General features: G+C 44.6%; 1 protein-coding gene across 1 annotated transcript; it reads left to right on the top strand.

The window, feature by feature from the left end:
- The first annotated feature begins 52,288 nt into the window (after positions 1–52,288).
- LOC111849226 (somatolactin-like) lies at positions 52,289–58,679 on the top strand. The gene is given in 4 exon segments (XM_023821940.2): positions 52,289–52,528; positions 56,431–56,505; positions 57,473–57,652; positions 58,479–58,679. Coding segments are annotated over 4 exon segments (696 nt in total).
- Positions 58,680–72,089: the final 13,410 nt, after the last annotated feature.

Raw genomic sequence — 72,089 nt, 5'->3', positions numbered from 1 at the left:
GAAGACACTCGAAAGAACAGATTCCATTACCACCTGTAAGTAGAGATGATTATGACATTTGCTTACCCACTGCTTACTTCACTTTTAATATTTCTGTTTTCAGCTGACAGATGAAAGAATAGGGGTGACATGATGGTGCAGTGGTCAGCACTGTTCCCTCACACCTCTGGTACCAGGTTCTGAGTGGCCTCCATGACTCCATGTGTGTGGAGTTTGCATGTTCTCCTCGTGTCGTCGTGAGGTTTTCTCCAGGTTCTCCGGTTTCCCCCCACAGATCAAACAAATGCGTAGCTTAACTGGAGTTACCATATGGCCCGTTGGTGTCTATGTGTGTTAGTGCCCTGCAATGGGTTGGCCCTCCATCCTAGGTTGTTCCCTGCCTTGTGCCCATAGGCTCCAAACCCCCCCCCCCCCCATAACCCTGAATAGGGTAAGTGTTTACAAAAGATGGATGAATGACAGAATAATATGAAACAGGTACCAGGTTTGTTTATACTGGACATTGCAAGCCACCAAAGAACATATATTACTGTCCAGTCTATTTACTTCATTTATTTGTCTCAAAGCTGCATACTATTTATTATGACTGTGTGTATATTACTGCTTGCACATTGTCAAATGCACTGTTTGTTGCTACTGTTGTGAGACGCAAGCATTTCACACATCTGCACACTCCTGGGTGGCAAGTGATGTGACAAATAAAGTGATTTAAATAAAGTAATTTCATATTTGACAATAAACAGAATAAGCCTGTTTTCTGCTGTTTATTTCATCCGCACAAATAGGTAATGCACGATCATTCGATCCCTATGGATGAAGGACATGACAGGAAACTGTGAAGTTAAAAGCAATAAAAGCAATTGGGTGGGGGGGGGGAAGGGAGGGGGACCAATGGCAACAAAAGAATCACTGTTTTTTAAAAAAAAAAAAACTTGTAACTTTCCTAGACAAACAGATGTTTACATAAATTAACAAACAGATAAAAAAGGAACCAATGTATTAACAACTGTGTGAAATTACAAAATATAAAAACTATGATGTTTAAAGATGGTGAGTTATAGGCCATGTTATTAACGATCAGGAAAAGCAGACAAAGGAATTATATCACTTGTTTTAGATCATGTTGCAAAGCTACAAAGCCAGATGTTTGTGGGGGAAAAGCAGCAAATTTAGGTAGTTTGTAGAAAATGAAAAAACACAGATTCTTCATCCAGATAACAAACTGAATGTTTAGTTCCTTTTGAGGTTATTTATCCACAATATATTCCTCATCTAAATTTCTTTCGGTTACAATGAGAAACGTGAAAGGTGTAGCCTTTGATAGAGTAGAGTTGTAAATTAAGAAAAACTATCTGTAGTTTGAGAAACAGGAGAGTAAACTGCATGTATTCTGGCATTTGTGATTTTTGCATTAGTTGTGTACTTTAGAGTGCAGATATGGACAGCAAAAGGGTAAGGATTAGTCACATATAGCGTAGTGCTTTAAAGTGTTTTGAGGAAAGTTCATTCATCAATACAGCAAATTCCAAAATGGTAAATTATTGTAGTTGTGATACAGTGCAAATAGTTGAACTGTGGATTTTGAAATGCAATTCTGATCTGGTGGAGAAGGAGCAAAATATGCCCTCCATATAGATAAAATGTCATCACTGAAGAGAAAATATTAAATTCTTTGTATGCAAATAAAAATGGTTCCAGTAAGAAACTATCTCTTCCCAGATGTCCTATCTTTGAAAGACCATAAACACATTCAGGTGAATACGTTCTGGGAGGTGGGGGTGGGGGTGGGGGGGTATTTTAGACTACTTTCAATGCATATAGTTTAACACCCTTTGAACAATAAGGAGCACAATTTACCTCTAAACCACTACCTTCAACTCTGGAAAGCTGCAGTTTTGTCAGTGAAAGTCATTGGAAAAAGTAAAAAAATAAGCATAAATAATTATAAATGTGGGAAAATAGATCACATGTACAGTGAACACTAATCAAAGAAAATCCCCAATTAAGAAAAAAAAAAAAGATATTATTGTGCAAATAGTGTAGGTCCTTAATCCTCGAAAGGAAATAAGTGAAAAGGAAAGTAGATCATTTTACCATGCAAAGTTTCTCGTAAATTAACTCCCCGTGGTATTCCTGCGCAGCACAGAGAACTGACGATGATTATATTTAACAACGGAAAATGATGCGGCAGGTACCACGCGTCAAAGTCCCTTTTGGTTAATGTTGCGCTACGTTTCTGTGCTGCGCCGGTATCAAATATCATTCTTGTCACTATTGAACATGGAGTTCAGTTGGGTGAACAACTCCCTGTGAAAGACAGAAAAACAGGCAGCTGTGAGTTATACACAGCAGAGGCAGAGGAATGGAGATAATTGATACCAAACCTCGCATCCCACAGACCAGAGTGGCATCACAGAAAAGGAAGGCGTCGTCAACCCAGGGCCAAAACGGCAGATATGGGAGTGTCACATTCTCACAGACCAGCAGGCATGAAAACCCCACTTTGTTTTTCACATGAAAGGCGGGGAAAAAAAGTCGCGCAGGTGTCCAATTAGCTAGGTGCTGTATTCAGCCTTGCTCGCCATCAAAAAGGCATTTGTCACTCGGTTTTTGTGAACCGTTTGCTAAAAAGTCACAGCCAAGCATCTTCTAAAATATCCAACCTTCAAAACCTGCTTTGGGAGCGACAACAGAAGCAACCTGGTGATTTTTATCAGTTTGCTGCAGGAATCAGACGCAGTGGAACAAGCTAACTAAATTCCAATCTGAAAGCCCAGTGCTTTGTTTTGTTTAATAACTTCTTTATTTGGAAAGTCGATATCAGTATTGGGTTTAGGATTTAGCAGATTTAGCCTCAACACTTTGGTGTGTAATCGTGTAAAGGGAACAGGCCATGGGCCATAGATTAAGATGTATGCCAGAAAAGTCTGCCACTAAGTGGTCCGGCGATGCTTCTGTGGCGAGGACACGCAGCAACTGCTCTGTTCCTCCACACTAATAGTTCGACAGCTGATAGCATTGCGGGCATCTGGTCTCCAAGGACGGACGCAACCATCCAGGCCCGCAATCTCGAGGGGGGGGGGGGGGGCAACTGGGGAAATTGTCCCTGGCCCAGGAGAAAGCCCAGGTGGGAAGGATTGCACATCACGGGGGTCCCATGGAAATAATTTTGCCCCTGGCCTGGAAATAATACATGGTGAGCCTGCAGCCTTCTACCATATCATGGGCATTGTTTCCCATAAGAGTAGTGGGGTAGCACGCTGGTGCCACACTAAGTGCAATGAGAAATTGCTGAAATCATAAAAGACAAAACAAAAAGCACGGAGGAAGTGAAACAAACACACATCCTTCACACTCCAGCAGTCACCGCGTAGGAGGAATCGGCGAACACGGCGTACACGGCGAACACGAATCCTGGGACGATGCTTTAATCAGGGACCCCCAAGTCCCTTGGACAAGATTTCCTTTGAGGGGAGGCGACTCCATTAAAATGTGACGAAGACAAATAAACAAATTCCGAGTTATTGCCCCATACGGTTCCTTTGCGTCCCCTGATGCGAGGGCTAGGTGACGTCTCGCAGGCACAGGGAGCCGTGAGTGATCTCCGGCGTCTCGGCTCGCGATTAAAGTCCCGTCTGAAGCAGTCACTCGCAATAATGGAGGGCACAGAGGTTGTCATATGAAATCCTGTGAGGGGCCCGTTCAGAGAGCCGCTGACAGCTGTGACAGGATGGTAGAATTATTGTAATTTTACACGATTGCCAATCGGAAGCTGCTCTTTGTCTTTTTTTTTTTTTTTTTGCGTGGTACAAGGACTGGGAATCATGGGATATTTTTGGGATAATTAAAATGAGCATTATCAGTTACGACGCCAAAAGCAGGGGAAGTGAATGAAGCTGAGGAGTAGGAAATTTCAGATTAATGTACTGCGATATTGAGGTATCTGTCTTGTCTCTTGTAGTGTCTTTCATCATTTCTTTGCTGTGGAAGATAAAGCATTTTGAAATATTAATTACCACTGTCAGTACATTCTCCCCAGTCAAGGAGATGGTACACTATCTCAGTCTATTGTGAGATTGATTCCATCAATTTCAAGACAAAAAGTCTCCCATTAATACTAAATTAAATTGGCAGGAAGAGTTTGGAGGGAGTATTTTTGTATGAGGTAATACTGTGTCAGTATTGGGAGAAAGTCACCTAAATTCATAACTTATGATGCTATAACTAATATACTTCATAATGTAATATGTCATCTTAGTGGTCAGATCTTGTCCTACCACTCTGAAACATATGTAACAGTATAAAGCCCGGTGTTTTATGATGACTAAAAAGACATATTTTAGTGTGTTATCCTTGATAGACGTTTACTAACTTCTAGATTCAAGATTCAAAAGCAGAGTATACCTGTATTTAACTATTAAGTCAACAAAACAAATACGAGTACAATTATGTCAATGAAAATATAAATACAGTACAATGTAAACATATAATGCAATATAAATATATCATATGAATGTTGTGAATATTACAAAGGAGTTGATAAGCAAAAGGTACTGTAGATGGCTAGCCGGTCCCTGCCTTGTCCTGCTCTGTCCTTTCTTTCCTTCAATTCCCTGCTCTCCCCTGTTGACCAGAACATTTTGCTGGTCTCTCCTAGCGTGCTTAGTCCAGTCCATGTCTTGGTATTCTCCCAGTGTCAATGTCAGTTGCAGTTTCCTGTTTGGCCAAGAGTGGCGCTGGTCATCCTGTTCTGCTCCTTGTGTTCCCTTCGGTCTTGCCACAGACATAGTCCTCACAGTTCCCCTTGTTCCCTTGGCTGCCGTGTGGCTGAATGGGCTGCGCATGCTGCTGAGAACCATGCATCTCAAACCATTGTAAGATTTTGGTTATTTGTCAGTCGGCTGTAAATCAAGATCCCTGTGTTTATGTACTCTGGCCTATCCTTGCCTGAAGTGTGATCGTTTATGTTGTTTTTGCTCAGTTTGTATTTATGTCCTGCATCCCTTGCATATTCTGTGTTCCTAGTGTTTGAGTGGTTGGTAAAGACCCACACCTGTTCCTCGTTATACCCTATTATCTGTGTATATATGCGCCTGCCCCTGCTCTTTTCCTGGGTCAGCTACTCAGTGTCTTACCTGAATATGAATTCACCTGTCTGCTGCTGGATGTCCCTCCGCTGTGAACCCTTTTCTGAGTCTGTTTGACTACTACGCATTTTTTTTTTTTAAGTGTTAGTTAGTTCTTGTGTTGCCTACCTGCTTTTGTTTAGAGTCTCTGTGGTCTCCTTTGTTTCTAAGCCTTTTGGGTTTCATTTTAAATAAAGTTCCCTGTGTTTGTGAGCCACATAGTGGACCTTTATACATCCATGCCTGGATGTAAAACAAGGTTAATAGCACAACATACAGAGAAGCGTGTGCAAACGGCCTACTGTAGTTGTTGTGCAAAGTCTACAGAAGTCTATGTGCAACATTGTCAAGCCACCCATTACAACTTCATAGAACGCCAACACTGAAAGACATCGGCAATAATAAAGTGTATAGTGGGAACCTCCAGGGGATAGTAGCACACTATCTCACATCACTATGCTGGTCAGACTGACCGTCACTCCCAGTCCCCTAAATGTCTTGGGCAATGACACCTAGATGACTCTGATTGGGCTGCTGTTGTGGTTTAAATACAGTCATCTAGGTTAATTTGGAAGGAACAGGGAGTATGATGTAAGCTAGAAAAGCACAAAAGGGTCTTTACTCACAGGCTGGCAAAATACCTATTTTGTTGGTTGAACTCTGTATAATCAACCTCTCAGTCACCCTCTGGTATGTGAGGTTTTTCTGACAATACAAACGATCAAAACTGTGGCCAGCTACTCAGCCTGAGCAAGGCTTTTCATTCCATTACTGCCGGTTTTAAAAAAATCCACCTTAAATCAAGGGCTCTCAGTTGGCAGCTAATCTTGCATCCACTCCAGTTAAACATTTAATAGGAAAGTGCCAAAGCTAATTAATGAGAGAATTCTGGCGTGACAGAACGACAAGAGGCAAGGAAGATGCAGCATTTGACTCGATGAAGACTTTAGCCGTTCCGTTATTGATAAACTTTAAGGTTACCTCGGTGATCACAACCCTTTAAAAATATATCTGTTCAGTTCTTGAGTGCTCTAAAGTTTATTTTTCACCTCATTTTTCTATCATGACAGAAAAACCCTGGAGGAGAAATCAGATGACAATTTACCTCTTTTTTCCTCTTTGCATTCAGTAAAAGCAATCAGCTCTTCGGAAGATTAATCCTGTCGCGGGGAGCCTTGTGATCAAGGGTGCCTCTGAGTCCTTCTATTAATTTACATGTCTGATGGAGTAATTAGGTTAAATATCTGTACGTTGCAGAAATATTAATATGCAAATTGACATGAAACAAAGGGAGAACACGACTGTGGTCGGGGACGATTATTTGGAATCTGGACATGTGACATTAACAGCTCTGTCACTCACAATAGAGGGCAAAGAAAATGAAATCTAGGAATGAGGGTTAATGCTGCTGTTAATGGTGTCCTCTCCATTGCTATGTGGGGGGGTGTGTGGGGGGGGGACGTGTAGGACGAAAAAATGAGGAAAAACAGCAGTGGATTACAATGGAGCATGATTAACCTACACTAATTAAGACCTTGGGGTAATGCGGGAAAATGAAACGGTAGCCACTCCTTCATCAGCGATAATTCCCCTGCCTCTCCCTGGGCTGTCCCAGCTTTGTCTTTGTCCCTTGTGTCCTTCTCCGCGGCTCTTCAGTCTCGCCGCTGAAGAAAAGCAAATGAGTGACTATGTGCCCTTAGCACAGAGCTGTTAGAACTTTTCTCTCCGTCAGTTAATCATCCTCAGAGCTGAATGTGCGACAGACCCTGCGAGGAATGGCAGGAGAGCAGCACAAAGTCAAAGGAAATGACTTAGAGACGCAGCAGTGTGAAGAGCTAAAGATTGTGGGTTGGGACGGTGGACTGCAGGATTGGGAGGCTGGCAGGGTGTTGGGACAGTGGACAACAAGACACAAGACTAGATGATTGGGTGTTGGGACAGGATATGATAGGAATGGAGAGCTGGTTAGACGTTGGGACACTGGACAGCAGGATTGGACAGCTGGCTGGGTGTTGGGACACAAGACAACAGCATTGGACTGCAGGCAGGGTGTTGAGACAGTGGACAACCGGATTGGACAGCTATCTCTATGTTGGGACAACAGATGACAGGATTGGACAGCTAGCTGGATGTTGGGACAGCGGACAACAGGATTGGACAGCTGTTTCTGCACTGGGACAGCAAGCTGTGTGTTAGGGCAACAGGCTACAAGAAAGGAGAGCAGATTACAACATAGCACAGATGCCACTCTGTTGGAATAGCGGGTATTGTGCTTATAAAATGTAATATGTCAGTGGCAAAAATTCACAAAGGCTTGGCAATGGAGAGCTCGTATGTCAGAGACGGCCATTACTCCCCTCAGAAGTTCTGCTACTATGGAAAAACAAATAAATAAATAATCCCTTCGTCAATGGCAGCTGTTTGCGTTTAAGCTGTTTACCGCAATCCTGCCGGTTGCCCTGCCCAGGGCATCTCAGGAGATGTGATTGGAGAGATGAGTGGCAGTTGTTATTGCTTAAACCGTGAAGTGAGCTGGGTAAGTTAAACCGTATCGCTGTTTCAGACAGAGTCTCCAGACATCCTCCATTGAGGTAATCTCTCCGCCCTTCTATTTAATTGTCAGGTGTATGAATAGAAGCCGGGTGACAAAAGTTAAGAATTTTTTGTGTGATTAAATTACTACACTGAAAAATAATACCTCAGCCTAGAAGCGGGGAAAGGAATATTTACCTTTAATTATGCCTTGGACTCTCAGCATGTGTAGAGTATATATATTTTTTCAATTCATATGACACATACGTGTTCATTATGTAGCATAGCGTAGCAGGTGGTGGTTTGAGTGACATATAACGGTGGCTTTTCCCCCCCAGCTTTTCAATTTGATGTCACCTTGGGAGCGAAAAGCACGGCATTCCCCCTAAAATAAAACCCGCTTGACACATGAATAACATCGCTCGGCAGGAGACGTGGAAGGAGTCGGGGAAGAAAAAAGAGCACAGAGTTTGTCACGTCGGCGGGGAATATTTCTGAGATTACGACGTTGGGCGCGGGAAGGGGAGGGCGTGTGTCTGTACACAGCAGCGCTTGCTGTTAATAAGCTGTGTACATAACATACAGCTGTTCGTCATCACAGACAGATGAGAGCGGAACCAGTCGAGTACAAACACTCGTTTGAAAACCTGGTGGGACTCTGGATTCCGAAACGCATATATCAAGACAGTAATATGTATAATAAATAACGCAACTGGTTTAATGGATAGCACAAAGACTGTCTTGGGCCTCTTGGTACGCGCTCCTTTTTTATTCCGAGTGATTTTAGCGGGCTAATTTATTCTGTCACTTCTAGAGAGATGCAAGTGAGGTTCTTCCAAACCCGAGCAATTTTTGCCATGACACATCCTTTTTAATCAGGCCCATCTTTTTCATGGAGATTTCATCTGGAGCCAGCGACCCGGTTCCCTGTCTGCCTCGGGGGGAGGGTCCCTCGCTGGCAATCTGACCAGTCATCACCGCTGAAAGCTGATCGTTTGTAAAACTCCACTTCTGTCCAGGGAATTAAAATGAATTTTCCGCCCCTAAACAGGCAAAGGTAAAGCAGCTCTAGGGCTGCAAAAACTGAAACTGCTGACTTTGAGGTAACTTAGCAAATCTCTGGCAGCCGTAACTTTATCCCCCCCACACACATCGAGAAAGTGCAAAAAAAAAGACAGATGTCCTCCATTTTAGTTTGTTTGCAACTATAATTGCACCTGTCTATCACCACAGACAAACCCTCCAACCTCCACCAATCATTTTCACAGATGGTCTATTTAGGCCCAATCAGATTTGATTATTTTGGTTTTGTTAGCAACAGGGGGCGTGGCTTTGTCACGCAGTGAATGCAGTAGCCTCTGTTATACCATCATAATCAGGTGCCATTCTCTTTTCCCCTTTGTTTTTAGAGAACTGGTTGTCTTGGATCACCTGCCTATTGTCAGAGGTCAACCCTGGCCTCACCTCTAACAAGCCACCCCACGTGGTCTAACAAGTGAAACTTGAGAAAAACCTTTGACCGTCCACCCTCTGTGCCATTGCTCACTGCCCTAATGTGCCGATCCGACGGGTTATTAATGCCAGCAGCTCAATTAAGCATGTCTCTGCCCCCACCTACCCCCACCTTAACCTGTCCTTAGTGGCCGCCGTTCTTCTCAGTCCTCTAATGAAATTACTTTACATTTAAGATCCGGTCACCCGAAGCGTCACCCCAGTCTGCAGTGTCACATTCCTTTGTCCGTGTGTCAATCCTTTATGCCTGTTCTTTCACCTTCTTTACCTTCACATTAGCCCGTCCAAGCCAATTAAAAAGGACAGTGCCGTATATGTCAGAAGAAACACATTATTTTGGACCATTAGATTTTTGATATTTGAAGTCAGTGAAGATGTGATCAGAAATCGTATTGGAAATATGAAGTCTGTCCTTGTGCCTTTTAGGCTATTGTGGATTTAATTGTTATGATCACTTAACTGAGACAGATGTTCTAGGTCAGTTTCATGTCTAATCCCAACTCCCAGATTTATTTTTCTACTGAAAACATAATAGGATTGGAAAAAAATGCCAGAAATCATATTAGTAATACTGATTGATTATGAATCATTCTAATTAAGTTTCAGAGCACACAAATTCACCGATTGATATTTTTTTCTTGTCCTTTCGTAAATCCTGTAGCGTTTCGCGCCGTGTCACTGAATCATTCTTAAACAGCATTTGCCTTTTCTAATTAAGGTCCCGACATTGTCATGGATGCAGCTCATGCCATTTTGTGATCCAGAGACGGATCTGTGCGGCTGGGGTGGACTCAGAGAGCAGCTGTTCTCAAAGTCTGCTGCTTATACTCTGCATACAATTCGTCGACTTAGATCCAAGGCAAGAGGGCGCCATATTTTTCAGAGAGGAAATTATGAATAAATGATTCATAAATGGTTTAGAATCATTAATCTACTTAGAAGAAATACATTTACACACCTGGAGGAAAATACATGCCTTTCAAGCACCACAAAGGAAATCCTAATGGCTTTCAGTTGTTTATGAATGTCAATTTATATACTTAAATTTTGCAGCATATTGTCATCGCATCAATCATCAGACGAAAAAGTCTCACAAAAATTATAGGAAAATAAACTAGGCTGTGCAGAGACATATTTATGTATCAGTCTATGTTTTTTTTCATTTTGAAGAACAACCAGGTTAATAAATGCAGTCCAGTAGGCTAGTTATCTGAATACAAACAGATTGAAAATTTCAACAAAACTGATATCTGTCATGGTCAAAGTTATTGATGATCATGTCAGAACAGCCTCTCTTATCACAAAATGGAGCGACAATATAACAATATATTAAGTAAATAAATAAATAAGCAGACAGAAAAAACAAGTAAATAAAAACCTTGCCTTTGACGACTTCTTCTGATAGACAACTTAGTCCAACACACTTATTCACAAGCTGAAGCAGACTGACAAGTCTTGTTACAAAATGAATTATTGTTTTGTAGGCTCAGAAGCACGAGAAAAAAAGCCTGAATTATTCAAATCCCTGAAATGTTTCTGCTCATGTGTAATTGAAATATTTATACAAGAAACTGTTTCTATACCAATAAAATATAAAAAGTTAAAATTCTCTTGGTACTGAATTAAGCTACACCCTTTGAATAAGAATTTCTGTTTTTTTCCACTTGGAATTTGCTATCAAATTATTTTCAGAGAAAACACAAGGCACCAAGATTCTTTGACCACTTAATTACATTGTCTGGGGATAAGACTTACAAGGTTGTTTTTGGTCCGAAATGCCCCAAAACATTATTTGTTCCCTTCTATTGATGCAGGTTACATTTCCAACTTTATTGAAAGCCAGGTAAAATAACACTTAGCACCACAGTAATCGCTTGTTTACTTGTCTGTCGCATACCAGTTGTTCCAGTGGTTAATCACCCACGAAGCACGCTGTGTTCTTGCATTCCCAGAACAATGTTTGTTTAGTTTTAAGTGTCACAATCATCGCATTATTTGTGGGTCACTCACAGCTAGAACTTGGTGACTCTCATTTCCTTTCAATTAACTATCTATTACTGCTGTCAGCATCTAACCCTCACCTTCTAAGACAGTTGCTAAGTCACCTCATCCGGAAATCACTGTCGCTGGTAGGTAACTGCGATTTATAAATGCCTCCAATCATCCATAAGCAAAAAAAAAAAAAACAATGGCTAACAAACTGTTTAAACTTCATAGCCTGCATGAGGTGCCTTAATTGTAGAGGTAAGATTGAGGGTTTGTATACTGTCATGCAAGTCTCAGTTTCGCCATAATCATACAGACAGACCTTTGTGTGCCAAAAAGCAGAGATATTAAATAAAAATAATAATTAAAATATGTGAACAGGTAGAAGAACGTGAGATCCTGAACGGACTGGAGCTTCTAATTGTTTATATTACTCAGGATATTGTAACATCTAAGCAAATATTTTTGTATTTACACTTGAATGACCATAGCAGCTCTTTTACTCCACGTGTGGGGGCTCCAATATAAGAGAAATATTATTTATACTCTCTGTAAATTCCTCCCCCCCAACTCAGGGCCTGAGGTGACATTTTGCCTGGGAGGGCCAGAATTTCTAGGCACTCCCCTGATGACACCGTCAAATTATTTAGTGCAACTCAAGTCAAACATGTCCGTCTTCCATCTCAACACATCCAAAACTAAACAATCACTGGTCCAGTCAGTGACTTAGGGTCCCCTACTAATTCTTTCCTAGTTTCCTAGATTTTTTAAAACAGCATTGTTTGTGGTCAGGATCCAATGAGCACTGTATTGTCACTTGATGACTGGAAGCTGCGATTGCCGTCAGAATTCCCTCTCAAGTCATAAAATTGTCCTGCAGTTAATCTTTTTTAATTAATTATATTTGCGAGCAAATTGCTGCCCCTCTAACCTCCAATTGCATGGCTACTCTGCTCTTTCTAAGGAATTAGAGGGGCTTTGTTAGTTTTCCTGTGACACAAACAGCAAATTATAAAGGCATAAACCATTTCAAGGCTTCGATTGCTCAGAGACGAGTTTCTATGGAGCGCTGAATTGCTGAATAGTGCACAGCAAAAAAAAAAAAAAAACAGAGATGGAAACAGAATAGGACTAGCTCCTAAATAATGTTAAATGTGCCGTGCCGTGACAGCTCTCAGTAATAAACATTTATTGCTCAGCTCAAATGTCACCCGGCATCGCTGTTAATGCCAATAAAGAGCCACAAAACACAAAGAATTTCATTTCTAGCTATAAAACAACTCAAGTTATATAACAAGTTTTTATTTTACTTTTTTTCTCAGGTTTAGCAGATAATTCCCAGTCGTCATATTTGCCTCACCAATATCAAGTTATAGAAACCTGAAGATATTTGAGTTTAGGGCAAGGGGTAGGAAGGGGTGTGGTCATCTCAAGAGAGGGTTAGGGATTAAGTAATTCAATCTGAAAATATAAATATTTACTTTCTGTTATTCCCGTCTCTATTAATTCTGCCAATACCCTGACACCCGGCCTATTTGCCGTGACTGTGATTGCTGTCCCAAAGGCTGTTTTGTATTTCTCATGCAGTCTTTATTAACTCTGCTTCTACTTACTAAACCCAACAACAAATAATATATGAGCCCAATTTCCCATCCCCACGCCACATGATTTAGTTCACTGAATTCTGATACCAGCAAAAAGAGACTCTACTTAGTCTTTTAGTTCCTGAGTTACTTGCACATTTCTTTCTGTCCCTTGTCTTTTGTCCCCTGTGAATGTTTGCCTCTGTGTTAAACTCCTCATTCAGGTGCAATAACTAAGCAACCTGTAAACATCTATCCATCTATTTTCTGAAACCACTTGTCCGATACAGAGTTGCAGCAGGTCCAGAGTCTATCCTTGGGGCTACGGGCACCTTGGGGCTACGCAGCAACATGTAAACAGCATTTTGTAAATAGGTTTTGAAATGTAAGATAATGTACCATTCTAGAGCAATCAATTTTCTTCAGAGTCCAACACGAATAACCTTGAGGACAACGATAGTGTTGGCCACATTTAACCTGAATTAACACAAATGACCAGCACAAATGACTTAACACAGGGCCAGTGTTAAGGCAATCCCAAGTGAGATAGAAATATGAACTGTTACCCTGACAAGAGACAAACGGAAAAGCAGAGAGAGATAAAAAGAGAGAGAAATGAATAACTTGTATTCTTGCAGCGAAAGTAATTAGCGTCTTCCTGTTGACCAATCAACAGTTTCTGCATGGCTTCCCTGAGTGGTTCTGCTGATAACCAGATCCTCCTGATTTCAGCCATTGTCTCACTCAACAGATGAATCCTTGCTAGGGTTTCTTATCTTCTCCGCCTTTGATCTGGTTGAAGTGAGGAGGGGGCGCCAGACCGTGGCTGACCCAACTGCTGCAGGAATTTTATGAACCCCCACCACCCCGCTCCAGCCCATCCCACCACAACCGCACATGTCCTGCAGGAGGTGGGGAAACGGTCAGGGCGAAATCCTGCGGCGAATAGCAAAAGCGTGAAATGGCCCCAGCTGGCAGAGATGCTCATGAAGTGAGAGGACCTCAAGATCTCCTCAAAACTGGCAGGGGGCAAGAAGGAGGGCAGGAATGAAGGAAGAACTTATATGACACAAGAGACCGGAGCTCCATGCAGCTTCCGACAGCAAGTCAAGGGCTAATGCAGCGGTATAAACTAGTTCTGCGAATCCTGAATTAGTTCATTTGATCCGGTGACCTGCTGTATATTACCAGTGGCTAGGAAAATGACACTCTCTCCCCATGGGTGATTACACTCACATGCACATTCGCACACAGACAAATATTTGGGAAATTAAGCCAATAACCAAGCATATGTTTCCAAAGTAAAACTAATTACCCTGGCTAACAGTATCGTTTGAAATATAGACATACGTACTCCCACACATTAAGCATCATTTTTAAAATTGCTTTCATTTAATACACACATCCCTGCTTAATGAAATGCTTAAATTAGTCTTTATCCAGAAACACCCATTTCCACTGAACTGCCATCACAAACAATCGTTTCAATCAATCAAATCCTGGCATGGATATCGGCAAGAGGAATTAGCTTTTTTTCCCCCACGTCTGTGGTCCCAGGCTTTGGTCATTACTGTGAAGCTAACTCCAGACTGACCCCCACTCCCAATATAATTTCAGACCTGATTATATGTCGGTCGTGAGTATAAATATAGAAAATCTTAAAAATATTCATTACACTGTAGTCCTCAACATTTTCCAATGCGTTCGATTGGCTGACTTTTAACCTGGTGACTGTTAAGCCAATGCCTAGGATGTGATGCTAACAAAGATGATGTTTTTAACAGTTTTCGAGAGGTGCGCCCTTTTCTGAAGTACACTCATTATAAAAACACAAGTAAAATAAATGATATGACTTGTTTAAAGCTGCACAGCTTTATATTACAGTTTGGCTCTACATTACATGTGCAACCCAAACACACCAACAAAAGCCTGAACATCATGGTCGCGGCGAGGCACATCTGTCAGCTCCCTGCGGTTTCCTTTGTTGTCAGAGATTTCACTCTCATCGCGTCCCCTAAATGTCAGCTCCTGTCGACTCAAGAATGAAATCACATCAATCAACCTTTTCAGAATCTCATGTTGTCGCCGCACTGCGTTATTGTGTTTGGCTAACTGCAGATGCACGCCTTTGTCAATCAGTCTGTCTATCCTCACTAGGGTGGCCGATGGGAGGCCAACCCCCTGCCCCCTCAAGTGCATAACCATAGAATTTGCAGGGGGAGAGGATATTGGACAGTCATAAAATATGGACAAAAATCACGTCACATATTGGATAAAAGGCGAACACAGTGTTTAATTTTTCAGCTCGGGGCATTCCCATACTATACAGGCGGGTGGAATCTCTAACACTTAATTGCATGACTTCACTGACATGTTTCTTCTGCACAATAAAAGTTAGAACAAAAGCAATCAATGTTCTTAATCACAATATATACATGGGATTAGCTACAATCAACAACAGTTAACAAGAACATTATTTACAAAGCGAGTTTATCTTGCCTGATGGCTGAACTCACGTTCTGAATAATGTGCATCAATCATCTTCGGATCAAGAACACGCAAGAGCATGCATGACTGTAGAAGTCTAAAGAAAACTGAAGAAGCACCGCTTCACTGGGTGGGTTTGAAATGCCATATTCCATAACTAACCAATCAATTACTAAATAGATGATGATAAGAAATACATCAAAGTCTATTAGCTTAGCGAGGCAGATAATGTTTAGCTTCACTGAAGTTTCTTTTATCACTCTAAGGGTGGTGCTGTTTTGCAGACTTTTTTGGGTTGCCATGGAAATGGTCTTTGTGATAATATATTGGCATGAAAAAGATATTTTATGTCATATGAATGTCATGTTTTTTTTTCTTTTTTTTTTTTGTATGGTACTGCTTCACCCAGGGCTGGTCAATCCTATCGGTGTCATAGTTGACCCCCTAGGGTGCCAGAGTGTGAGGGGGAGCTGACTTGCGAGCCAGTTTCACATTGCCAGGGTGGGGGGGCCAATGGCGGAGATGCTCACCAGGGGTCCCATGCCGGTTAGGTCCGGTACTGGCTTCTCCAGTTATCTTAAAATAACCTCCACTGGTTTAGAAGTTTGAGCTGGTTCTATCAGAAGGAAATCTTGTTGCTTACGGGCCTTTGGCTATGGCCAAAGGAGAAATTGGATAATCTCTACGAAGACACGTAAAAAAAAAAAGAAAGAAAATCGCCAAAGACTGACTGTTGCCGACACACTAAAAGCTAATCTGTATAGTGTCATTATTCAGTCCAGCACTGGGTTGAAGCACAGGTCTAATGAACTGTGAAATTGCATTACATAAAGCAGAGAATGGGCTCCTCTCGCCCCTGGACCTTGCAGTAAAACAATGAAATCAAGAAAAGGACAAGGAGGGTAAGAACTACTTATATAACATGGACCTGCACAGCTGAGTAAGAGCCTGTTACACCAGTGACATTTATTAGGTCCTGCGATCGATCCCGGGGCAGCAAGGTCGCTCAGTAGGCGGCGGCTTCCCTTCACGTGTCTGTGGCTGTGGGTTCGAGTTCATCTCCGAGCCTGCCTGGGAGCAATTCCCCTCATCTTCATGTAGCCACAACCCATAGAGAAGTTCTACTACTGTATATTAATGTCTCATAATTGTCTTTGGAACGTGAAAGCATGTGACCCAGTGTCAGAATGTGAAGAGAATTTACTACAGCTACATAAAGCAGGTTCTTCTTATTGTAATGGTAATGGTAATTATAATTGAAAGTAGCAATAATTGTAATTTACAGCTACTACCCATCCCGGGGTGTCTCCTGCGTCATGCTCTGTGTTGCTTGGGATTGGCTTCTCGTTTAGATTAATGATACATCATATAAAAACCTATGGAAGATTAGCGGATGGATGGAATATCCAATCACCCAAAAAAATTTGGAATAGTTTGCATGGTAAGTAATAATATGTATATTAATATTTTACTTATTTAGCAGCCAATCAAAATGGTAAAGACATAATGATTAACCACCAGTTAGCATGGCCATGGCAACAAACATTGCTGCTCCTAACACAATATAACTGAAACTGCATGTTAATTATGGGTACTGAGTTAAAGTTTCCAGTTTGTGGCAGAATAAGAGTAAGGATTCTGCAGCGCTGGCAGTCTGTTGGGGTTTTATTCTCATTAAACACCCATGGGGGCCAAAAGCGGAGAATGAGCACAAGTTGTTACTGTACTCAACAGTCTGGCAGGGGTGCGGGGACTGATGATGTTTTGCGGATAATGAGGTCCTAAGCTTCCTCCCAGCTTGGTAGCTCAGAACAAGGCCCTTGACTGGGAGCCCATAGAGCGTCATCAGGGGAGTGCTGACATGTACGTGTTTAGGGAGGTTGAAACCCAGACAGGCAACTCATTTTTTAATGTCAATGGAGGGGATTAGGTAGCAGGCTACCCAGAAGAGAGCTGAGGTCTTCCAGATGAGGCGACTGGGGGCTCCAAACCAGAAGGTACAGGGGGAGGGGTACAAGACCCTTCATAGGTTGTGAGGAAAATGCCTGCATGTGCAGGAAGCTCTGGTCAATCGATGATACAGAGAAGGATTCTGAGGGTCTCCCACAAGATCACGACACAGCAGCCCAATGGCCTGGTAGAAGGGCAAATAGCACAGGCGAATGTTGCTTTTTGGACTGGTTTAGAGGACATGGAATTGTGTGCGTTTGTATCACTTGTAAAGACTTGCGCAAGAGGTAATGGCAAATCCAGTGGCATTTTCAAAAGCCTGGGAACTGGCACGCTAAGACCCAGGAGTTCATAATCACAGCCTATGCCCAGAACATGGCCTCATTCCTCCACTGAAATCTGTGTAATGCCATCAAATATCTTTTCCCAGGATATTCTGTTTGTGTGCTGTGTACTTTTAAAATATGTGTACCCCATGTTCACTTGAATGCACTATGGGCACTGGTATCTTGTTTTGCACTGTATGTTTGTTTTTGTATGTCTGTGCTTTATGTACCTTGTTGCTGTATGTACCAGAATTTACCCTGGGATCAATACATTTCATTTCATCTTATGTTATTACCATAACAGATTGATTATTATATAGCTGGGAAACTGTGGAACAGCAAACACAGAAATGGAACAATGATGGATGGATGATAAGGAGAAAATGAAGAATGAGATAGAAAAAGAGAAGGGATCATATGAAGAAGTAGCAAATACAGAAACAGACACAAGGCCCTTTGCACAGTCCAGGAAAATCATAGAGAGAGGCTTCCCCTAGCTGTGAAAGTATCCATGTCCCTCTGTATGCCTGACACAAATAAATGCTATCATCTTCAAAAGTACGACTTCTGCCTGACAAGCCAATGAAATTTTCAGACTTAATTCTCAGCCAGAAACAACTTTGCATTAATTTTTCACGTTAACCAGATTTTATCCTTCTAATCTTATTTAGACTTTGATTTAGACTCTATGCGGGGGTTATATAGATTTTAAGAAAAAACATAATGGTTGGAAAAGTCAACTGGCCTGTTTCTTTTTCATTACCCCCCACCCCAGATTTAATAGTTCTTGGGGGGGGGGAAAACTGCCTTTCGGAAAATAAGCATGTCGGAATTAGTGAGAGAGAAAAGCTGGAAGCATCAGGCTAAGGTTTTTTGTTATTTTCTGGACCGACACAGATACAGAAAAACAAAGAATTCAATAGACTTTCACATTCCCAATTCCTTTATGCAAATCCCCCAGGAATCGCTATTGGATTGTTTTCTTAAAAATAGTCCCATATTTCCTGCCCTAGAAGCTGATTACACTACATTTAATACAAGCACCGAATAAGGAAGGTATGTTTCAGGAGAAGATGAAAAACATAGGTTTCCTTACAATTCACAATCGGCTTCAGACAAAACAAAGGACCAAGTATCAAAATTGTTAGCAATTACTAACAATGAAAGATACAGAACGGACTGAAGACACTTCAGATCTTTATCTCAGTGCTATGTGAGATTAGCGATTTGCGATATCTTGCCAGCAAAATACAGTTGTTGTGACAAGGACTCCAAAGCCCCTAGGTAGAGTAGTAGAGGTGATTTGCTTTGGATGACATCGCTGTTAAAAGTGCAGTGTTGCAGCTGGGAGCGACTTGTCAAAGTGCACCATGTCTAGTGGCCAAATGGACCAACACTCTTTCAATGGGGTTTCTCACACTTCCACAGCTGCCTAAAATAAACTGATGGTTAATTTCCCATTTGTACAAGCATGAGAACAGGTACACTTGAATGGGCTTTTGTCACATATCCCATCTTGCTGTCCTTTTTAAGACACATACAAATATGTGAGAGGTGAGAGTGAAGCTTGGAGTTAGAGCACTGGGTCAGTCTTGCATCCATTGCCCCTGAAATATTGTTCAGGGGGTTCACGACCTTGCTCATGGGTAGAGTGGATTCAAACTAGCGACCTTCCAATCATAGGCACAAAGAACTAACATCAGCCCAGTTTGACCCCAGTTTGCATGCTCTTTCCATGCTCTCCAAGGTCTCCTCAAAGCCATCTGATTTTTGTCTGCACTTCGCCTGATTCAGTGACAATAAATTCACCTGTTCTGCCGTGTCTTTACCTCCAGGTCTGAGCGATCGCCCCGTGATATAGTATCATCCCATCCATTTTGTACATTATATGCTAGGATAGTCTTTGGATCACCCTGGAGAGGATAAGAGCTTAATGGAAATGGATGGAAAGACAGGGGGACGGGGAAAGCAGCGCTGCAGTTACGCGAGAAAGCCTACTAACGATGCGGCGATGCAAACTCCAGTGAAATGGCAACATTGTGATGAAGCATGTCATCAGATGCGATAAAGTGGCAATAGTGGGATAGAAGATGGATTGATGGGGGCGGGCGGGGGGTGGGAGCGGAGAGGAGCAGATGCTCCAGAAAAATGTGCTCTTCAAAGCACTGGAGCGGTGGGTCGGCCCAGAAGAGGGAACTGCGGGATCTGTCGACTTTGCAAGCAGGGCAGAAGGGAGAACCTTCTGGACCGGGGGACTTGGGAAGACGAGAAGTGGCAGGGGACCATTCTCTTCATCCACCCCAACCGTTAAATTTTTTTTTTAGTCTAACAACAAAGGAGGGAAAAAGCGCAACGTCTGAGGTAATTAAACGATAGCCCATCGCTTGAAAGGAGATTTTAGTTAAGGTCAAACAAGCCGAGAACGGGAGGCTTTGCGAAGCTTTGAGACGGAAAACCCAGCTGGAGTGTTATCGTGGAATCAAGCATCATTAAACGTCTTTAAAGATAAGAGGACGATCCAGACTTGTGTCGGGGAAGAAACTTTAAAAGCAGAACTTTGAGACTCTGTTACGCATTTGAAACTTAATTATGAGAGAAAAACCCTTTGGCTTTATCAAATATTTCTAACAAAATTTTATTAAATTTAATTTCATATTGAATCTTATTTGTTCTATTGATTACAGGAAGGACAACTCTTTATTGTAATTTAATAAAGTTCACAAATGTTAAGTTTGTAATTTTGATTTCTTATGAACAAAAATATGAAACTACAAAACAATGTGAACTTCAATGTAATTATACAGTATATCTCTTCTGTTTAATTACAAACACCATGATCCCCATCAGAAAGAGAAGACTCTCAGACAAACAAGCAATTATGTATAAATGCAGAAATAGAGAATGACTTCCCTGGGTGTTACATCCAGACCAACATTTATTCCCGAGTCACATAGTCCCATCATTTCCACTAATTTTCACTTTTTACAAACGCCCCATCTTTCATGTTGATTTTTTGATTTACAGACACAGATTTGAAAATCAGTTTCTGACAGTTCAAATCCAAAAATAAATATATCACTTAGGCTTGCCCCGCTGAATTACACGTCTGTCAGGGATACAGATATATTGGATTTTTTTTCTAATATATGTACATATCGAGACCATAATAACTCATTTGGTTCTTAAATATTCCCACATTTCACAAATGATATCATGTCAATAATGTAAAATATAAAACATCACAAAACACAGATAATCTGTCTTTGTAATATTCTGTCACACGTACAAGACATGATTAAACAACAGTCATCCATAAACAAGCCACCAGACAGCTCCCTAGTGAATTTCTTATAATCTACCTTCAGTACCTGATTATATCTCACGATTGCATCCATTATTCTCAAGAGGACACTGATAGTTTTGTCCAGCTATAGAGTTGCATAGTGATTTATGTTAATGGTCTATATAGCTACGACTGTGAGATATTTAAGCCATTCTCATATTGAATGTTACATTGAGAAATCTATGAGGTGTAGATATATGTAGTAGGTATTTACACGACAGTAATTATAGATTTATCATGTGAGGGTTGTCTTACACTGGGAGGGGGATCTAGGTTTTATCTCCACTGTGCCACATTAGGCATGTGCGGTGCTGGGCCCAGCAAATGCAAATGGATGGCTGTTCCGTTGGGGGGTTTAGAATGGAGTCGTTCTCCATTGCTTAGCTCTGCAGTGACACCTGCAGGGTGGGGAGGACATTACAAAGTCACAGGTCAAAGTGTGTGAACAGCCCCTGCCCTCCATGTTCCAGGACAGGGGTGGCCAATCTTATCCGCAGAGGGCCGGTGTGGATGCAGGTATTTGGGGTAACCTTTAGGTCAGCTGTTCAAACCCAGGTGTGAGGACTCCTCAGCCAATCAGTCCTCTAATTAGGGAGTTGCAGCAAAAGCCCTCATACACAGCGGCACTTTCTGGATTAGATTCAGCAGCCCTGCTCTAGGATGTTCTATAGAGATTGCATGAAGTGGACATCACAGGCACATGTATGAACATGGAGGAACACATGGAGTTAATCTTAGCCACCCCAAATGTAATTGAGAAACCAGTGAGTTAAAAAGTGGGAAAAAATGAGACAGTGTGGTTTACATAATTTAAAAAAATGCATTATATATTGATGATGAATTTATTGAAATCACACTATTATGCATGCTCATAAAGGTACGATAGTTGTAATCAACGCTTTTCTAACTTCCTTCTTAGCAATTCCCAAGACTATTACGAGCAATTTCCCAATTTCACAGCCTAATGTTTACAGTATAATTCTGGCTGTCATGCTAAAAAATGTCTTCTGAAGATGAAACGAGGATCTTGATGATAGTGAAACTAGTGAAGCAGCGATGAATGTTACCACACATATACAAACATGAATGCCTACATTTACAGCATGTCATCCTATGTGTCTTTCTGTTTTTAACCGAGTTGGACAAGCAGTAGCGTTATGAAGGATTAAAATTCATCATCTTGCTTTTTGACGCTGAATAGATGAAGCCTAACACTAGTTCTTTGGGCTACAGGTTTTTCCCCCCATTAGAGACGTAAGGAGAATGCGTTGCCACACGACGAAGCACTTCAGGGATGAGAACATGAGTGCAGCCATGGACTGGGTGATACTTCAGCACCACACCCGTTTGAACAGAATGGAACAGTGGAGCGCCAATCCTGCCACCAACCCCCAACCCCCAAACATTCCCTGTAAGTTGGAGGACCTCCTTGTAGGTCCGGATGTAGGTTAACATCACGCCCAAGATAAAGTAATTGCAGGTTAAGGGCCTCACTCAAGGGCCCAATGGAACAGAAACACACCCAACATTCAGCGGGTTCCAATTAGCAACTTTCCGTTTGCCTGTACACATCCCTAGTCTCAGAGCCACCACTCCAGGCATGATAGGGGCAACCATAAAGTGTAGTTTAGGCAGTTCCAGAACTCAGCGAGAAGTAAACTTAACTCTTACATGCTCCTACAATAACTATGCTACTATGAAAAGTCACCTGACATGTGCAGGTGTCCCAGATAACGCACATGGGTTGAAATGACACTGATTCCATATCAGACAAAAACGTTGAAACAACGTTACTCTTCAATCTTTCACTTAATATCAACATTGAATCAAGGTTTTGCCAGCGTCAATTTATCAATATTGAAAATCACCAAAAATCAATTCAATTTGAACGTTGATCATTTAACACTGACCATAATGCAACGCATTTAACTATAATGCAACGTTGAAACAATGACATGATGTTATTTAGGGTGAGAGTTAAAGGGTTCCCTGGCTATTATGCATCATGGCCACCAGCCTTCTGCGTACCGGTGATGCCTCAGTAAGGATATACACAGCTGACAATAAACACCATTCTGTAGCCACCGAAGCCAAGTCCCAATCCTGACACGTTATGGTCGCTTGACAGTAGCAGCCCCTGAATAAAAAAGATTTAATAAGAAAGTGTTCCTAAAAGTGTTCTCATTGTATTACCATTCTGTCACATTTCTTAACTTGCGTGTCTTAACTTTCTGTTCTTCAACTTCCTTCCCAAACTTTGGTGCTCATTGCAGCCACAGGAGAATTTCCATCTATCGGTTAAATACGTATTATTGGCCACGCAGATGTGTGTGTGTGTGAAGCGTATGTGGGACGTTATTCTGAAAGGTCTATTACAACCACAATAACCTTACAGAGGAGACTTTTTGTAGAGACAGACTTCAGACTTTTAGTGAGGAGGTTGCCCTACAATGTTTTTTTTTGCTCTGCCTGACAACCTGCTGAAGGATGATGGCAGGCAGTGTTGCACAAAAAATCGAAGTAAAATAAAGTAAAACAACAGCTGGCTCGTCGTTGTCCTCTTAGCTGCAGGAAGGCAGATATTCCCCACGGATCTGACTGAGACACCTGTAGGGTTTGCTTGGGGACCGGCGCCACGCGAGTCACATTTCAGGAGAGGGGCGAGGCGTGTCACTTTTTTTTCGCTGCCGTCGGGGCTGTTGTTTATTTAAAACCCAAAGGTTTCACGTTAAAAAGGTCGACTTTAGCGTTGGTGACAGAACAGATGAAAAAAGGCAAAAAACAAAAGAGAAGGACCAAAGGCTAATGCGACAGTTGTTACGGCTTTCCGTGTCAACCTGGTGAGACACGTCGGAAGTTTTTCAGCCCTAATAGCGTTCAGCGAATAGCTGTGAGCGATAGAACAGGTATTAGGCAGTCTTGGGGAGGGAGGGGGCATTGAAAAGCATACGTGGCTCCTTGGGGACGCTACTGCCTCCCTTTAGTCTTAGCCTTGCCTTGGTTGCCCGCTTGCCAGGGTTGCCCGCTGAGGTAGCCCTATAATCGTCACACGCCCCGTTTGTTTTACAGGCAGCGTACGGTAGCAGAGATGCAGAACGATTGACACTTGCGATTCCGCGGAGTGAGCCTTAAGGAGCTGTTTTTATTATTAGCCTTAAGATATAGTTCAGCTAGCTACAGAGCGGCGAGTGTTTTATTGTCCAATAAAATAAATAGTAGGTATATTGCATCCCTGTTTCTCCATAGTATCTCTCTCTATATACAGTACACTGCAAATCCATCCGTCCTCTAAACGGATCGATCCAGTAGGGCGTTATGGTGAGGGGCTCATCGTGGAAGACTCAGAGCGAGGAGCCGGGGATACCCTGGACCATCTCAAGGCACCCTGTGGGTGATTTAGGAACACAGAGCCAGCTAATCCACATGTTCTTAGACGGCGGGAGGGAGGCAGACATGCTGAGGGGGTGGGCATGAGTGAGGAAGTGGGTGCGGGAATTACACCGCCAGTCCTGGCTATATTACTGCGCTGTCATTTAAAATATAATATTCAAATGAATTTATATGCTATATGAGGTTTTGTAATATTTTCATATCTCCTGTTTTTGATCTTTTTTATTCATCAATTGATTGTTCCTGGACTAGAATTTAGTATTCAGGTAGAATTATTGGTATTTCAAATTGTATTGAGAAAAATTGCAGAATAAAATTTTGGCAACTCTTGCCTGACTGAGCACATCATATTAATATTAAAATACATTTAATATATAAAAATACGTTTGCGATATTATTGCATTTGATTGAACTTTTCCTGGTCTATTATGACGCTGCTGATTATCCAGAAACTTTTGATATGTTAATTTGTACAAGATTTGATAATATCCGCTTATGTCTCCTAATGATATTTTTGATCATTTTTCGTGTGGATCTCCTCCACCAGGACACTGGGGAAGGTTATTATTTCCATCTGTAACCTTGGGTTAGAATTGAAAATGGGACCCGTTTACATTTGGCCCATAATGTGTGATTCCTTTAAGGACGATTTCCAGCAGATTTCCCCCGGTCTTTTGAAGAAGATAAGCTGGCTAACAGAAAATGAACATGGCACTGTTAAATTAGAGAGGATCTGTACCCCCACCCCCAGCCTTCAAAGAACGATCCGGAATATTCCCCCAAAATCATTAGGAAGGTGCTACTTCTCGCCTGTACTGCATACTCAGTGAGTCATCATTCTTTCTTTCGACTCCTGCCAGTCGTCCTTCCCCCCCGGTGCCAAAATGTGCATGGGAAGACTTTAAAAGCCTGCAACAAGCGTTGCAACGATGCTACAGGGAAACGGCTGCATTATATGGCGATAACCGATTCAGCAGTTCAGCTTTTTATGTAATAAAGACTGCAGGCTTTCTTGTTCCAGATTACTTGCAAGTCATGCATCGCCACATTTCATGGAAAATCTAAAAATTGTGGGTTTTCTGTCTCTTTTAATAAAAGGCATTATAATAATAATAATAATAATAATAATAATAATAATAATAATAAGTGAAAGTTTCTGGGGTGACATCAGACCACAGAGAGCAGATGAGATTCCTGCTGAATGCCAAATCCGGCCGGCCGTTAATCCCAAAGTAATTTCCCATTGGTGTGGCTCATATTGGCTGAACCAGCTTCTCGTGGAGTGACATGGACTGTGACCTTAGGAAAATGAAATGAACATCAGAATTCTCCGTGCTCGTACATTTTCCGGTGGACCACATTTCAGTTTATCTTCAAACAAGCAAAAAAGAAATACTACAGTATGTTCTGTTTTCATTTCAAATGTCCATTGAAGCTGGAGCGCTACAGTAAGTCCAATGTTCATGCAAGCAGTTCAGCCCTGACACTGTCCATCAAGACATCACAGGCAAGACACACCCACTGTCAGCATCGCCTGTCTCTGAAACACACAAGCACTGAGTTTGTCAGCAGCCTTTCAGCCATGCTAATAAATGACAAATGTTTCTTTTGAAAAAAAAGACAAGAAATTGATTCAGTATGCAGTAAAAAGGGACATTTTTGCTTCGTGCACACATGCTGACACGTGGATCTCCATACCATGCACGTGTATCTCCACAGTGCACACGTGGCTCTCCGTGTCTCACACGTGACTCTCAATGGCTCACACGTGGCTCGCACGTGGCTCTCTGTTTCTCGCACGTGGCTCTCCGTGTCTCGCACGTGGCTCTCCGTGGCTCGCACGTGGCTCTCCGTGTCTCACAAATGGCTCTCAATGGCTCACACGTGGCTCTCCGTGGCTCTCCGTGTCTCACAAGTGGCTCTCAATGGCTCACACGTGGCTCTCCGTTTCTCACACGTGGCTCTCTGTTTCTTGCACGTGGCTCTCCGTGTCTCGCACGTGGCTCCCCGTTTCTCACACGTGGCTTTCCATGGTTCACACGTGGCACTCAATGGCTCACATGTGGCTCTCCGTGTCTCACACGTGGCTCTCAATGACTCGCACGTGGCTCTCCGTGTCTCACACGTGGCTCTCAATGACTCACACGTGGCTCTCCGTGTCTCACACGTGGCTCTCGACTGCTCATACGTGGATCTCTGTGATGCACACATAGACCAACATGCCATAGCAGTCCTACACTTCCACCTGCCAATCCGTTCCACACGCATCGCTACACATTCATTTAAGCCTACAAAACGTATTAAATACACCACGCCTGAATTCTCATTTCCGATGCTATGTGTGCGCCTCGCACTGTGTGACCGAAATTATTTCAGCGGTGATACCTCTTTCACTGATATTAAAATTTCAGCGTTCCAAAATATACATCTGCAAATGATTTCGCTATCTTGCAACTGTAGATATTAGAGAGGAAGTTTTCATCAAAGTCTCTAATTCTCTTATACAACAAAATACAATACAGTGGGGCCCAGCTATGCAGTGGTAAATTATTACATTTATGGAATAAAGAAATATAGCATATATATGTAAGATACAGGAAGAAATCACCCAAACCAATATTTTTTTAATTTGTTTGTTTTCTGCATCAAGTGGAGATTATGTAACAGCTGAAATAAAGTAAAGCAAAATACATATTTAAACCCCCCCATCTATCCCAAAAAGCATCACTTTGCTTACAAACAGCAAACACAGTTACGTAAAATCTTTTAAATATCGATCTAACTGATTATTATTCTGTACTGCCAATTATGCGACACAATTCTCCTCACTATCAGATAACTTGGCACTTCTGTTTTAGCTGGCTTTAATATTGAAGTTTCTGCCATATAACAACACCCCCCGCCCCCCCCCCCCCCCCGGATCCCAGCTTACTACCATCAACCCCGTCAAAAAGATATTAAAGACAGAACAAAGACAGTAAATCGCCCAGAGCAGCATTAGAGGAGAGCGATAAACAGTCAGCAATGTCAGAGACGTCATGAATCACCGCTTCAGAATTTAGCGCTGCCTAATATTCTCCTTCCTTTTCACGTGCGTATCACTTTTTTTTTCCCTTCAGCCCTTCAGCTTCCCTGTGACACAGGGTAAGAAGGTTTTCAGCACACTGTTTCATCTGGGGGTTTTATTTTATTCGGCTTTATTCTGCCGTTTATTATTTTCCGCAGCTGTGACCCCCCTCCCCCATTCCCTCCACCCCTTTGTGTGAAGTTAGCGGGGGCCCCCGCTACCTGCAATGCTGAGGTGTTGAATGGGGATGACAGGCTGTAATGAGAGCGTCTGCGGAGGCCGGAGCCTCGGCAAAGCCGCCCCCGCTCCGCACTCGCGCTAACGGAGCCCCGAGTCCTGGAGGTAGCATTATGCCGAGCGCTGCTACGCTACGCTAACAAAACTGCAGCATTGTGCTAAATTGAGGTTGTTATTTCCAGATTTTACATGCTTTTCTCTGTATCGGTCCCCTTCTCCATGAAAACCACATGGTTCCCTACCAGGGGGTCTCGCGGCCCCCGGCCCCCAGGTTTGAGGCCCCTTGTGCTTATGTCCTGTACACATGGGAGGCCCAGGGTGATGGGAATGCTCCCGACGATGATTACCTCTCTGCGGTTCCCTTCCTCCCCCTCCCCTTCCCCCCGCATGCCCACTCATTTAAGGAACAGCACGATGGATTTCAAACAGGCAGGCCAGAAAGTTCCATCTGCAATGCCGCTCCTCTTGAGACAAGCCACCTCAGCCCGCCTCACCCGTCTGGGAAAGAATCAAAAATAACCCTCGTGCTCCGCTTCACAGGACACCCACAAATGGATGGTACAACATGGTACTTCCTACGTTTTCCAGAACTTATGATGCACACAAATAGCAAGCTCTCATGTTCGTATTTACACAGCGCAAATGGTGAAAATAATTCCCCATTATCTGCATTTAATTCTGTATTCTGATGTCTTTATTTAATTTGTTCCACATGGGGGTGGGGGGGGAGTCTGTTTCGCACCCTGTAAACGCTCATTGGAGTTATCGCTCTGTGGTGCGTGGAATTAACGCGCAGGTAAGCGGATAATGACACTCCTGTTGGCTCTGTAAGCTGACATTGACGTTACAGCTCAGCACAGGCGGAAAATCCCTGCCATTCACGCAGAGAGCAAGACGAACTGAGTATGGCACACGGCACACCCCCAAATGATGAGGGAACCGGCCCCCAGTCAGAGCGGGCTAAAGGCCTCCCTCTCGGAGAACACGGGACCTGGGACCCCCCCAAGCCAGTGAAGCCACAAGCCCCAATGGTATCTAACCCTCACTCCACAGCACCATCGCGGCGAGGGAGACAGAGGCATGCTGGGATTGGAGAAGCCGAGAGTAATGAGGAAGTGGCGGCACTTCCATTTACCAGCTGGAGTGGAGAAAGAAATCGCAGCAGAGGCCCGGCATGCAGCTCGAGTGACAGAAATCAGTGGTTAGCCTCAAGTGAGTGTCAATTCATCACAGCGGCGTGGCGGTACGGGAGCAGATCAGCAGAAACAGCACCCTGCGCTCTGGGAAACGGGGGGGAAGAAGAATCTACCCTCCAGCGTCGTGCCCCCCGCGTATGGGACTTCAGGAAGGACGGCTGTTTTGGCACAAAGAAGTCCCGTCCGCCACTCACCTTTCCCGTCATCTCAAACTGCGGAAGTCTCCGGGCTCCTTGCGTCAACCTGACAGTGGGAGCGGAGGAGCTGTCTTTCACTGCAACACACCAGAGGCACCATACCAATCCCACCCCCTCGATGAAGTCAGCAAGATAGCAATGGGGTGGTGGTGTAGGGGGGGGGGTTTCCGTACACAGCTGGAACAGGGAATGGATGGATGGATGGATGGATGGATGGATGGATGGACGCTTTATTAATCCCGAAGGAAATTCTCGAGGCAGTAAGATATAGGGGTTACACACAGGCAGATCTATCTGATTTGTGTGGGGCATCCCACAAATCCTCCGTCACAATCTCCAGCAGGAACGCAAATCGAATGTGTTATCTTTTCAATACCACAGAGGAGAGAATAAAAAAAAAATGCACAATCGAACTGAACTGTCATCGCTTAGACGTTTACTTCTTAATCGAATTTCGGCACGACAGTGAAAGGCAGCGACCTCGCAGAAACTCAGAAAAACGGGCCGCATAATTTATCGCCCTCGGCTCGGCGCCCCCCAAATAATGATGTTTCTCCCCCCTTTATTGAATGGTTCAGATTTATCGTTACAGTATAAAGAAAACAAATAGAAGAAAGAGCTGAAAACTTTCGCCAGCGGTACTTTCAGACGCTTTCGTTTGTCATCTGTTGTCAGTCAGATGTTGCGTTTAAGACTAAGCGCCTTTGGGAAATTCCCCTGTGCCCAGAGGCAGGGATGAAGGCATCAGATGGCAGTATTCATGTTAAACTGGCAGGAACTGTGGTAATTTGTTGTGTTGACGCATCGGAACTTGGTGAAGCTGTATGAGTTAGTTTGATGTATTGGCTTTCACGTAGAGTTTTACAAAGAAGGCCGTCAGATCTGAAGCACGCCGGATGAGAAGTTTGTCATCCCATCCCAGGGCCAAACCACAGCTTTGAGAAGGAAATACAAGCTTGGTCATTTAGCTAGAGCTAAACATTCAAAGTATACATGTTCTTTTTAGAACACTAAACTCAAAAGATTATAATCCTTCAAATATGTAAATCATAGTTTCACACTTGCCTTAAAAAAACACATATAAAACGCTTGCTTATGGCTATATAACAAACCAATCAGGCCAATGACCTAAATATGTCTTTTGCTGGCAATCAGATATTCCACACAACAGTAAATTTACCTTAAATCCCCACAAGCGTAGAATACATTAATGGAGTCTGGAGGCTTCTAGCACCTTATTCCCAGATAAGCAAACATGTCACAACAACAGGATAGAGATAAGAGAAACATCAGTTTATTAACAAATCCCAAGCACAGTAGACAGTCTCAGGCAGTAGGCCACACCCACGTGATGCCACAGTCTCAGGCATTAGGCCACACCCACGTGATGCCACAGTCTCAGGCAGTAGGCCACACCCACGTGATGCCACAGTCTCAGGCAGTAGGCCACACCCACGTGATGCCACAGTCCCAGGCATTAGGCCACACCCACGTGATGCCACAGTCTCAGGCAGTATGCCACACCCACGTGATGCCACAGTCTCAGGCAGTAGGCCACACCCACGTGATGCCACAGTCTCAGGCAGTAGGCCACACCCACGTGATGCCACAGTCTCAGGCAGTAGGCCACACCCACATGACGCCAGGTTTCTGCCCATCAGACCTTCCTTCAGCTGCTATGTTGTCAACGATGGCAGGATTTTGGCTTCTCACTACGAGGTAAGCAGCTGAGTAGCACTCCAGCGTCGAGCATAAGCAGATGAGGCATAATGACAAGGCTGTACAATTAGTCAGGGTCAGATGATCGACTCAAAGGTTCCAAGACGCCGGGGCAGAGAAACCAGATAATGACCCAGTCAGAACCCCAATCAGTCAGGCATGATTCTTAATTTACATATACAGTTTTAATAGTCAAGCAGCTCCTAGAGAATATGAGGGTTTAGGGCCTTGCTCGGTGGACCAATGTTTAAATTACTCTGCCAACACTGGGACTTGAACCGGCAACCTTCCGGTTACAGGTATAACATCCTAAGCCACTGACATCCATGTTCCTGAAAAGCGCACAGCTTACTATGCTGTACTACATGATGTATTTATCTTGCATGTAAAAATAAATAAGGGATTTATGTTATAAGGGAATTGAGCCTGAATGCCTCTATAGTATTTCTGTTAAACAATCAGAATGCGATTCCACGTTTACTCGACACCCTACTGTGAATTTTTCCTAGTGCATCTGTTCCTGGTCAACACAAAAATAACCTGACGTGTCTGACAGCAAACACAGATGAGCAGACACGTGCAGCAAAGCAAACGGATACCATCGTACGGCAAATGAGTGTGAAAATATACAGCGTCTGCACACAAGAGAGAATAATTCCAGGTAGGAGTCTCACACGCTGTTCTTTGTCCTTCGATTAAATAATAACACTAAAATTATTATTATTATTTCATGTCTCTATTGGCTGACCATTTTGACTGTTTTATATACTTAATGCATCTTCAACACCTATCATAAAGAATTCTCACATTATTATATGTTTTTAGTGTTGTATTGATTGTATACATTATAGTGTTCTCTCCATATTACATTATGCGTAAAGTAAGACTGTAGTTTAAAAAACCTGTGAAATGTTAAGTAAATTTTCCCAGCATGCCTGTGTGCATTTTTATGCCACCGATCTGCATGGCAGTGGAAGCCAAGGGCCGGGAATGACAGGCACATGGGTTGCGAGGCAGCGCCAAGGGCGGGTTTAATCTCTTTGTGAAGCGCTGATGTGCCCTGAGAGGCGGCATTGTGATGCCATCCTCCCCTGTCATCGCGCCCTTAATTGTGATGGCCAGGTGCAAACAGCATGTAATCTTGTTTGTCAGCTGCAGCTTTTTACTTTCAAATTCGTCCTTTGACAAGCAATTTTGGAACGGGGACCGGATTTGGGAGACCGCTGGGGGGGGGGGCGGTGCAGAGCCGCAGGGATGGGTGTTACAAAGAGAGCGGGCGCGTGTACGTGAGCGATTGTGTCGCCCTCTTTACCTGCCCGCCCGCTCCTGCCAGGCGACTCCCCATAGCGGGTGGACACCCATGCGGGGGCCAACGCAGACTGCTGAGCTCGGACGGTTCGGATGAGACACCAGATTATGGGGGCCCTCCTTTTTCATGTCTGAAAGATGAAGCCAACAACGCAGCAGCAAGACAAACAAATCGGGGGTCTTTGCCGTGAGCATCTTCAATGCACCTTCCTGGGTTCCTTTATTCCTGAATGGTTTGAGGGCAGCCTGCGGTGCTCACCAGCGCTTCGTAAAGACCGCTATAATCTTTGTGTCTTTGTGTCTCGGCCCCTGAGAGGGAAACAATGCTGGGGAGGCAGCAATGAGGCTGTACCATGAGTGCCGGGGGTGTACACAGAGCCCCGGAGCCCATGCTCAGTCCGCCTTACATTGTTCCGTGACTGGCTCCATCTCTCCAACCCCCCCCCCCCACCCCCAAAGCCCATTCACAGAGCCGTGCCTGCCGGCCTGTCACAGAATTGTTAAAGCAAAGCAGAAAGCACCCCCCCACCCCCTATTCTGGGGAGTCTCACACATCATCAACAGTGTGGGGTTGGGGGGGGGGACTTTCTGTTTTGGAACAAGGAGATTAGGTATTGTACCTGCGTGTGATCCTTCATCGCAGGCACCTCGGCGTCCGCACTGTGGAAAACTGCACAGCGGCGGACATAAAAAGCCGAAGTCAACAACAGTGGGAATATACATCCATCCGACATCCAACGTGGGGTAGCGGGAACAAAGGCAGAATGAAAAAAACATCCACGATCACGGCAGAAAGTCTGAGCGGATGGAGTCGGGTTTCTTATGTGCAGAATGACAGCCAGAAAGCAGGGGAGTGGGCGAGGTAAACTGTGTCACAAACCTACACACCGCGCACATCTCCGCACGCGAGGCAGGCCCCGCCCATCCCCACGGAGCAGCGGCTCACCGGAGAGGAACCAAAATTAATTTTTCTACAGAGGAGGGGGAAAAAATAGGAGAGAGAGAGACAATTCAAATGTAATTGTAACAATGAGCAGAAAAGCATGTGTTCCCATTCACTTCACACAGACATTAGCTGTGACAATGCAGGGGGGGGGGGCATGAAGTGGAGAAGGCTTTATTTCATTTAGAAGCACTCGCCTAAATTCCCCCATCAAAAAAAAAAAAAGAACCGCAGCGACATAATGAGTTTTTTAATTAAGTCCGCCGCTTTATCATGTTTTACAAAGGAGACTGCCGCCCCGTAATAATGCCCTTTTAATGAATTGTTTTGGAAACTTTTCAGAGTGGTTGCTGATAAACTTTTAATCTGTAATAGGTAGAGGAACGGATGTTCTTCTGCACAGCAGAAAATGGCATTTTTTGCTGATGAAACACGCCCACCCCCCCGAAACCCCACCCAGTCACCTCTTACCCACAAGCCCCATCTCCACGCACCGACGTTGTGACGAAATCTCGCTGCCACCCTCTTTCTGCGCACACCTGGCCTTCCACTCCTCCTCAGAGTGGATGAGGCTCAGCCGGGGGGGGGGGGGGGGGCATCGTGCTGGGGAAGACGCTGAGGAAAAGCGCAATGTGCCGAGTAGGAAATCCCTCCCAGCTGACTGGCCTCTCGCAGACAGCTGAGGCTGCTTTCCACCAGGGTGGGGGCCACTTTCACTATTACACTAGTGACATCATGCCAGAGGACACGATTTGGGGTATTTTACCAGATTCAATACAATCCCGTCAGGCGGCACTGGTGGTTTGCTAAGTTGTTGCCCCCTCAGTAGATGTCACCCAAGGCAGGGAATGCCCCAGGTAGGGCGTCTGTCCATCGCAGTGTCCGTCCTCATATTGCATTCCCTGCTATTGACTTCATATTTCAAAGCTTTGGTGTGAACTACACTCTGCTCACCTACTTGCCCATAAACCATCACTGCTGTATATGACAAGGTCTTACATACTAATGTGGGAAGTGGGGGTCAACATAGCAACATTCGGATTGGGGCCTCGTAATACTGAGTAACCATTATACACAGGCTGGTAGTATCCTACATTTCTATTACATCGTCCACAGTAGCTTTAGGGTACTGTTTCGATACTTTGGCTTATATTACTATAATCCATTCCTCTTCTAGCTGCTTATGTCAGTCATATATCATGTATATCTATAAAACATATCCATTTTGCCTTTCAGCATAGCTGTTAGTGTTTTAGATATTACTGGATATTTGTTTGGATTTACAAAGTACTTTTTGTATTACGTTGAGCTCTGTACAGTAAATAACCTAGGGTACTGAATACTTCATCAAAGTGGAAAGAACAATAAGCAAGTGGGTATTGTTGTAGCTGGGTTCAACTCTAACCCCCAGCTCAGTGAGTTTTTTTTTTTTTTAATTCTGCATGTTTTTCTTGGGTCACTGTGGATTCCTTCTAAAAATGTATGATTTTGGTGACTCATTGACTCATTTCCTATACCGTGCAAATGTGTGTGTACTGTGTGTGTGCATGATTGTGTGTCCTGCAATGACATGTCACTCACAGATAGGGCGCCAGCAAATCCCAGTCAGGAAGGACACTATGAGCTACAACAGGGTTTGTAAACTACCATTTCAACCATTTCAATTGAAAGGACTGGTTTTTCACTAAAGCACTGATTCTTGCTGTGTGCTGATTAGTCAGTCTTCTATAATCATGCATGTGTCACTAATGTTAACGTGAAACAGCTGGAAGAGTCTTTCAATCAAGGAAAGAAACCAGTAAAATACAAGACGAACCAAACAATTTAGTGGATCACAGGAGCCTTTCAATCTTCAAGTAGTTTGTAAAACCCGAAGTAGCTCAAAGTGTCCATTCTGACATGGATTAGGTGGCCACCCAACCCACAGTGTCCTCTGCCTTGAACACCATGCTTCTGGCCAATGGCTTCAGAGTAGCCATCCACCGATACTGGATTAGCAGCTATAAAAGCTTAATGGATGTAAATAAAAGAGGAGATCAAAAATTAGAGCTCAGAATGCAGTTTTGCCCCAATCCAAGGCTGCTGATCGATATACGTATCCAAATGAGCCATGCCAGCATCACCTACATGCCAGTAGCTTTGGCTTAGCTACCCTATCTGTTTGTGTTTCTGGTCTCTCTGCACTCGTACTGTATGTTTTAAATGGCTCATTAAACTCACAACATGTCGCCCAGCACACAGCCCCAGTTCACTGAAGGCCTTGAAGACACAAGACCAGGCCTGGGGAGAAGAAGAGGTTCCTCTGATTTTGACAGTCAACACAGAAGCTAGACAACTGTTCCCCTGGATTTCCTCTGCTTCCCTCGCTGGGGTTTTGAAACGTTTCGGATTCTGAGGCGAGAGTCGCTCTTGATCTGCTGTCCTTTTTATTCTTTGACAGCGGGTCACAGGAGGGTGGCTACAACACTACCCCGTTTGCTCGAGACTCCTGCAGGAGCCTTTGAGCCCAATCCAGCACAGAGAAGCAGGTCCGCAGACCTCACAGAACCTGTGTGTGGTCCAGCCCACCTTCCTCTTTGTCTGGCAAGCCACCGTACCACTCTTGAACACATCCGAGAGCCTCTGGAGGGAGAGGCGCAGTGCCCCTTGGAGAAGGGAAAGCACATAAGCCCCTGACTGTAGGAATGCTTATAATGAGAACAGTAGCCAGTGAGCATGCTGGAGGGGCTTCAGTGAAGGTGGGGAAGAGGTGAGGAAATGAACATGGGATGTATCTGTGGAAACGAGAGCAGCAAAGGACAGGGACAGATGGATGGGAGAGGAGCCTTCAAACCTGGCACAGGGAAACCAAGAAAATTGAGAAAAGTCCCACTGCAAGCAGGACGAGAGGGGAAAGACAACCGAGCCGTCAGGCCACCGGCACGCGTGGTTCTGCATGGCTCCCGTTCGGCCTGAAAAGCGGTCCGTCTGTCAGAGACGCCGAATGTGTCTCATTCCCACCCCGGGGATGGTGGGATCATTGTGCCTGGCATGGTGCGGTCTTCACTCCACTTCTGAAAGATATTTCCACTAGTCTTCGACAAGTATTTTTCAGGCAGAATCCTGATTGATTTGTCTCTTGGTTAATAGCCAACAGACAACAGCAAAAAGACATTATCTCCAACTGTGTGTATGTGCGAGACAAGTAATATCACACATTTGGACCTAAGTAGATTTTCTAGCTCTGATAGGCTGGACGAATAACAGATTTCAAATTCCCAGAATAATTATCACTAACATTTAAATCTCAAGATAGGACAGTTTGCATTTAAATAGTTGCTTAAAGCACAGCTGTCTTGAATGAAAACTAAAGTCTTCATATAAACCTACATTCCTAATAACAGCAGGTCTCATTTGCACATTTCAAACAACACTTTCCCGCAAAGCATGTTGTTTTCCCAGCCCTTAAACTTCCTGTGACTCAAAAGATACTCTATTTGGAGCCAAGAGATTATGCTGTTGATGTGGGAGAGTAAATCAATTAAAGCTCTCACTGCATCCGCAATCAATAAAACTGTGAAAGTGGGATTTTCTTTACATCGTTGTCAAAATTCCTCCCCAAGCATAGCAACTGGGACCTGCATGACTGCTCTTGGAACTCCTGCATGGGTGTAGCTTAGGGAAGAATACCGTAAAGAGAGGAGGAGAATCATGCAGGTTGTCTAAAAACCTACGCCGATCTATAGTAATGATGATGTCAATATTCCAGCCCTCCGCTCTCTCCACGTGTCTAATTTCATTCCCCCATCTTGTTTAAGAGTCTGATAAACAGGTTCACATATTTGTCAGCATCAGGGCAGAAGATCCAGTAAAACCATCAAACCTGACCTGTGCATTTCACCAGAATACAGTACCTCTCTGCTGTCTTGGAAAGAAGTATCTTCCTGAAACTAAACCCAGATGTACCTGTACCTACTGTACCTAGTACACAGAAGGAAAGACACATAAGATTAATGATTAGCCCTAAATTCCACACTAATGTCCCTTTTTGTTGTTTCAGCAATTTTGCTGCATTGTGTACTTTCTGTTTTTGAAGAAAGGTACTGGAGATCAACAGGCGGATCGGTGTGGCGTCAGCAGTGATGCGGGCGCTGCATCGGTCTGGCATGCTGAAGAAAGAGCTGAGTCAAAAGGCAAAGCTCTCGATTTACCAGTCAATCTACGTTCCTACCCTCAACTATGGTCATGAGCTGTGGGTAGTGACCAAACGAATGAGGTCAAGAATACAAGCAGCCAAAATGGGTTTCCTCCGCAGGGTGGCTAGGCTCTCCCTTAGAGATAGGGTGAGGAGCTCGGTCATTCAGGAGGGACTCAGAGTAGAGCCGCTGCTCCTCCGCATTCAGAGGAGCCAGATGAGGTGGCTCGGACATCTGCTTAGGATGCCTCCTGGACGCCTCCCTGGTGAGGTGTTCCGGGCATGTCCCACTGGGAGGAGGCCCCGGGGAAGACCCAGGACACGCTGGAGAGACTATGTCTCTCGGCTGGCCTGAGAACGCCTCGGGATTCCCCCAGAGGAGCTAGACGAAGTGGCCGGGGAGAGGGAAGTCTGGGTTTCCCTGCTTAGACTGCTGCCCCTGCGACCCGGCCCGGAAAAGAGGCAGGACATGGATGGATGGATGTTTTGCACACAGTTAAATGGGTGTTTGATAGGCGTTTTGATGTCCTAATATCAAAAATTGTTATCACAGTATAAAATGGACATACAGTTCAATTTGATGGGTCACTGATTCTTGGGAATTTGGATAAAACAGGTTATAATTCTAAAAATAAAGTTACTTAAATTACAAAATCTGAAGGTATATCATTATAGACCAAGGTCTTGGCTGTTCAGTAATGTACCGGTGCAGCCTCCTCCATTTTGTATTGTTTTCAATAGGCATTTTTTCAGTTATTACTTTGTTTTTGTCAACATAAAGTGAAAGTTGAGTATAATGATTGGGGGGGTGGGGGGATTTGGGGGAAATGTTGCGAATGGTGGATGAGGTAAGCCAAATGAACGTGGCATAATAGTGAATTGAGAGAGAGAGGGAAGGCACACCCCCTCCCCCAGGGTTGGATGATATGGAAGAAATATAGGGAGAATTACATCAATAAAAAATGCAAAAGAGGTTAATGAAACATTGCAGATCATAGTGGTATTTATTGTGATCAACAATTATATTCTAGCCTCCTTTGAGGACCATTTGGAGGTTTTTGTCACCACTGTCAGACAGAAAACCTGATGGTGGTGAAAAAAACCTGCTCTTTCACATGATATGAATGAGTTGTTCACATCAGCCATTTTGTTTCCCCTCTGTTGCCAAGTACTTCAGAACTCTTCGTAAAAAGTATACATTCATGTCATAATCTAATCTATAATTTTTTTTTACAAAAGAGACGATGTTGACATGTTATGGTTGCGACAGTAGCAGTGTCGAAAAATATGAACAAGTTTAAGAGAAAATAGAAAACTTACAGGAGATTGAGTGATCTTGAAACATACAGTATGCTTTTCATACATGTTTGATTCTCAAGGGAATATATACAGCCAGGAGAAATATCCTTTTCAGAAAAATCGATTTCAGTATCATGACTATAAAATTAACTAAAATTAGACTAAAATTAAAGCTGAGTTCCACTGACTAAATCTTAACTCAAACAGAGATAAAAGAAAAAACTAAAATGTGACTTTAATCCAACTACAATTTTCAGTGACTGAGACTAATACTAAATAAAAAATTCTTGCCAAACTTAACACTGCTTCATTGTGTTATAGCCATTGACTTGCTGATTGGTTGCACAAAAGCACCAGCACTAACTTTTAAGCTAGATGGAGGTGCTGGGAAAAGAGATAGAAATAGTTGGGCGAAAGTTGAGGAGATGAAATTGTTCTTGTACCTTAATTACATTTAATGCATTAATGAATACCTTTTTGCTTGCATTTCCAGAATTGATCGATAAGCGATATCCGTTTGTCTAATATCACCAGTGCTGGCAGTGAAACTTGCCAGTGCTTATTAGCAAAATAATAATCATGAGCAAAATAAGCTTCTGATTCCCACATGCCTTTGCTTTCCAGCCCTGATTGACCAAATAACTTAATCATTGACATTTACTCACAATGCCTTTCAACAGAACACCCCCCGCCCACGCCCCACAAAACCACCATCAGAGGTTTGTTAGTAGCTAACGAAGGTCTTGTTCCAGACAGTGCATACTTAGGCCTCTAATGTGCAGTTATTTGTTCTGTTTCGTTTCTTTCCAGGTATCGGAACATGAAGATGAAAAAGAAAAATCTCACAACTAATTGCCTCTGCTTAAAGTGTTGAAATCTTCCTTGCAGTCAAAATATTTCCTGTTGCTGCCAAAACTATTTTTGCTAGTGGGTTCATTTCAATACTTCTAGACATATTAGAAGTTATGAAGCATTCTTGTTATTATTAAATTATGAGGAACACATGCGAATGAATGAAATCGCAGTAAGTCGACTGGCAGTCCACCAGAAAGAGCTTCGTATTACACCCACTTAAATGTTTAAGTTAAATAAAAACTGCCACATTTGTACTCTTCTATTCAGAGGCTTCAGCTTTCCGGAAAGCTTTTCTCTGACAGGATAATTGCTGTGCCAGGTGTTGAAATGGACGCTATTTTTTGGCCTGACTTGCAGCATGGTGAAAAACAGCCACACAAGCATTTACTAAGAGCGAGAAAATCATTTGGCTGGGACCAGTGTTTGGTGTCGTATTTTTCTGGCTGCATTTATGAGGAGGGTGTGGTGGATTGTTTGGAGCTGTTTTTGCTTGACCCACTGGATAGCTGTACTGGGAGTGCTGGATTTCTTAAACCAGTGTTGGTTTGCGATCTACAGATGGGTCCCTGGTCCAATACGATAATTGCATGCTATATAATATCAATAATAGTCAATTAAATTTCTTGAGGTAGCAAATTAATAGCTCATTAAACAGCAAATGATATAGCTGACAATGACCTCTTCCTCTCGGAAACACATCTATGTTTTCCAGGTCATTCATCTTTGATCAGAAAAAATCAGAGTTCACCTCTCGAGTCGGGCTTTGTGAATGCAGATTAAGGCCTTGGCCAGACTGGAATGACAAGAGCGTTGGATAAGTTGGGATTTAAATGATGTAACCTGTTGAGTCTCTTTTCCTTCTCCTTATCGTCCGACGTCGTAGACATTACAGTAAGTGCCGTGATCATCCATGTGAGTACCCAGTAGGGAAGAGGAACAGGACATATTTTCGACGTCATACGAAACCCCATTTCACGGGCGGCTGGCCTGGTTGAAAGTAAAAGGGAGCTGAGAATTTGATAAAGCAACATGGTCCATAACTCCTGTCACGTGTCCGTGACCCTCCGCTAATTAATTTCAGTCTGGTGTTAGAGCGTGAGCCGGCATGGCTACCCAGTGCCGGTGATCCGATATCTGTGGCTTCACCACCTTTACGTACTCAGCGTTCTGTTCACTGAGGAGAACCTAAGGCTACCCCGGAATCATTTTCTTAAAGGAGTGCGCGAGAACTAGATGACTATGTCCATGATTACGAGATTTGCCTTTACCATTGTAATCGCAGGTCACCGGTCTCTTATTGCTTTGTCAGGAACAAAGGTTGTTCGAGGCACATTAATATGAAATTTTTACAGCATTTCCTTCATAGCCTGAAATCATCCTATTTTGCAAAACACCTATTGCCACAATATGTAAACATAACAATGAGAATGTGTCCGAAGGGACGAAATAAATGCATAATTCATCACAAAACAGACACAGGAAGATCACATTTTTTACATGACTTACAGCCTTTGTCTGTGTGCAAAAGTTGAGTCCTTTTTACCTCTGATTAGACTTATTATGCCATGCAATATGTTTGCTTTACTTTTGGCATGTTATTATTGTTTTTTAAACAATAATTAAATCTGAGACAACGTTTTTGCCGGGATAAAGCCAGTCGTCGTTTGGCAGAGGGAGCGTGGCGAGGTTTGAGCACCACCTAGTGAACGATGAGGTGAAGGACATCTCCAAACAGGATTAGCCTTTGTAAACACGAGACAGGTAAACAGATCTTTTCACAAAGAAGCAAAACAAACTGTTCTTTACAAATCCTCGGGAAGATCTCTCGGCTTTACCCGAAGGTCAGGTTTGTGCACCTTTGATGTCGCACCTCGATTTTGAAGGTTGCAAATTCAAAAACCTGCTGGACATTTTTGAAACAGCCATCAACAATGTCACTCTACACATTCCAAAGAAACAGAATGTCTCTTTCAACATCCATCTCCCACATCTGTTCCCAGTATGAATAAACTAATAAGCTGAACTTAAGGCCCACATCTCCACACACAGTTGTCCCAATGCTTAGATCATTCTAAAAACTTTGTTTGCCAACAAAAGACACATTTCTATCTCTGAAGTTAACTTGAACATAAGAGACTGTCTGTATTCTTGTTACTCAATGACAAATTGCATTGAAATTTGCAAATTCTGCCCTATTTTAAGTTCTAGTGGACAGCGCCCCCTAGCTGCCACACACTTAAATGTGGGGCAGAACTGCAGACTGATAGCTGCCTTCTGTGATGAATATAGTCCTCAGTGTTGGTACATAGCAGAAAAGATAAACTATTATTGAAAGGCAGGGCGTTTATGTAGCACTAAAACCACAGTGGGCAGCACTGCGACCCCACATGGGCACAGGGTTTCATTTTGTGCGTTTTCCAGGAGCTAATCCAACTTCCTGAAAGCATGTTAAAATATGGTGGATGGGTGTGAGTTACCCTTAGCATGTGAGCATGTGCCCTGTCATGGGGCAGCATCCTGCTCTGTCTGTCCCCAGCCTCATGCTCCGGACAAGTTACAGTTCTTTGTGATCCTATGAAAAAGGAACAGATGGATGAATGGAGCTGCAATGCAAACTTTCGCTAAGTTCCCCCACCATGGGAGTCACAGTGTAGTGTTACCAGTTTATTGTCACTTTGGGTGGGGGTGGAGGTGCGGGAAGTGTTTGGCGGGGGGTGGGGGGGGGGGTCCGCTCATGGTTTGGGGAACGTGATTCCTCAAAGCCATCAGCCGCGCTCCTCCGGGAATGTCAAAGGCGGACCGGATCGCTTCGAATTCAAAGAGTCAAACACACGCGCCGTTGGGGCGGATCACGCTCAGGGGACGGTGACAAAGGCAGCTAGCACAAAGACGCTCCCGCAGCTGTGCCCATCAGCGAGTGCGTTAAAGACGAAACAATCCAGGCGAACAACAGCAATGGCTGTCTCTCTGTTTTTTTTCTAGTTATTTTTTTTCTGGTGAAGTCATGCACGGGTAACTGACGGCTTCCATCGCCTCAAAGCACCTTGTCACTTCCCAGTCAGCAGTGACCCTAGCCCACCTATTCTTTCTCTCATTATTGATACAATTTTCTGAGCCTTTGGGGCTCTGTTGTTGGGTCTGTATTCCGTAAGGAGCTTGTTTTTGAGGCCCTGAGTACCGCGGTGATTGTATCCCCTCTCCCTGGCTGCCTAATGAGTGCCGTTAGGAGGGTGAATGTGTCCCTGGCTGACCGGCCCACACACCACCTACATCCCGGCCTGTTTCGGCATCACCGTCGAGAGAGAGGTCCTCCATTGTCCTGGGCTCAACTAGACTGAATGCCAGGTTCCTTCATTACCATTTTCGTGTGTTGACTTAGCGATTTACAAACTAAGAGTTTATAGGTCGAGTAACAGTGCTATAAAAAAAATTATACAACATAATACGACAGCATCTAAGATCCATAACCAGGGAATCTCAACCTGTCCATACAAGGCTCCTGCCAAGACTCGTCTGCATCCGTGCCAAAATGTTTTGATCGGGAAAAAAAAATTCCGCGTCTGTGTTTTGATCGAAATGTCCATCATAATTCACCCTGGTGTTGAGCCCTGGAAATAACAAGTATGTATATGAATGCAAAGTATTAATCTGTTGCAGGATTTGCAAGGATCTGGATAGAGATGCAATATGCCCAGAAAAGCTGACTTCCTCGATGTTGATAATGCAGAGGTTCCCTCGATCCAAGGGTCTGTAGATGATGACTCCGTCATGTTTCCTAGAGTGCTGGGAGGTTCTCAGCGGAGACGGGGTGCAGGCAGGTATGACAGCGACCCCATTCCCGGACAGATCTTGTTGCAGGTGGTGGTCAGTCATCCAGGCGTGGAGTAACACCAACAGGGGCCAGCAGGGGCCAAATAAAGCCAAGCGAGACGGGGGCCCGAAGCACATTTAATCTGCAAATTACCTCATCTTACGCGTCGGCAAATAAACTTCCAATTTATTTTAACAAGAGAGGGGGCAGGCTTATTTAGGCTACGTAAACCAGGTCCATTAAACCTGCATGTTAACTAGCCTCACGTGTCATCAACTGAACGTCAAATTTAAATTGACTAGAGAGAGGAAGAGCTAATTAAAATAAGACGAACCAGCCTATTTGCTGCTCTCTGAGAAAGAGATTTGTGTTAATTTCTGTACTTATTATTTTTTGCTTGTATCTCTGTTTTTCCCCATTCCTCTCTTTTTTGGCATTTATTTAGCTCCTGAGTCGGAACAATCCGGAACCCGACAGCCTTGCTTTCCCTGCAGTTTGCCACATCTCCAGTCTTTGCCATGGTTCTCCCACTGTGAAGCATAGCTACCTTGGACTCCATGCCGATTGTGTTCTCTGCTCATCAGTGCCTTCAGTCACTTTGTCATAAAGGATTCCGAGTCCCACAATGCAGCATAAGCAAGTCATCATGTTCCGGAACCACCAATTAACAATTTCCCTGCTGTCCTCTTCCTGGGTTCATCGCACGGCTGCATCTCGTCGATTCCGAGTCATCGCAGTCACATGTCCTAGCTACATGCTTGCTTTCAGGGGTGACCGACTCTGCAGCCAACCCATATCAAAATAATAAAAATGAAATATGGATTATTTTATTATCTAAGCGGGAGCATAGAAAAGACATGGTGCAGTGTGGCCACCCCCATAAATATAACTGGCCCCTGATGGCCACCCAAATCAAAATATTCTGCAGGCTCCGCTGCCTGCTTCGCTGGCAGTGGGTCCAGCATTTTTATGTGGCTTACCTTTAAGCAATTTTAACTGGATGAAGAGGCATGAATGAGCCCATATGTGAGATGTCTGAAAGGTGTCGGAGTGAGTCATGTGAGAGAGGCATGATACAGGCACACAACAGCAACCGCTGACACACCATGTGCGCCTGCTATTGATGCATTTGGCCTTATTTTTCTTTGGATTTTTTGTATTTTATTTTACATGATTTCTCTACCTCATTTGATGAGGTCTTGACATACTGGAAAGACTGCCAGTGCATTCAAAATGTTACCTGCCAATCACCTGTGTGTGCCAGTCTAGAGCTCAAGACATGGCCTTTCTTCTTTGTCCAGCACGGCGTAACCTTGACAGCATAACCACAAAGTGTGGAACAATCAGTTGCCTTGCTGACTCTTAGCGAGACGGAGCCTTTGGCGTGTCTGTCCTTCACAGCATACTCAGCGCCGTTTGCTCTGTGGTGACTCACCCTGCCCACCTGTCGAGTGCCCTTTTGGTCCCAATTAAAGTAGCTTTTGGGCATCCCTCCTTTAGTCACCTCTGTCTGGGCTCTTGGTGTGAAATGAGCTCATTTAGCTAGCTGGAAAAGAGCCTGAAATGTGGACCAAGGTGAGTGCCTCTCCATTCACAAAGTCCGCCGAGGAATACCTGCATTCGTAGGGACAATCACCTCCATATTCTTGTGTTTCTCATCGTAACTCTGGAGAAGAATGGATAAAGTGAAGAACACAGTGTTGGATGAGGCCAACATGTACTTTGTGTGTTGATTATTACTCTGGTGCGAGTGGGCAGAATGTGGCAAGGGTGGTCGGTGAGAAAAATAATGCAGGAAATGGAAAGCGAAAATCATTCGGTGCGTCGCAACAAAGACAAACATCAATCAAAGCATCGCATGAAGCATGAAAGGGAACTGAAGACGTCGCAATCCTTACCCTCTCGGAGGCTGAAGAGGACTGAATAAAGCAAGCCAGACGATCAGGATTATTGAGACTGTTGATGGATAGGCATTGAGGACGCTGGGGAGATGAACGTCGGGCGGGGAGGGGGGGGTTGGTCAGTAGTTAAAATATGCATGACGGTCCAGAGGAAAGGTCAAACAGGAGTATCATCCTGAAATATGGAGACACTCCAGTAGAGCGGGGGATTAAGAGGCCCCAAGAGTTCGGCCTGCTTATTCATGAAGCATCTCTGAAATGCCATCTGGAGCGACTTTTTTAACCTAAACCCTGACACCCCAACCACGGGGCGATGGAGAGCTTACACACGAACTCCAGGAGGACCATTTCAGGGACTGTAGAGGTCCAGAGAAGTGTTTATGAGCAGCTTATAGGTAACAAAATGTTATATTTATAAATGAGGACTTGAGGTAAGCTATACGTGGATGGGTTTTGAGTAGGTGTACCTCGAGGGAACTTTAAAGCACCCATTGTTTCGGGTCCTAAGGAGCCGCTTTCCAGTAAACCCAGGCGAATCTGAGCCTCTGCCGAATCCCTCCGGAATTGAGCTAAGCCTCTCTTTCAACGCCGCGGAGCTTCAAAGCCATCAGCAAACGAGCCTCGGTAAAATCGAAAACAAGCCTCGGAGTACGGCAGAGCCAGAGTCTGGCGACGGGATCGGCGGCATTCACCCTCGAGGCCGTACGTGAAACTCATTTCAAAACCCCCCCAACCCCGGCGCCCCACTGAGAAGCCTGCTTCATTCGTGAGCCTGCATAGTCTCACAAAGCCCCGTGGTGGTGGGGGGGGGGTGGCATGACCGATGCGATTTTTGGCTTTCGGCTCCAGTTCCTCGCACCGGCGTGGAAGATCTGCCAACGCCAGCCCACGGCATGTTAGCTCTGAGGAAGGGTGGCAAAAAAAAAGACTAAGAAAAGCAACTGGTCCCAGTCTTCCCACTAATCAGCTTCCTAATTGTCCTCATTTACTTGCTTGTACGTTCCGGCGGGTGCAAACCTGGGTGGGTGGGTGGGTGGGTGGGGGGGAGAGGTTCTTGTGGCAGGGTTGGGGGTCCAGAGGAGTTAAACACGTGGAGCGACAGCATGCCCGTTGCAGGACAGCTTCAGTGGAGATAGGAGGGCATCTTATCGCGGGGACTCAGATCGCGCTAATTAAGCGCAAGGTGAAGTAGCGGCGCATCGCAAATCCGGCCCTGTCACTCGGGTAGCGTGTCACGGCAGCTCCTAGTGAGTCGGTAGCTCAGTCAACATCGGCGGCTCTTGATGGGCAGAGAGCAGGGCGCTGCTCGAGATGGCTACCCAGGGGAATGTACGCTTTATTTTCTTGTTTATTTGTTTTCAGGGGTTGCAGGAGGATCCCTCGTGCCCCTGTCAAGAGGTATGCTTTGAATCTGAAGTGGACCCAGCCGTGTTTTTGCCTCTCTTTTATCTTTTGGATAAGATAGAGAGATAATATTTTATGCCTGGGCAAGTTTCAGTGTATATTCGTTGCCAAAGAAAGTTTCCAGCAGTGATATTGGACCCAACAATCATTGAAAACACATGGAAAAAGAAATGTAGCTATACATGTGACGCTTACACAGCAAACCCAACACCCACATGGAGAGACTATTCATATATGACCATTGACCAGCCTGGCTTTTCATACGTGTTACATGATCTTAAGAGTTATATGTTCCAGGTATGTATCAGTATTTCACCACTATACAGTTCACTATATATATAAAATGAACTGCAGTTCTAGGCAAAATATTTTCCTGGAATAAATATGAAATATTTGATGCTGCTTATATTTTTCAATGTTGTCAGGCGTTTTTGTTCATTTTTCTTTTCTCAAAACAAATATCATTTTAATTTGAACCTATAAACAATAACGCAAACAGAGGCTTAATTATACATATGTTTCCAGGAGTCTCAGAGATCTTTGCACACAACAACAAAATAACAGGATTTTTTCCCCCCCCATCTTCAACTTCCTAATAACGAAAAGCACTAATTTTTCTGTTCATTATTATTCATTCCCACAAAAAATAACCATAAAAGTGGTTACAGGATGAACCGCGAGCAACTCCAAGAGTTCATCTAGTTAACCAATATGAAAACCTTATTACTGCAATATTAAAATCATGATGGAAAAGCGACAAAATAAAAACAGGCATAGAGAACAATAAGCTTAGCAGATGGGATTCATAAATGCATTATTGCAATTTTTTTTTTTTAAATCCCGCTTCTTCTGACCACATGGGTAGGGAATATTACACCGATTCCGCTGTATGTCTGCGGAGACCCCAAGTTAGTGACGTCTTTGGTTTTATGTGGGCGTGATGCATGACCGTACGGCAAAGCTCTTTCTTGTGGGTTGTGACTGAGGCTACACAGCTCATAGATATTACGGGGTCGATCGTCAGCTAATTATTTTTCTATGACCTCTTGTTCCTTGGCAAAAAAAAAATGGCAGCTTCATCGAGAATCAGCACGCGGCAGCAAAGCCCTTGGTGTATCTGCCAAGACCTCACAAATGCCCTCCCAGACGAAAACAGCGAAAAGATGGCAGGAGAAGTCCTTCCTCAAGAGACTATGTACCTGGGCCTAAAATCTGACTTTAAGGTCTCACCTTTCAGAATGCCTGTCTTTCCCTCATTTTATTTTTAATAATGAACTTTTGTCTCCAGCTTCTCCATCGTGTCGCCTTAGCTGATCTGGTTAGGAATTAATTGCTCTCTCTCTCGCTCGCTCACACGTAGAAAAAGCCTAGGGATTCGAGATGCGCGTGTGCATGTTTGCATGCGTCGCATGATGTATCTCGTGTATGTGCACGTGTTAGCGGCCCCACGTGTCGCGTCTCTGCATCATGCGCTGCGCATCGTTGCCCGTCAACAGCGCCATTAGACACAGCATTCTACAGGCAGGGGTTAATCAGATCCAAGCTCAAAGTTCCTGGATTGATTGTTAGCGCTGTCAGTCAGTCGCCTGAGGAAGCCGATCGTGCCACACTAATTGGCCTGCGTATTCTTGGACAAAATAAATATTCATGTCCGTGTGCCGTCGCTGGCTCCTTTGAGATGCGGCAGGTTGTTGTACCACTGGTGAAAGAGTTCTAATCAAGGTCTCAACCCCAACAGTGCTGTTTCTCATCCTGAAGCCAAGCGAACCACAAATCAAGGTTCAGGCCCTTCACGGCATTAATATGGACTCGACATGTTTTAAATACATCAGCATCTTGTTAGAATACACAGTAACCATGAAAGTACATAAAGGTGTGAAAATTTCTCAAGCTGAGTCATAAGAGTTAACAAAAAAATTAAACAAGAAGACTAGAATCCAGCACCCAGTATACAGTTCATATTTATGGTGATTAGTGTGTGGCTTTTAGTGGGCAGGGCCACTATGGGATGTGCCTATGATCAGAAACCTCAGGCTTTGCTCTCAACTGTATAGATGTGCCCATATGTCTCAAAGGATCGCAAAATGAGATAGGCGACAGGAAACATTCCGATGTACGCATACTTGTGTAAATGGAAAATAAAGATGTTTCATATCTCAGAATTTGCTGTCAGGGTTACTTGGCACATAGTGGTCTCTGCCCAGGAGCCCACAGGAGGAATCCCACCTGGTTACTGGAGCAGGATGTTAATCCCCATCTGCGCACCATCAGCAGGGAAACTGGCAGTGATACGGTCGGAGCTTGGAGCTCCAAGCAGATAGCATGAGGCAGCAAATGTTTGTGCCTCTTACTTCCCAAGTCGTTATTATTTTATTTTCTAGCTGCCTGGATCTAAAAACATTCTCTCAAAGTTTGTCAGTCAGCAATTACCAACTCATTAGTTGTGTCCATACAGCAAATGCATGTTGTCGTTTTTTATAATTACACGCCAGTCGATGCTTCACCGCTTTGCCCTTTGTCCTTTAAGTAACCAATACAGCGGGGCAGTAATTGCAAAAGTGCTTCTTTTCAAATAAATGACAGCCTTTCTCGCTGATTCGATTATTGTTTGAGATTACTCATCCATTAGGAGTAGCCATTCAGCCAGATTTTCACACCTTTATGTACTTTCATGGTAAATGTGTTTTTTTGTGCATGGTTGCATCTTTATTGCTGGAGATCTCTTGGTTGGCATGACAGAGAGACCCCTGCTGTTACAGGATGGGCTCAGCATGGGTAAAGGGGCATTATTGTTTACCTCACATCTCATCCCTGATTTCTAATTCCTGTCCCCTTAATAGTCTATTGCGGTGCATGGCGCTGCAGGTAAGGACTGGATGCCTATGATCAGAAGGTTGCTAGTTCAAATCCCAGGGCCTGCAGAGTGATTTCACTGTTGGGCCCTTTAGCAAGACCACCAGAAGCTCCAGGCACTGGCTGATGCTGCTTTCTCAAGAAATGAACGTCGCCTCGGGTTAAAGTCTCTGCTAAATAAATCAAATGTAGATTCAATACCAGCAGAGCCATCAATGAAAGGTCAAACAGAGGGGAGCGAAACACAAAACGCACGAGGGTGTGGAAAATGGTCTATATTCAAGATGACTTTGCTCTCTTTTAGTGAGTCAGTGGTAGGTGCTTGGAACTGGGGGGTGGCGTGAATGAATAGGTAAACCTGGCCTGACAGCTCCTCTGCACCCCTGCTCATCTCCAGTTCCCTCTTCGCCGACTCCCAAAGGCTCCGTCTCCTCCAGGCCCCACTGTGATCTCCATGACGACAAACGACAAATTGTTTTTGACTCTGGAAAAATCAAACAGCTTGTTGTTTTTCACTTTTAAGACTCTGTTGTGGTTTTTGATTGAAAACAACTACACATATTTTTATATTTCCAGAAAAGAAGCAAATCAACTTGAAAACTGAACAGCCGGATTGCAAATCTTATTTCATAAATGATTAACTGTGATTCTGTCTAATCTTGAAGAGTGCAATCTATAAATAAATGAAAACGTAACTCAATTGAAAATAAATTCTATTTAGCCCGTAACCTTACGTCAATTATGGGTGTAAATGCCTGTAATGCTCTCTGTAAATATGTTTGGGAGCGTCTCGAAAATTAACAATTGTTACTGACAAATAGATTTTTTTCATTATTGCCCACAGTCGCTGCTGTTACATTCGGCTGTTTCTTACCGCAACGAGGATGCATCCGTTTTGCGCTCGAATGCGATTTTCCCATACTGTCAGGAAGGAGACACTTACTCCTCTCTCACCCACCATTCTCCCCAGTGTAAAGCTGAGCCATCCAGACCAGTGCCCTTGAAATTTGCAGCACCGAACAAAGCAGGTTTTAATTACATAATCGACCAACCATAATCATCCATTCTCACTCTCCAATTGGATTAAGCCATAAAAATATGGTAGGGGGAAATAAAATATGCAGAACATACAGTGCAGTAATCAAGGGCAAATTTGCAATATGCACAATTTAATGAACTCCCCCACACGCCTACTCTAGCTTATTCCAGTATTCCTGTGTGAAATAGTTTTATTAAGTAGTGTTCTTGTTTGGCACCACTACGTCCCGTGAAATTTGCATTGTGAGTCATCCAGGCTCCCAGCCTTCGACCGAGGGGAATTTTATTTATTTATTTTTTTAATTTGGGGGTTGTATGGGGGTTACCCTAAGAGATCCCATTTCTTGAAGGCATGTTCTCCTATGGCGAATTGTGCTGTAAACGTGAGGGAATGTTCCGGAAGCTCTCAGCTTTGGTCAAAGGAGAAAAAAAAAATCCCTGAAACCAAGCATACCTTGGCAAAACTCAGCAAACTAATAAACAATAATAACAACAATCATTTGAATATTCATATTTATACGGGGTCACAGTGAACCTGCAGTATTCCTACCGGATGGAATGGCAGTCCGTAGCAGCATGGGGGCGCTGTGTGGCGCAGTGGGTTTGGTTTGTGTGCTTGTGTTTGGAAGGTCACTGGTTCAAACCCTGGGGCTGGCAGGCTGATGTCACTGTTGGGTCCTTGAGCAAGGCCCATAACTCCCAGTTACTCCAGTTGCACGCTGGCCGACCCTGCATGGTGACCCCCAAGCTTGCTCTCACCTCTCTGTGTGTTCCATGGAAAAAAAAAACCATGTCCCCAAAGAGATAAATAAAATATCACTCTTCTATTATTGTTAATTCACTGTCCCTTCCTTACTTTTGGTGACATTTTTCAGGTCGCCATTTGGATCACCTCAATTTTAAAAAAGTAAAAAAGCCAAAAGACTTATATTTTGTTTGGTTACATATGGTTAATTTTAGGGTTGGGTAGAGGTTAAAGGTGGTTGGGATTAGGGTTTCTCCCATAGAAATGAATGGAAGGTCCTCATTTGTGTGTGCATGTGTGTGTGTGTGTGTGTGGGGGGGGGGGGGTTGCATGTTTTCCTCATGTAACATGTGGGTCTGCATCTTATATGGAAAGTACACCAATGTAAGGAGTCCAGTTTATTTGGAAGAAGACCCCCTAAGGCATCGGGAAGTGAGTGATCAGCCCTCCAAACAAGACCTCACCTGTGCTGACACGGCCAGAGGCCGTAAGGTAAGGGGACAGGTGCGTAATGAGATATGCTGCCATGATTATGGATTCCAAAACCTGCATAGAACATAAAGGCTTTTGGTTAATGTATCGCACAAACTAAGCTGCATATATAAACCTTCAGCAGGGGTGGTTCATGCAGGAAACATTTCACAGAGGATGAACGACTCAAGAGGTATCATGTCCAGCAATGGTGAGAACCGACAAGTGTATCTGAACTTATGACATTTGATTTTGGGGGTTTTAATGGAGATAACAGGACATGCTAAGTGATAGGACACCAATGTCATCTGAAGACACCCCATGGACCACAGAATTAGGGAGGTCAATTCTGGAGCATCATTAAGGACACAAATTACCTACAAATAATTTAATGCAAACCATCGAAAGTTTATTAATAAAAGTCTGAACTCTGTTTGTGTTTTCTTTTGCAACAGAAATGGGATTTTTTTTAAGGGAGGCAAATGATATTGATTACTCAGTGAGTGTTGAGGTTTGATATCTACTAATAAATTGTATTTTTAGACACTTTATCGAATGTAATGTTATCACCAGCATAGGACAAATCTCAACATGCATCGCAAGGCGAAAAAGTGTATCGTGAGGTGAGCGGGCTTTCGCAGTTTAGAAAACTAAAGGTTATATCTGAGTCTTTCAAAAGTAAACAGACATGTGGGCATGATTTTAAGCCCCGCCCCTGTTCATATGATCACATGATACCCGACCATGAGATGGTCTGTGTATAGTACCCCAAGCATCATGCTTCATTCACTCAAAAAAACCTGCATTGTTTGCTTGTGTGCCATATATGGGCGCTATGTCGGCCAGTTCTTCCAGCAAGCCCATGTTGGCTCCTCCTGTGACCTGGTCCGGGACTCTGGATCACCCTCTGGACTGCATGGACGATCAGGGCGGCGTGGCTCGCTGCCCGTCCATCTCCTAGGACCAGCTGCTGGACCGGGTCATCCAGCTGGCCGAGCTTATATACCAGGTTTCCAAGGAATCCTGTGCGCTCTTTCTGAGTAAAATCTGTTTAATCCCATCACATGGTAGGCTGATTATTTATTATTGAGGAAGGAGAATGTTCTGAATTGAGAATCAAGATGTCCAGCACACCCTGCTACATGTGACGTCGCCTCTACCAATGACGTCCGTGCATCCAGCTCGCCGTTCTGCCTGTGTCATCTTCCTTGTATGACCCGCTCCCTGCCTTCTGGTTGTCTGGTTTGCGTGAAAGTGCCACCGGCTTGCCATCTCCCCCCTGCTCCCCGTTTGTGTCTCAAAATTTACTGTATCTGACTCTCCCAGCCGGCCCCTGGAGGATGGGCTCCCCCTTTGAGTCTGGTCCCTCCCAAGGTTTCTTCCTTCTAGGGAGTTTTTCCTTGCCACTGTCGCCTATGGCTTATTCACTGGGTGCTTTGGGTGGGGATGCTGTAAAGCGCTTTGAGACGGTGTAATGTTGTGATAATGCGCTATACAAAAATAAATTTGTTTGTTTGTTTGTTTGTTGAATAACAATAACAGTATGTCACTGGCAACATCTACATTTGTACCATTATACTAATGTTTTATAAAAATGTCATTAAAATATCATTTAGAATCAATATTACTAAAACTACCATGTGACATACAATAGACAATAATTAGGAGTCTAGGATGGTGTATGAATTAATACAAGTGGTATATCTGTACTGATCTCTATGATCAATAGCAAAAAATATTTTTAAGAATTATCCACTTCTTTCAGTATCATTGTATCAAATTCACATGAAAAGCTGTACCATTGTCATATGAAACAGAAACAGACATGATTATTTGTCTAATTATTTTTCAATAGATCCCTAAGTAACCTAATAGATCCCCAAGTAACCTAAAAGATCCCTAAGTGATATGCTGGATTTACTGCTGTTAACTAATGTACTCCAGTCATTCTCTTATGAAAGAGGACATGTAAGACTGTATTTCCTTAGAGCGCATGAGATGCAGCAATTGAGACCTTACTAGACTCCAGAAAATATTAGAGGCGACGTTTAGTTTTTGAGAGGATCAGGGATGGTGTCATGCCCAGTCTGGCTAATCGGCACCTAAGCTCTGTCTGCGCCAGAGGTGAGCGATCGTCATTACAGATTTAAAATTCCTTTGATGTCAGTTTTTAGAGCGTACAAGTAGTTCACTGTAGCAGTTAAGGGGGGGGGGGGGGGGGGGGGGCGGTGCGTGTGTTGCTTGTGACAGGAGGTAATTTACAGTGGAAAATGAATTTTAACTACAAAGAGCGTTTCTATCAGCAAGCGGCTGGAGTTCGACAGCCTGGGCGCTAACGTTATAGTCCAGGCTTCCGTCTTGTCGCCTCTTTGATTTTTGACTGAATACACAGTGTACACAGTGGACCGTTTCACTAGGCATGAGTTCCTCAGGAGAAGATAGCACTTTCATCTGTAAACATCTAATTATTTCAGTAATAGCAGTCATATTTAAATTATTAAAAAAATATGAGGTGTGGGGTATTGCTGTCAAAGCGATCTCCTGTAGGCTGTTACATTGTTCGAGAGCACGAAGGTGACGCAGTAATACTGAAGCGGTAAAGTATTAGCATAAAATTGACAGCGAGACGCTAATGCTGCCAAGGAGGGGCCGATCGCCTGGCGGTGGAGCTGGCGGGCTTGATTGGGGAAGATCGTTTTGATAAAAATGCAGGACTGGCCCTAGGTGGGCGGCGAGGGAGGCAACACGATTCTGTAGCTGGATATTCAGAAGCAGCCTTTATTCTTAGATTCTGATGGAAAAACCATGGCAAAAGATCTTGCGCTAACGGCAGGCTAAGGTCACAGCGTGATGGGCAGTGCCCACAGGAACGCACTTATTTAGCAAAGCAAAGCTCATTGCAGTTTGCCGCAAGGGAATTTTGGCTGACGTTTCGTGCGTCAAGTCTCGCCGCAGACTCAGAGTTCCCGAGCGCCCATCCGATGCGCGAGCGATTAGCTATCCGGTCCCCGCAGCAGTGACTTTGGCATAGCCTGTCAGAGGATATTAATGAATTTGGACAGGATGAAAAATAATGATACATACTGTATATGAGTCAGCTATGAGTCACCTGGAAGCATGAGTCTATCACCGCAGGATGGAACCAGATTTTCCGGCAGCTAAAGTGGAAGGGATGGATAGTGAGAAATCAGGACAAAGGTCTAGAATTGAAAACTGGACCGCAAACCAGATGTAGCTGTGAGGATACACATTAATACTTTCATGCGGCGGGAACAGAGGAACTCATTTTTGACGCCTGTTAAGATTCGCACACCGATTTATAGCTGAAACTCGCGGAAACTCAGACTTCCTAATGAGAGAAGTGACTGACAAGCAGGAGACGCCATAAAAAAAATACATAAAAACCCAGAACGCAATGGAGAGAATTCTCAGCTCGAATTTGGGATTCATTCTCCATCCCTGGAGCAGAACGGTGAGTAAAGATGCAGGACTCTGATACTGGAGAAAACTCTCCAACCTGGAGCATAAAGTACCAAAGGAACTACTTAGACTCCTCATGGGCCTCAGTTAGCACTCAGTCTTTGTTGATACCAACTCAGGTATAATAAACAGAAATACTAGCAATGGGATTCAGAAGCCAATTATTAATGTATGAATAAAATGTTTAAGTGCAGATCTGCAACTTAGCCGTATATTTTCTTAACCTTATTTATGGAGCTGGATATTATACAGCAGGACATGAAGTACCGTGATGAAAGGTATTAGCTACCCTAAAGGCTTGGCTGGGACTTGAATTAGCAAGCTTTGGCCTAGCATGTCTGCCCCAGAACTTTACCCCCATCTGCATTTTACTTAATTACTTAATTAGAGAAATTACAAGGTATGAAGGACAACAGCACTCTGAGAAATAGGGGGTTTTCCATAGCACAATTACATGATAAAATTCTGTTAGTGTATCACATTCAATACCACAGTCCAGGTTGTTCTCCTGCCTCGTGCTCAATCCTGCATGGGATTGGCTGGATTGTCCTGGATAAATGGATGACATTCAACAACTATTCAAAATGTTATTATGGGAACACTATTTTCTCTCTGAATCATGAATTGCTACAATGGTTCGTTTTGAATAACTTTAATTTGAATTGAAATAATTTCCCTTCCTGCAACACAACTGCAGTGAGAAGCCCAATTAATATTAAGCATCCAATATGATTGCATTCATATACAGTAGTTAAATTTACTTACTATGCCTGAACAGCAACATAGAATCAATTAATACACTTTGTACAGCTTGGTAAATACACACACATACGACCTAAAGCTATAATGTATGTAATACTGCAAATGAATTAGATAATAATCCTAGTGAATAATTAGACTGATATTACAGTAGACAAATCGCTGTGTAGGCCGCATGCACAAACGATGCGACAAATTAGGATCCAGCAGACTCACGGCAAAATTCACATCCGCGCAAGAAGATGCATTTGCATAACTTCCTGTGCCGCTGCGATCTGCAAACAATGCGAGCGCGCACCCCTATTATGCGCGTCGGAGTCGCGGCCCTGCAGCCGGGAGACGAAAATGACTTATTAAACCAGTGGAATTGGAAAAGCGCCCCGGAAAGAGTGAATCCATGCACTTATTATGGGTTTTGATTGCTGGAAAGCATGCCAGGCAGCTCCATTGATATCACGCCAAAAAGTGTTTAAGACTAGAGGAGCTGTAAATAGCACTGTGAAGGGATGCAAAAGCGGCGCGTGAAAGTGGCGTTGGAGGACACACTGGAACGCGCTACACTCCGCTTCCCTGACTGTGTGGGACCTGCCATTAAGTTTGTTGCACTGTGGATCTTAGGAGCAGATGCTCGTCCCTAATCAATTAAGCGTGAAACTCTCACTCAAGGAGATAAAGCATGGAAATTACATGGGATTCAGATGCTCTAGTCCAACACTCCAGTATGTGGTTTGGTACCACAACCACGGAAGGAACGAGTGCATGCCCAAATCCTTTCCAATCCCCAGCTCCAAGAGTGAAATGCAACAGGTCTTGGTAAGTGGACAGAGCAGAGCTGACCCAACCCTAAGTGAAATCTGAATTGGGGCCCCTTTAACTAACACACACTCATACACCACAGGCTGATGAAGTTTGGGGGGGCTAGTTGCCTCTGGACCCTGAACAGCTGATTTGTTCGCTTACGCCTCAAGACAGAACATAGACATAGTCAAGGCTTTAAGGGAATCTGGATGATGGACGCTCAACATCCGAGCGGGGAGTGGGTTGGTGGTCTGACACTGTATGTATGTGTTTCATAATCTGCTGGGCCTTCAGTATGGATCTCAGAGGTGGTGGGTCTGCCCCTCTGTGGTCCTTCTCCACCCAATACTATCACACAAAGTCAATAACAGAGATCCGAGTCAAGGAAATAACACTTCGAACAAGACGACAAACTGATACATAGACAAGCCATCGAGAGGACGCAGTGAACTGACTGGGTCAACTGTTAGCTTTGTTGCAGTTCTACTCCAGTGAACAGACACAAACATGGGATTATGGGTAGAAGCCAGTGACTTTATAACCTCAAATCCACTTCAAATGCTTGATTCAAACACCTTATTAAAACTTCACATCACATTCCATTCACCCCCTCAACATACTGAAGCTTTACCCCAAACGTAACTGCAAATAGTTTTCTGTAGATTCATATTTGCTTTTACTTATTACTCGTTCTTTTGTCATGCTCTGCAATGTCCCTTCTAAATAAGCGAGTGACCTTTTTTTTTGACAACGGACTCCAATATTTTACACGACACCCCCGTAACCTTTTACAATTCATATTTGCGAAGGGGTTTTGTTAAGGACTGAATCTACCTATATTGATGGAACACAGCCAAAGATAATAAAAGCCTATTATCTATCTCTATAGGAAATTATATAATTATATGCTAAGTGGAGCATTAGCGGAGGCTAGCAACGTTTTTGCAGGATAGTCATAATGCCTGGTGCTTTTTGTTCACAGGAAAAGTGGCTTCTCCACTCGGTCCTAATGTTGGTGCAGTCCTGGATAAAGCCACTGGTCTATCTGCAGACGACCCTCGGTCGCTACAACGATGCACCCATTGCCCTGCTCAGCAAGACCAAGTGGGTGTCAGACAAGCTGTTGAGGTTGGAGCAGGGTGTTGTGGTCCTCATCAGGAAGGTCAGTCAGCCCATGTTGCAACATGGGACATTCCCGGTCGTCCTGTGTATCCACCGCATGTGCATGGGAGGCGTGGGATGCGATACTAAGCTTGTGATTGGTTCATTGATTCACTTCTTCATTGAAACATCCTAAGGTGTGCTTTTGGATTTCCTGAGACATTTCAGTGTCCCCATTATGAGGGAGAATCTAACAGAGCAAATGATTTTTCAGATACTTTTCCCAATCTTTTCAACAATTCAACAAAAATAGCTATACTGTACTATGCTACACTATACTATACAATACTATACTATGCTATACTACGCTATGCTACAATATACTATACTAAGATTACATAAAGGATTTCTAAGGGGGCATTCAGTGTCACAAGTGTGTTTCCCCTCATATCCCCACTTTTATAAACTTTTGGATGCTTTTGTAATTGACATCTAATATTTAATGCCGGGCCTGCAGCTGGAATAGTAACCCTAAGCCTTCATTTGTGAATCTAGATCAGCTTCTCTCTCTGCAGTGATATATTTAATGAGAAAAAAAAACCCAAGGTAGTGCTCCAGTGGATGAACTGGAAATACCTCCCGAATGCTATAAATTATTGAGGTTTCTGCAAAGGAGTCGTTCAGATATGCATAAATTTGAGCTGCACAACATTAGCTACATTAAATCAACTGCAATCTCCCACCGGTGCGTAAAAGTGGCCCACTTCTGTTGGTCTAACCTTTCAGGACGCCAACTTCGCCTAAGTCTCTATGGAATCTCTCGGTAGTGTCAGGGTCACCTGACCTCAAAGCCCTTAGCATTCCATACAGAAGTCAGTTCTTCTCAGATGCTGGACAAGGGCGCGCTGACGGCCACCAAGTACGACCGGAGCCCGGTGAGCTGCGACACACACCCCGAGATTCAGGAGTCCATCCTCAAAGACTACACCGTGATCTCCAGCTTCAAGAAGGACACCCACAAGATGGAGACCTTCCTCAAGCTTCTAAAATGCCGGCAGACCGACAAGTTCGGCGGCTTCCCGTTCTGACTTTTTCTCCCTCGCTGCCCCCATTGATGCACATCTTTCTTTCACATTACTACAGTGTAGCTAATAGCTAAGTTTTTGTCTAACCCGACTGTGTTTAAATGAAAATTATACAATGAAAGAAAACGATGCAGGCGCCTTGCCTTGCCCTATTTTGTTTTAACACAAATTAGCAAAATGCTACATAGGTAGAACGGGCTTGGGGATTTCAGGACATCTGCATATTTTTAAACTAGCGTGGGAGAGCGGGGAACAATCTCTCAGGCTCATTTGTATGTGGCTTCTCTCTGAAATCTGCATATTTTTACCATTGATTTTCACATCCCTTTGTTCTAAACTTGAGTTCACATTCTGCCCTGGTTTTCTAGAACCCCCCCCCCCCCCCAGACAATTCAGTCACCCCCTGTGAAATCCAGCAGATTTTGATTTTTTTTTATTATTATTATTATTATTATTATTTCTATTTTTTTCACTTCGACATTAGTAACATTAGTGGAAAGGAAAAGCCCCTCCCCAGAGACAGGAGAAACCGCATGTTAAAGTCTGAAGAGGCTGAGGGGAAATGTTCTGTCAGGGAACGTAGGTGTAGAAATAAAAATGCTGTAGGGGGGGTGACTCATTCAAACTGAATCAGAAACAAGGATTATAATCATCTTTTAATGGATAACTTTGTTGAACTTAAGTCTCATGTGACATTAATCTTTATTAGCATTCATTTTACTTGTGTGGCAGCCTGATTTTCTCATACTGTCAGATGTTATTTCTGCTGACTCTGAGGAAGATTTTAGTTTGAACATGCATTTACACTTTTTTTGCTGAAAGTGTGAGGTGTGATACTTTGGGGAACCAAATAAACCACGCCGGCCGATGATCAAAGCCGTAACCACAATATTTCTCATTAAAATATCTCATTACGTCCAGCAACAAACTCCTAATTAGTGCATGGTGGCTTTTGAGTTTGCGCTGATAAAAATGGATAATTAGTCGGCATGAGATGAGATATTTTATAAGCATTAATGTTAATCAGGAAGTGATTGGTTCATCTAGAGATGTTTACCTACATCCTGTCTGCTTTACAAACCATAGCGGAATTCTGTAAATACACAATATTAAATGCACACATCCATCCAATAATCATTCATAAACTCAACCTTATACTCATTACAAGACCTCAGTGAGCTGAGCAACACATGGTAGGGGAAACGATGGATAGGGTGCAATACACACACACACACACACACAGACCTGTACTCAGATCTTTGTGAGGCCTGTCCGTTCATTTCTATGGGAAAAACCTTAATCCCAACAATGACAACCCCAACCCCCCACCAAGCCCTAACCTTAACCGTAAGCATCCAAACAAAACGCAAGTCTTTTGATATGTGTAGTTTTTATTTTACAGGCTGCCCCATGTGAAGCTACATCCTGCTTGCCCCCCCTGCTCACTTCTGCCCAATCATAGCACCGATTGTGTTCACGCACCATAGCCTCGTGTCGGAAGCCTGATTGCTTGTTTGTTGTTTATTGAATTTGTCCAGCATGTGGCCTGCAAAGGCTTTACCTGTGTGAGGAAACTGTAGAAGACAGAATAATCGTAATGAACAGCATTTTTTCCCATTGTTGGGTATCACTGACACCAGGCCGACATGCATCTCAGAAGCCACAGTGGCTGTTAGCCCTGCAAGACCTTACATGTATTATTCATTAAATTGTACATGCGCGGTCTATTTAGAAAGTGGTTAATGGTACGATGGTCTGTCTGGCTCCATTAGACGCATTGCCTCTACGCACAGCTGATTTATAGTGCTGCCTCAAATGACCGGTTCACTGGCTTTGCTGAGCCCGTGGTTTGCATCTATAATCCTGCATTGTTTTTTTCCGTGCCCCGCCCACTCATGTGCCCCAGTCAATCAGACAGGACCTCTCTCTCTCTCTCTCTCTCTCTCTCTCGCTTTAATAAAAGGGATGGAGGGGGGAAAAGTTAAATTAGTAAAAGCTAAAAAAAAGAACTTAAAGGTGACAAGAAGACCAGTGCTAGGTTAATTTCCATACATGGGGACTTGCTGTTAATAAAACTATTGCAAGTTTGAAAAACAACTTCTGCTCTGTCTCACCCGTGTATCTGTGCACACACACACATTTTTAACAACCTTATTAGCATCCTTATTCGGTTTTAAAGTTACCTTTTTTATGACGATTTCATTGCGTAAAAAAGAATTATTTTTCATGTCTGAGTTGCAAGCCATTATGAACCTAGACTTACTGCCCCCGCTGAAATCCCATTTTTGCAAAATATGTTGCTAAATTTATAAACTGCGCTACAGAAACACCTAAGTCGTAATTAAACTGCTTGCGATGCAAAGCCAGCACGCATTCCCTAATCAATTAAGCGTGAAACTCGCACTCAAGGAGATAAAGCATGGAAATTGCGTGGGATTCAGATGCTCTAGTCCAACACTCCAGTATGTGGTTTGGTACCAGACCTACCCTTTAATGGGTCTTTTTAATTATCGTTAGTATTGTAATTGACGTTATGAGGTGTGAAAGAGAAAAAAAATCCCATGCGCCAAGGGAAGGAAGATTCTTGGCTAAACATTGCGAGATGAAACTGTCATCTGTTCCCCGTGCAATGTGTGTGACGGATATATAAGGCCTGCATTATTTCCAAGATAGCTGCCTCGTAGTAGAAGCTGCAGAGAACATTGCCTGGCGGGTCCCATGAGGGGTGGGGGTGCGTTACCCCACCTCCATCTACTTCACCCCTTATTCCTGAAACCTTCCATTCCGCAATCCCGCTGCGTATTTCCCATTTTCCGATGGACACGAGCCCACTCCGGGTCCGAGTCAGAGGAGGGAGAGCTCATGCGGATGGGAGGCAGCGCTACAATAATCGACCTGCCAGCAGGTATTGCATTTGATCTCCCCCGTTGCTGGTTAAGGACATACCGGAAGATACCACTGTCGCTGTGTTTTGGGGAGGAAGCTTTTCACTGCTGTTTGAAAATGTTAAGGTTTATGATGCACTGTATGAATATCCATCCCCTATTGGTATCATCCCCACCTGTCTCAGCACGCACTGCGCTTTCCTGCCACAGTACAAAAGGTGGCAGCAGCGTTCTTCCTTCTAAGCTGCTGTCGATGTTTGCCCTGGGTCCAATGATGGAATCACATTTACACTAGACTCAAACTGGCCAATGGAGAGCCAGGACCCTGGGCCTGGGGGTGGGGTTAAACCCTTTGATATGCAGAGGATGTATTCCATGGGGCCGCACCTACTGTATGCCCCAGAGGGCAGAGATGGGGGGCACGGGGGCACTGCCGCCACTGCAACTGACATTCGCTCTAACCTTAGATGATTGGGGGGGGGGGGGGGTCATTCATTTCTCATAAGTGAGCTGACATGGTGGAATTCTATTCTTTTAACATAGCATGAGGGGCGTGGGGGGGCAGAAACACAGCGACAGTGCTATTGAACAGTCCTTGCATGATTGATAGTGGCCCAGAAGGTATAATTGGGGAATGGAAGAAATAAATGCAGGACTGAGAATAAATTACAATGACAATGGAAAGGGGGACAGCAGCCAGTAGCTGCAACATAATGGCGTTTTCCTTGTTTTCCAGTTTTCCTGGCCAAAGAAAAGCAGAAAGGCTTTTGCTCCAGCCTGTTTTTAAACTCATTCTTGTGCCCCGTATTCTAGTCTTTGCTTCTCCGCCATCTTCAATCGACTGGGGCGAGTCGCAGGCAATCAGAGGTCGGCATGCTGACGCTGTCCGGGGCAGGATGTGGCAGCGAGGCCCAGTGTCAGCAGTGTCACATGGGGCTTCCTGTGCTCTAATCAGTTCCGCATGGGGGCCCGGGCCCGGAGCGGCTCTGCACACAGCCAGCCGGTTCCCAGGGAGACACAGGCCAGGATCAGGTTCTGTCCAAGATTCATGGTCATAAATATTAAAGTCCTGCTCTGGGGGCGATGGCGGACCAGATGATTTCATAGTCTAAGCATTATTACCTGAGGTAAGGAAATTCAGACTGCAAGGACGTGAGACTGGAGCGCTGCTGGTGCGGGGAGCGGGACAGAGGAGGAGGCCACAAGGGAGATGGAGATCAAGAGGAGAAAACGGAGATAGCTGGAAGGCAGGAGCTTGGAAGAAAGAGACAAAGTCGGGCACGTTTTGCACTCTGTGATAGGGGTCTCACATCCTCGGCGTTCCCAAGCTGCAACTCTGGCTTTGACTGCCAAAGCCCAATGGCTCAGGGCAGCAAATCAATCCGTCAAATGTCTCGGTTGTGAGCGCCGTCTCACCTGCGCCCCCTACTGGTCATGATGAGACCCCAACGTATGATGCAACGTCGCTTCACCTTTAGGGCTGGGTGTATCATGGCAAGCGATGGTGTTCGGATGGTGAAGGAGCATTTTGAGCCCCCCCTCAACCCCCCCCTACAAATTCCCACCCCCATAAGAAGCCCTCACCACGGGGTACAGCTGTCAGACTGGGGCAGACCAAAGAATAGCAGCCAACCACAGGGCAGGAGGAGAGATGACATTTCCCCCATTCGACTTCACAGCCCCCCCGCCACGACTTCCCTGGGGGACCTTGGGGAGGCCGCTCGTACGTGTCAGCAGAGTCGAGGGTCAAAGGTCAAGGGTCGGGCCTCTCCTAACTGTTTCAATGTGTTCCCGAATGTCAGACGGGGCCTGTCAGGTTGTAATAGTGGGATAAGGTTTCAACCCGGATCCCTGGCTGTGAGAAAGGGAGACCAGGGTGCCAATCCTCCGCATTTGAACAAGAAAAAAAAGTTGGTGTGAAAACAGACTTTATCATGAAGCGAAGCTCATGTTTCACAGAAATTTATGGAGAGTGAATCCAGTAACAGATCAGGGCCGTTCCTTAATCTTTATCACTCGCTTATTCACTCTGAGCTGCTACCACTGGATTATTCACTTGAGCCGGGATTTGCCTCCCCGATAGACCCCTCCGGGTTGTCTCACAAAACGTACCCCGGCGGACGAAACAAACGAAAGAGGCAATTACATTTAATTATGCCTCCGGACGCCAGGCAGTGGTGCGGGACATGGGGAGAATGTTTATTAATGGGGGAGAATGTTTATTAGCCAGTGACGCTGCACGCGCAGAGATCGCGGGCTGACCTTCTGGAATCGAACCCGGGGCGGCCCTGCCGTAGGATTTACACCGGGAGGAAATGAGCCGATTATCCAGGCAGCTGCTGCAAATGGGTCTTTCGTTGTGAACTCTGTGGGAAAGGATCCATCAGTCCTGCTAGCTGTGTTCCTCAGCCATCCTGCAGGCAAACCCGTCCCTCAAAGCACCGCTAGTACCGCTAGCAGCCTCCACCCCCCCCCCCCCCACCCCAACCCCAAATTAGGCATTATTAGAACAATCAAAGGACGTTCTGGATTGTTTTGGAATCTCTCCAATGTTCTCTGAGGTCTGCTGAAAGCTAAATAAGACAACGCTGTGAGCTTGAGCAGACTTAGGGTTCTGCGCTACTCTGGAGAACTTCATGCTTGGTTACGGAGCCCAAAACTCTGATTTCAAACACGTGCTTGCAAATTGTGCTTCCTAAAACCGTAACCAAAATGTGCATCTTTATAAGTTGCCCGGAAGGCGGTATGCGTTGCTTAGCAAGGTGCTTAAAGTGCAAGACCTTTCCACAGTTACATGGTCCGCTTTATTATTTTGATCATTTAGCCTTTTTTTCCAATGGATTGGCAGCGTGTCCTGGGTGCCCCCCAGCCCCGTGCCGTGTGCTACCTGGGGTCATGTGGGATTCCCCAGTGAAGTGAGGTGTGTTTCCTGTTCACAGACAGGGTGGTAAAATCGGTTGTCTGTAACACAGCATGATCTGGGCCTTGGCGCTGTAATCTGCAGGCCCGTGGCTGGATGATGTCTGTTGACGTGTCAAGGTGCAGCAGCACCTAAAACGCGGTTATTAACAGCGGCAAGGGGAGCAGACACTTTAGCGTTTTGGGACACGGTTTAGCCTTTAGAGTTCAGGTCTCATGGGATGGGGCACAGCTGTAGGCGTTGATTATTAACAGGATAAAACGTGCAGCTGCGTGAATGAAAGCTGCTTTGGCTATAACCCAGCAGCTAAACAATAAAGCGAATATAAAGAAAAAGCATCCCCTTGTTGTGTATGCATTGCATCATGGTCCGCGTAGAACACAAGCAGCCCCCCCGAATGAAGCCCACTCATCCGCAGACTGTACCTCAGCGGCTCACGGTAGGCGATCGGCTACTTGCCCTGGGAGCCCCGCCAGAACCAAAATACAGATAATAAATAACGCCACGTCTTTTTGTCCCCGCAAAGCATTTCTTTCACAACCCGGTCGACATTCTTTCCATAAGTTGTCTGACAATTATAATTCACTCCCACCCCCCCTCCCCCCCTTCAACCCCCCCACTGAGCCAGCCCTCGCAATCCCAATCTTCAGTGTCTTTCGGGTCTTGAAAGACAAGCTGTGCTGAAAACATAATTGACAAAGTGTTGCCTTCACAGACTTAGAAAAATACCTCCATATATTTTATTTCAACCCCCCTATATTTGCCCATTTTAACCCAGATTAAACTCAATACATCAGACAACACAAGGGTTCCTTCTATTGAGTAGCTACAATTGTCTTTGATGCATTTTAATTACAGTTGGTTTTATTTATATTGATCTTTACAGAATGTTGTTTGTTTCTTTTACTTAGAATCTTGAATGTTTGGAATGTTTGTTCTAGCTTCAATATAGCATCATGTTTTGAAATGAATTTTAGACTATAAAACTGTATCTCAGTAAAGAAATACACATGAACGCAAACTGGTCCTGATTTTAAAGCTGGACTCTTTTGTATGCAGCTTAGATAAATCCAAATAAGTTACTGAAACATTTCAGAACAAACTTTGCAACCTATAACTCTGTAAAAAGCAGCAGTACCAAAATTAAACTTCATCACAAGCCTCTCCGCATCGCTCCTGCTAAATGCAATTTTAATTTTTTTAGAATTTTTTATGGAAAAAAAATCTGTATTGTAACGAGCTGGGGTTCTGGACAGAGAAGCATGTTTACCATCTCCCAGACAGGATTGAAATCATGACTGTTCCTATTTAAGAAGCTCTACTGTGACTTCAAATGTAATCATTTCCTCTTAGGATACAGGGAGACTTTTTCCAAATGTGTGGCTTTCATTACTACCTGAAGAAAGGAGATACTAACTGTCAGCGTGCCCCTGGCCGTCTGCCTCGGCATACGAAATGAGTTTTCAGAGGTATGGTGAATCTTGTATTAGCCTTGCATTGAGCTCCTATTTCATTCCCACACTTCTGTTTACACTGCAGTGAGGCTGAGGGTAAGCTCGCATGCACACACACACACATGCAAGCCCACAAAGATACGATAAGCTTGGCAGAATATCGCTTCCTGTGAGAACATAGCGCTTGTGACATTTTCGGACTGTTCAGAATGCAAAAGATCTGTTTGTTTTTGCAGGCGGTTTCACATACTGTTTTAGGTCGGTGAAAATTAAAGCATCTCTTTAAAAATAAAACTGGACTTGATAAGGATGACGGGGCGATATCGAGTACGTGTCTTTGGGAATAAGATTTAAAGTGACAAAGCACTGATGGAAAAAACATGCCCTTTAAAAGCATGGGGGGCCTCACTGGAGAGGCGACAGTCTGCCTGGAGGGGATGCCTTCCTGCGTCAGAGTCAACCCAAACCGGGCAGCTAACAGGACATTATTTACCGATAATACTGCAATGCAGAAATTAGACTGAAACTTCCGGAGGAAACGATAGTGTTACAGTGGCAGAACAGCACACAGAACAATACAGAGACAAGAGAGAGTATGCAATAATACAATAAAACACACAAAGTGCAAGGTGAAACTGAGCAATGATTCTCAATTCAATCAATATTTTATAATAATAATAATAATAATAATAATAATAATAATAATATAGACAGCAGTACAAGATGGATAATTCATTGTAAAATGTCAGGTAATATGTGACAACACTGTCCCTATATAGCTACTTGAGAGTGTAAACACCGTGTGAATTTTCACTCACTGGTGAAAACCTTTCATGGCTAAGTACCCACAGCAGGGCTGTGCACAGGTGCTGGTGTTTAGCAAACGGCAGCTCTAAAATACTATATATTTATGTATTTGAATAACTACATGCTGGAAAAATAGAAACATAGCCTTAAGCCAATCATATATATGTACATATAGTTTTCCTCTGCTGACATATACTGTAGTTGAACACAGACCAATCAGAGTTTAGCTACAAATGACTCACCCTAGATGCCAATTTCATTTGTTGTTAATTTCAGGGTGATGACAACAGTCCAGAGGGAGGTCAGGTGGTGAACAAAGACACTTTTGATACAGATTTCAGAGAGAAATGGACACCACTCAAAGGGATTGAGAAAAACTCGATGGAAAAGACAGATGGGGTGCATGTCTTTGTACCAAAGTCTCTACAGGGGCATCTGAGGTGCCATTCTCAGATCTGTTAGCGCTGCAAGCTACACATGCTCAGACTAGTGAGAAATCTAACAGGGTTCCAAATCTAATCAGGCTCGTTTTCACATTACAGAAGTAAAGGATATTTGTGCTGTTAAGAACAGCCACCTTTACTTTGATTAATATCACATCGGGTTGATGTCACAGCAACCATCTGAAGGGTCTGGAGTTTGCATCTCCTTAAAATTCCTCCCTCTGGTAGATCTAGATCTCACTGACTGCCAGGAGCGATGGGGGGTTTTGAGGTGTGCGATCTCTGCACTACCCTTAGTGTGTGGGTGTCTGTGTCCTGCGATGGACGGATAACCCACCCAAGGCGTCTGTCTCTGCCTCGTATCCTGTTCTGTTTTGTCCAGGACAGTCTGGATTCAGGGCTCGGCAGAACTGCTCAACTCTCACGGCTGATCTGACCTGGTAGAGAGTATCAGTATTCTTGTGGGTGCTGTTTGAATGTAGGGGAGGGCTTTGGGGCTTTGGGGGGTGGGGGGTGTCTGTCTCAAGCCTTTCTATCAACGGTAGAAAAGCGAAGGCGAGACAGCTGCTTCTCCCTTTTGCAGTTGATTAGAAACACAGACATTACATCACTGGTGAACTGGGCAAATAGACAGGCCTCCTGGTCTACCTGCCAGTAGAAAATTCAGTAGGTGGAGGGGGGGGCTAGGTAGTTTGAGTGTTTTTCATCCTGGGGGAGGGCCGAAATTCAAACTCTTGGGTGATTCACTTTAAGGTCTATCAGTCGTACTGATGATTATCTCAATTCTGAATCCCAGTGATGGAACAATGGAGTGATCCCCCCCTCCCATCTCAGATGTCAACAGGTGGACACCACCAAAAAAGTGGGAACTTTCAAGACATTTCACTCTTGAACACGCTTTGGTGATTTCTTCCCGTGCCACAGCAGAGGGACAAGGATCCAGGCGGCAGGATGCCCGCTGCTATGCTCCGAGCGGTTTGTAAAGACAAACTAGTTAGGGAAATGTGGCGTATCGCGTTCAGATGGGACCCCTTAAAATGAGGTTCTGAGCTCTTGCCAGACGTGTTCGACTGTCGGCACCATTTCCACACTCAGGCGTGGGCCGGCACAGATACGCCACGGAGTTAATGCCCGGTCCTGTGAGGCTCAACCACGCACCACTCCCGGCTCGCATCCTGGTGCATATTTTTTTGCACGTGAGCCTTCGTCTAAGGGCTCGAAGCAGGCCTGCAGATGCAGCCCCGTTAAGAGACGCAGAGACAGGCCTCCTGTCAATACAAAATTCGGGAGTCACGAGTTGCAGGGGCGGAGATTTATGAGGCATGCCGCTGATGCGCAGGAGGCCTAGCCGCAGCTGCATCGTGGGTCGGGGGCGGTGGTGAAAATGCGGCCTAACTGCCTCGGGCGGAGCGTGGAGGGTGCGGGCGCTGCTGGGGGGGGTGGTCTGGTACACCGCAGACCTCCGTGTGCTCCTCCCTGATAAAAGACAGACAGTAAATCAGAGGGCCGACTGCACCCAGCGATCATGGGGCTCTCACCGCAGATCCTGACCTCGGGGCGGGCGGGAGGAGATGTTAACGGCCACCAGGTTCCCAGCCGCACTCATGCAGACGCCCCCCCGATGTCACCTGTCGCCTCTCCTGCCGTCAAATGATCAGGGCATCCGACTGAAGGACGTGCCAGAGGTGGGCGTGAGCTCGTCAGGGGTCTCGCACGCTTGGGGTACGGAGGACGAATGCGCCGAGCAAATGCACATCACCGTGAAGCACTGCCGCAGGTCTTCCTGCCATTTCCCCCCGGAGGGGGTGAACTCAACACGCTTCATGCTTTGTATCAGCGGCCAAATGCTGACGACCCCCATTCTTTATGGAGGCTGTTTCCTCTCTCTCCATTGTCTTTGCAGGGTGGGGGGGCGGGGGGGGGGTGGTTCCTAAGTGCTGGCTCGCCAAGGCGAAGGCCAGTGCCCCCCCCCCCACCCCTCATATTTAGCTGTGGGGTGGATTCTTATCTAGGTCTGACAGGCTGAAAACAGGATGGGAGATGTCTACAGCGTGCCAAAGGTGGACAGGCACATTATGTCTGCCTCTTTAGCTGTGGCCTCAGATGCTGTTTGGGTGGCGGGGTGGGGGGGGGGGGGGCTGGATGCTCATTCACAGGTCCTTCACCTTGGCGGAGGACGCTCAGGCCCTCCTCCTGCATGGCTAGCCTCATGAGTGCCGTCAGCCTGTGTTCATGGCCGGCGTCCCGGGCCAGAGAGCCAGTCCAACTCAGGCAATGCGGCTCCAGTCAGAGTTAAACACCCGCAAGAACGCGGCCACTTTGCAGGGAAGCGGACCTCCATCCCTCCCTCCGGCATGAACTCCTGAACTCCCGTTATGAAATTCCTGCTAAACAAAATCCTTCCGTGAAACACGGAATCCCGAGACGGAGCCACATGATAAGGTCTGAGCTGGGATCAGGACCTTACTGGAGGAATTCGGATGATTTCGGGGAGGGGGGGGGGGGGCAGGACTGACAGCAAAGGGCAGGGATGGAGAGGAGAGCTTCTACAGTCAGCTGGGCTCTGCCTGAGCCAAAAGAACAAAAATGTACAAACATGGCAAGAAGGAAAGACAAATGGGACTAATCGGCATTTGAACCTGGTCACCTGACTGTCCATTCACAGGCTATGCTGACTGTCCATTCACAGGCTATGCTGACTGTCCATTCACAGGCTATGCTGCCCCCCCTAATTCTGCCATAAATGCCTCCCTGGCATGGATACCATGGCAGATTCCTGGGGCCCAGCAATCTACAGGGGCCACTGAAGATGTAATATTACACATTTTGCAAAAGGGCCCAAAATGTCTGGCCACGCCCCTAGCCGCACTAACCGCATGACGCAATATAATTGATATGTAAACTTTGGCAGATGTCAAAAAAGAAATATGTGGCCTACAGAGAGAGCAATCTCCCTGTGCCACGGGCAGGGTGAGCCATGCAGGGCGCGCAGTTCTTCTCAAGCTATTCGAGTCGAGGGATAGCCGAGCCTTTGAGGGACTCAAACTGTTCCAGTGTTTGAAAAGCAGGAGCCCAAAACCAGCGAGAAAGTAGCTGAGATACATATTTTCCAACCCCCCCCCCCCCAAAAAAAGGCCAACCAGGAATGGAGGTATATACACTCAGACCATCTCGGGCGTGAAAAGCCTCCGGTTCTCCAGTTAATAAAGTTTTAAGAACCGCCAGCGCATGCGACTGGTATCACCCGTCTACAAGGTTCCAGCTGCGTCCGCCTGCATGGCGGTAAATCAAAGCTTGAGTGTTCCCAGTTCTCGCTCTTTTCCGTGAATGGCGAGCTATCTGAGGCCAGCACCCCCACTATATGGAGGATGCTGGTCACCAAAATATTCATGAAGCATTTTGACTGTGCAGAAAAAGAGCTGGGATTTATTCGAACGAGTAGATGATGACCACGGAGTGGCATAAAACATGCACACATCCATCCATCTTCTGACCCTTTATCCTAGGCAGGATCACCAGGGTAGGGGGGATGAAGGGGGGTGAATGCAATGTCAGTTCCTCACAGGGCAAACACACACATGCATACACACACATGCATACACACACTCAGACATGCACAATCGCATAGATGATATGCAAATATTTCAGCACGATGGCACAGCATATAGCATCTATAAAGTTTTCAAGTTATGACCACACAGAGTCAGGGCAACTGCAGCCAAGCCCACCAGCTTGGGGAGACAACTGGGAGGGGCAGGAGAGCGCCAAGTGGGAGGGATTGGGTATCCTGGGGGCTTGCTTGAAATAATTTTGTCCCCAGCCCAGGAATTATTGTGGCTAACTACAGCAGAATTACATTTTCTTCCACCTGCAGGATTGCCTGTCCAGCTCAAACCAGGTCCAGCAGTTTAAGTTTCCCATTGGCTGTGTGATCCTAGCGCTGTACACTATTGGCCCGAGGCCTCCACCAATGCAGTGACTTCCTCTGCCGCCCGCTGTTCTGTGCCTCTTCCCCCTTTCTCAGCCATGCATCATGCGTAGCTTCGATGTCCCTGGCTGATGGAGAAGCCCCCCCCCCCCCCCCCCCCCCTCTCCACACACACACCCTGGCAGGTTCCCCCGACTTCCTGCGCCACATCATCGCAGGGATGCTTTGAGCATCCTCTCGCCCGGTTGGATCGATACGTCACGCGTTAATCTCGCAGCCAAAGTCATTAGTTCTATCCACTTGACAACGTTGGATCACAAAGTATTGGCAAGTTCCTCGTTTGGCACTTGCTCCGGAAATTCACAAAATCACCCAGATAAAGTCATCCGAAAGACCTCCTTGTTCTCTCTGGCAGTTCTGCTTAAACTATATGAAGCTTTTTTTGTTAAAATGGATATTGGCTTAAATCCTTCTACACAGGTTACAACCTGCGATCTTGTGGTGGAGTCTTCAGTTCCTTGTTACGTTTTATGAGTCTTGGGAGGGCACCAGCCAAGCCAGGGGGGCTGTTTTCAGGTTGGCGCAAGCTGGGTTAAAAACAAAGGGTCACGTGGCGGGGTTTGGGGACGTCTCAAGTACCAGCAGCAACAACAAGAACGATGGGACGACTGTGGAGGAAGAAAGTGAAGATTTACTGCCGTCTCTGCAGCATTTCACAGTATAAGGCACACTGATCGAGTACATATGCATGGTGTGCGGCACAGAGACGGAATTTCAGAATTGCACTGGTTACAGCCGTGCTGCTGTTGTTGCTTAAGAAAAACCCTCAGTCCATTGACCTTAATGCTTTAATTTATTTCCCAAAATATTGGATTACATTTGGCCGCTGATACAATGCATGTCTTAATTGATAATTTCCTGTTAAACCAAATGTGACCATAGACGGCTTCCAACTATCTGTGTAAAATTTTCATAT

This window comes from Paramormyrops kingsleyae, chromosome 17 (genome assembly GCF_048594095.1).
Source record: "Paramormyrops kingsleyae isolate MSU_618 chromosome 17, PKINGS_0.4, whole genome shotgun sequence".
Classification (NCBI taxonomy): Eukaryota; Metazoa; Chordata; class Actinopteri; order Osteoglossiformes; family Mormyridae; genus Paramormyrops; species Paramormyrops kingsleyae.
Note: the sequence above shows the minus strand (reverse complement) of the source record. Positions and strands in the feature narration are given on the sequence as shown.